This window comes from Trichosurus vulpecula, chromosome 4 (genome assembly GCF_011100635.1).
Source record: "Trichosurus vulpecula isolate mTriVul1 chromosome 4, mTriVul1.pri, whole genome shotgun sequence".
Lineage (NCBI taxonomy): Eukaryota > Metazoa > Chordata > Mammalia > Diprotodontia > Phalangeridae > Trichosurus > Trichosurus vulpecula.
The window spans coordinates 156729167-156800627 of NC_050576.1; the positions used below are offsets into that span (position 1 = coordinate 156729167).

At 44.3% G+C, this 71461-nt stretch overlaps 2 protein-coding genes across 2 annotated transcripts in view; both read left to right on the forward strand.

Moving 5' to 3' along the window:
• The first annotated feature begins 3359 nt into the window (after positions 1–3359).
• Positions 3360–40295, forward strand: CFAP45 (cilia and flagella associated protein 45). Its single transcript, XM_036755559.1, has 12 exons — positions 3360–3428; positions 5789–5914; positions 8505–8638; positions 10418–10562; positions 11025–11195; positions 13450–13628; positions 14254–14383; positions 28355–28501; positions 36454–36567; positions 37461–37654; positions 39245–39469; positions 40217–40295. The coding sequence occupies exons 1-12, from the start codon at positions 3360–3362 to the stop codon at positions 40293–40295; spliced, it is 1713 nt and encodes a 570-aa protein (XP_036611454.1).
• Positions 40296–62304: 22009 nt separating this feature from the next.
• VSIG8 (V-set and immunoglobulin domain containing 8) overlaps positions 62305–71461 on the forward strand; it is a 9721-nt gene continuing 564 nt past the window's right edge. Inside the window, exons 1-6 of the mRNA XM_036753206.1 lie at positions 62305–62353; positions 66287–66462; positions 67394–67595; positions 68223–68444; positions 69983–70102; positions 70580–70757. Of these exons, the coding sequence (XP_036609101.1) occupies positions 62305–62353; positions 66287–66462; positions 67394–67595; positions 68223–68444; positions 69983–70102; positions 70580–70757 (947 nt within the window). The remainder of the gene's footprint in view (positions 62354–66286; positions 66463–67393; positions 67596–68222; positions 68445–69982; positions 70103–70579; positions 70758–71461) is intronic.

The following is a 71461-nucleotide window of genomic DNA, read 5'->3' on the forward strand; positions in this document are numbered from 1 at the left end:
TTTTGGTTGAAGTGTATGAGGAAATCTGGCCCTTACACAGATATATAGTTGGAAAAAGGAGGAGCATTTTAATATGCAAATCATGTCTTAATATTCTTATGAATATAGTTTTGACCTTGTGGACCCCTGAAAGGGTCTCAGGAATTCCTGTGAACCACCGTACTTTGAGAACTGCTGGATCAAATGGTCTAAATCTGACCCTTCTGCTCTGACATTCTATGATCTTTCTCAGAGTAATCCTCTTAATAATCAAAGCTGGCACTGAGTGAAATAGAGTCTGATCTGCCTTCCTTCTTTCAGGCCAGGGGGAGCTACTACTTTAGCTCTGAGCCTACTTATTAGAGATACTAACTTTCAGTGGACCTGACATTCATAAAGAGGAAATAGGTCTGGGGCTAGAGAAGAGTGTCCAGGAAAAGAACATTTCTTTGTTTTTGCTCAGCTGACAGGTGTTTTGGTTATGTCAGAGAAACTACAAACCAAACCATTCCAGCTTTGTCTTGCTCTGTCCTGGCTGAACACTCTGGATAGACAATGCCTTGGCACTTAAAGTGCTGGTCTTGCCAAGATTTCCAGAAGTTAGACTCCCAAGTTTCAAGTTCTCTGCAATTACACAGAGTCCTAGACTCACTCTCAAAGCCTTTGGATATGGGTCTAATCCCTAGAGCCTGACAGGCTCAGAGGAAAGGGAATTAAACCGGGCCACCAAGATGAAGTTTTATTTTTATTTTAAAAAATGTTTTATTGATTTTTTTTTGGACTCATATCACTTTCATTTCCCCAGAGGGTCATGTGTTGTAATAAAGAATGAGAGAGAGAGAGAGAGAGGCAGAGTGAGAGAGAGATCAGTTCAACAAAATTCACAAACACATCGACCAAGTCTGACAGTAGTATGCAGCCTTCCACACATACAGTCCCTGACCTTGGATTTTCTTTTTTGAGGCTGAACTGGGTCATTATATTACACACCGTTTGATTTCAGTTTTTGTTGTTGTTGTTCTTTTTTGTTGTTGTATATCGTATGGCATCATCATGTATCTTGTTTCCTGGTTCTACTTACTTCACTCTGCATCAGTTCATATCTTCCAGCGGGTCTCTTTAATCTTCATACTCATCATTTTCGAGATGAAATTTTAGAAACAACCATACCCTTGCCTCCCTCCTTCCAGTTTAATGACCTCTCTCCCTTAAATTGACGTTTAGTCTCCAGCGTCCCTCTGACTATTTTTTTTTCAGGCCTCTCTTCTGTTCTGCCCCTCTCCTCATGGATGATCTCCTACAAAGTTTGTTTTCTCATCTGTAAAATGGGCACTTATGTGAGCTATTAATATGCCTCCTTTAATGTAGTCTAAGACCACGTTTGCTTTATCCTGGCTGTCACATCATGTTGTTGACCCAAAGTGACCTTTCAGTCCATTCAGCCCTCCAGATCTTTCTTAGACAAACTGCCATCTAGCCATACTTATCTGCATAAAGTTGGTGTTTTTGAGGCCAAGTGTGTAAGACTTTACCTTTCTAGGACATACTCACAGTAGAAGCTCATTTCACTACGAGGTTGAGTACTAGACCTGGAGTGAGGAAGACCTGAATTCAGATCCAGCCTCAGACACTTACTAGTGGTGTGACCCTGGGCAAGTCACTTAATTTCTAGCTGCCTCCGTTTCCTCAACTATAAAATGGGGACAGTAATAGGTAGATGTCAGGTCAAATGACATGTTTATAAAGCACTTATGCATAGGGCCTGGCACATAGTAGGTGCTATATAGAAATGCTTACTACCCTTCCCTTCCTAAATCAGGCATAACTTTACACTCCATTCTTCATACCACTGATTGTAGAGTAATCATAGTGCTTACTAGTTTAGAGCTGGAAGCACCTTCAGAGGTCATCTTGTTAACCCCTCTCATTTTACAGATGTGAATCTGAAGCTGGGTTGGTTCAGAGACTTGCTCCAGAGTCATGCTCCAGGTAGGGAATGATGGAGCTGGGATTGAAACCGAGGTCCCAAGCCTTTGGATCCAACACTTCCCCTTGAGCCACACCATGCGCCCCCCCCCCCCAGCCATGGCCCTGCCTGCTATGTCCTTGAGGGGAGTTAAGAGCCTCTCACTCCCTCTTCCAGCTGCAATTTAGTGGTTGACTATTGTTTCTCTTTCAAACTCTGCCTCCCTGCGAGTTTATTTTGTCAAGTAGCCTTCAATTGAGCTAAACTGATGAGGCCCTGTTCCTGTCCTGAAGGACGTCAAGTTGCCAGGCCCTTTCTTTTCCATCCCTTTTTCTTCACGGTTTCTAGAGAACAAAAATTCACTATTTCCTTCATGTTCCAATGTCTTAGGCCTCTTCTAGTTGGGAAATTAATCCTGATGCCTAAATTCAAGCCCAGCTTGGACAATTTCAGCTCATTTTCTCATTCTATTTTCTATCTCTTGGACTAACAGCAGAAATGGGGTGTGGAGCTGGAGAATAGCTGCTTTCCACCTATTTTAAAACTGTTTCTTGGCCTTTACCTTTTAATGATCACAGGAAATTCTAGTTTGTTCTATTTGAGTTGACTCTAACTGCCTTTTGCCCTCATCAGGCCCTTTAGCTGACCGAGCCAGGAAGTCAGGAAAAGGGGACTTTCTATAGCCCTGATTCGATTGGCCACAGTCAGAGGGCCTGGGTGCTGCTGTGAGGCTCCGTTATAGGTTACCATCTGCTGAGATATGTCTAGTCTGATCCAGGTGATGCTAGAGCAATGCTTTGCATACAGCAGGTACTCAATAAACATCTTTTAAAAAATTAAATTTTTATTTCATTAAATATTTCCCAATTAAACAATTTTTAAACATTCATTTAAAAAATTTTCGTTCCAAATGCTTTTCCTCCTTCCCTTCCCCCACCCAACAGTAAACATCTTTTGAACCCATAGATAGATGGTACATTACCCCATCAGGGCTCTAGGGGTACTGCTGAGTGTCTTTAATGCTTGGGGCTGGTACTGAAGATCTCTCTTCAGGTTCTCAGTGCTGAACTGGTTGGCTCTGAAACTTGCCATGGACTCTGCTCCAAGATCTCTTGGTGGATTGCTCTCCTGACCTCTTGAAGATCATGAGGTCAAAGTCATCTCCAGTATCCTTCACCTAAAACAAGAATACACAAAGGCAGAAGCAAAGAACTCAGACCCATTTTCATGGGCTACATGTCGGCACCTGAGGCTGCTCTTCGTACTGCGTGTTTTCTCTTCTGTCACAAGCCAGGACTGACTAATGCCTTTTGGACAAACCCTACTTCTACTTCCATGGTCATTCATTGAGGCTCCTCTTTATCACATGGTTACCAGACTGGACCCGGTTATCCATACATGCTTCAAAATCCACATGGGGGCTGCATCAGCCAAACACTCTGTGCGTGCTCAGGCTGGCCTCATTGGCCAATTTCTCATTACAGTAACTTGCTGTGTCAAAAGTGGGATTTCAGTCCAGGTCCTCTGACTCTTTGTTTACAAGCCCTGTCATTACCTTGGCTTTTCCTGCTTCTCCCCTCAGTCTCCCAAACATCCTTAAAGGATATGCATGACCTAGTAGCAACTCCTAATTGCTCATTTGGTCCCCATGCCTTGGGGGAGTTGGGCGACTGAGTCAGGCAGAGCCACCAGTGCTCCTAGGGTATGAGGAAGAGGGTAGAGAAATTCCCCCATTGCTGTTCCAAGTCCAAGGGAGAGATGATAGGGTACCTCATCAGTGTGCTCAAGAGAGAGGGTGGAGATCTTCAGTCTCTCATTAGCTGTCAGATCCTCTCCTGCTGCTTATAAGCACGTCCGTGTTTCCCCCTCACTTGGTCCAACCATCTCTGCTAGCTCTTGCCATGGATCTCTTCCCTTTAATGGCTTAATTTCTTGAGAATGCTGAGCTAGCATTCATATGGACCTTCAAGGTTTACAAAAGTGCTTTGCAAATATTCCATTTTATCCTCCCAATAACCCTGTGAGGGAGCTGCTATTTTCGTTCCTGTTTAACAGATGAGGAAACTGAGGCAGACAGAAGTTAAATGTCTGCAGTCATATTTGAACTCAAGTCTTCCTGATTCCAGGTCAATTACTTTATCTACTGTGCCACTAGCTTGCTTCTCCTCCCCAGAATGACTGGTTAAACTTCAGTAGCTTCCAGTTTTCCTGCTCCGTTTGGCATTTAAGACCCTTTTCTACCTTTTCAGCTGTTTTGCACATTCCTCCTCTCTATGTATGCACTACTCTCTATGATCCCATGAAATTGACCTTTGCATATGACCCTTCACTTCCTGACCCTGTGTAATTTTTTTTTGCACTATGTGCCCCCATGCCTGGAGTGCTCCCCCTCTTCACCTCTACACCTCTGGCTTCCCTGGTTTCCCTCAAAACTTAGCTCAGATCCCACCTTCTGAAGGCTTTGGCAGTCCTCTGCCCCTGCTAGTACCTTCCTTCTGAAATGACCTCCTGTCTGCGCTGAATAGATTTGGTCTGTTCCTAGTTATTTACACATTGTTCCCACCACTAGACTACAAGTTTCTTTAGATGAGATGGTGGTTTTTTTTGGCCTTTCTTTGTATTCCCAGCGCTTAGCATAGTGCATGGCAGTAATTGTTTAATAAATGCTTGTTGAGGGACTGACTACATGAATGTTGAATAATGGAGTCATCAGAAATGGGTGGGATTAAACATGGATAGGCTTGCCAGCCTACTGATAGTCTATCATCGAAGCTGTTTGCTTTTCTCTGGTCTATGGTTTTATGCCAAGGTTTATTTAGTTTTTACTTTTGTATCCCTAATTACAGAAAGCTTCCTGGAGAGCAGAGTTTGGAGTGAGAAGAAAGATTTAGACTAATACATGTTAGATGGAAAGAATGGCCTGTCTGAGTTTGGAGGTGGGAGGGAATGTAGTTGGGTTTATAAACAGATTTGCTTAAGAAACGAGGGTGGGAAAACGGAGGCTTATGGTTGGTGAAGGGGTCTGAGGAGTTGGCATTTCATTTGGCAGGTGGGAGGGAAGCACCATAAATTTGGGGGCAGGAAAATGAGAGGACTTGAATTGCCTAGAAGACAGTAATAGTAGTAAAAATAACATTTACATGTTACTTATATGATCTCTTTGGAGTTTTATAATAAGCCTGTAAGATTTATGTAAAGTAAGTACAACAGGTATTCATACTCCCGTTTCAGAGATAGACTAACTGGAGCTTACAGAGAAAAAGTGACTTGCAGGTCAATGGTTACATGGCTAGTGTCAGAGATTTGATTTGAACCCAGGTCTCTTGGACTCCATGGCTAGGGCTCTGTCCATGCCTCTCCAAGGAGACAAGTTGTCTTCTGGATGGTACATGAGCTGAAACAGATTCTTTCACACTTCTTCCATCATTTCTACCTACTGGGTAACTCTGAGTTTCCCTTGATTATGAAAGAAACATCCCAGTCTCCTCTTAGAGAACCTGTTTTGGGCTTCTTCACAGTCACAGAGGTTCTTGTCCTCACTGATTGAGTCCCCTGCTCTCATGGGGGCACCCTCCAGCCTGGTGGAGCACCTCAACTTTGCACACTACATCTCATAGGATTTATTCAGGTTCTTTCACTGGGATGTTACTCATGAGGAAACCAACCTCCAGAATTTTCCTTCATTTCCTGTCAAAGGGGGTCGATGACACCAGAAATATTAACTCCTTTGTTAGCAGATTGTTTGCTTGCCTTGATCTAAGCTCATGTGATTATATTTGTAACCTTAAACTTATATTCCTCCTTTCCTTCCTCCTTCCTTCCCCCTCCCCTCCACCTCTCCAGCCACTAAGTGCAGCTGGCATCCTGAGCTCCTCCTCTAGCACTTCCAACAGGTCGAGGAACAGGACTCGCTACCGGACCAAGGCCATGAACTCTGAGGTTGATGAGAGCCTCTTTGGTGGTGGCAAGGTAACATCCTGTTTCCGTCTAATTGCTGTGATCCCCAAAAACCCCTTTTGTGATCTCCTTTTTGAAATACATACATGGATTACCCTTGAGACAGTGACCTACATTGCTACCAATTAATGCTCGTGATGCCACCTGCTAACACAGGAGACACTGCGGTAGTCACTGAGATCAGAATGGCAGAGCTCTAGTAGTGCCAGCAGTAAACTGTAGGCATGTGAACAAGGTGACTTATTTTCTTCCACTCCAAGCCCTCCCTGTTTTCTAGCCTTTAAGAATAGCTGTGATGCCAACAAGAAGGCTAGAGGAGCTATTTGGTGCCCATGAGTACATGCCAGATTGCCTCATTTTTGAGGAGGGGGGAGGGATGGTGGGCGGGTCCTTGCATGAAGACATTTGAGAATGACCAATAGAAGCCAACCAGGCAAGTACAGAATAGCTTTTTGTTGCTCTCTATAGTTTTCTCCATCCTAAGGAGCAAAACTCAAGAAATGAATACTCCTTTCCTGTGTAATATACGTTGATTTTGTGAAATTAACTTCCTTTCCTACTGGTCCATTGGATAGAATTCCTTTCCTTGGGAACCTGGGCCAGTGACTATTTGCAAATATGGTCTAAACCAGAGGTCACTAATTTCTTGAGTCCTGAGTGCCTCTAGCAGAATTTGGCAATGCCCATGAGCACCTCTGTGAGGTCTAAGGCATAAGTAGGGGAGGAAACAGAAAATTGGGGATTGGGAAAGTAGAAGAAAAAAGTAAAGCAAGGGAAGGAAATAAGATGAAAGAGGTACCTCTGGTGGGGAGTAAAAGGTGGTCACTGATGATTTTTCCAAGTAGCAACAATGTCCCTGACCTGAACTATCCAGAGTGGAATTGTAAAAGTCTCTCCAGATTTTTTCTATAAGCATGTTTCCTTTTAGAAGCTCTATAGATTCCCACCTAGTATTTGTCAATGTGCCTATTGATGGAAAAAAGGAGGTGTGGTTTCACTTGATGAAAATCAAACCTGCACCTGGTCTGCGCTCAGTGGGACTTGGCTAGGTCTGAATATGGCTAAGTCCTCAGTGAACCATCTCTTCTGGTAAGAGAATCGAACAATCAGGAGAAACCCTTGCCTTCTGGTCTATTTCCTTGGGCTGAATACCTGGGGGTGGAAAAACATTGGAATCCACAGAAGGCCCTGATTTGGCAGTAGGTGGCAGGAGTTTCCCACAGTCTGTCTGATACCCACACAGAAGCCCAGGCCAGGCACCAGGTGGCAGCATCATCTTAGAGGAACAGCATTTAGAGAGTCAGATTCCTATGACTGGGAGGGCCTTGAGGAACTATCTGGTCCAACCCTCTCACTACTGCTGGGCCGAGCCACACCTATAGCATTTCATTCAAGTGAGCACCTCTCCTATTTCTTAGGACCTCCAGGGACAAAGCTCCCACAGCTTCCCTCAGTCTGCGCTGTTAGGAAAATTCTGTCTAATCTGCATCCTTCCTGCTATATGGTTCTAAGTCCAATGCTGGTCTGAGTTTCTTCATCTGGAAAATGAGACTAATCTCTAAAGTCTCTTCCAGCTCTGTGTTTTTTATGTGATAAGTGTTCAGAGAAGTTACTGAGGAATTCTCCTGGTTTAGATCGGTCAATTTAACACCACACTTGAAATTGGGAAATCTTGGATTATTGAGGAGAAAAAAAAGAAATCAAATTAACTCAGTGATTCAAGAGAATTCATTAGCTTCTTCACCAAACCCAGAGCACTAGAACTCATGAGTGTGATGTAGAAGGAAAAAAATTATGATAGGCTATCAAAGGATCCTTGGTTCATGTCTCAGCTCTACTGCTTATTTTGTATGACCTTGAGAAAGTCACTTAACATTTCTGGGGTTTGGTTTCTTCATCTGTGAAATGAGAGTTGGGTTAGAATTCAGGGGTGGGGAATCTGTGGCCTTGAGGACACATGTAGTCCTCTAGGTCCTCAAGTCCGGCCCTTCACAGAACAAATCCCCTTAATAAAAGGATTTGTTCTGTAAAACTTGGACTCAGTCAAAAGGCCACGCCTAAGGACCTAGAGGGCCACAGGTGGCCTGAGACTGCAGGTTCCCCACCCCTGGTACTGGGCATTACGGTCATCTCTAACTCCTAAGTTTTATGCTTCTCCCCCCAAGCGATGGAATATTGCAGACATTATTTATATGCAGACATTAGTATCTCCCCGTGTTCTTTGGGGAGGAAAGGGATGCCCTCCCCAAAGAATATCATGAGGTAGAAAAGTGTGTTATGAAGAAGGACGTTCATCTTTAGCAGCTACTGAATAGGACTATCATGGAAGGGTGGGGAGAAGGGGATGAAGGAGGAGGAGAGGACAGATGTTTAAAAAAAAAAAAAAACTTTTGGCCTTTTCAAATAGAGAACATGGCCTAGTTTTCCCCAGCATCCAACACTCCTTGCAGTCTTAGAGTCTGGGCCTCAATTTATCTTTTAGTGCTTTGTTGTTGGGTGGGTGGAGAACCCAGGTGAGGGGATTCTCTGGGACTCAAATTGGTGACAGAAGGGTGGGGAATTTGTGTGGCCAGCTAGCGAGTTGCCCCTTCTGGCCTTGCAGCTCCCCCAGAAGGTCCGCTGTGAGAGTCCCATTGTGCTTCTAAGGGACAGGCAAAGTATCCAGAAGAGCTTGGGCTGGATCCACAAGCCGGAGACCATCCGGCTTATCACTCGAGACATGGTCCGGGATCTGGTGTAAGTAGCTGGGTCCAGTCACCCTTCACTTTTCCCTCTTTCCCCTGGGCTTAGGGGGCTGTATTGAGATGAGAAGAGGATCCTTTCTGCCGCCTCTCATCATATCCCTCCTCCTCCCACTCTGGTGCTTCTTGTTTGTTTCCTTTTGTTTTAGGGTTTGGAGCTTTTCCTCTAACTTGCCCCACCTCCTTTTTCATCCCTGCTTTATACATCATTGTCTTCTCCCGTTGTTCCCTGATTCCATGTTCTTTCTTTCCCATTTCCTTCAGCTGGCTATAGGGCTTAAGAGCTAGTAGAGGGGAAGGGCTTATGGGATGCTTGGGTCCTCCCCTCCCCTCCCTTTTCCTCCCTTCCCCTTCCCACTGGTGCTCTTGGTAAAGGGAAATTAGCTGGATGAGTCAGTTCCTTTCTGGTGCCTTAAGAGTCTGATGCAAAGGAAAACTGACCAGCTGCCTAATTAACCTCTTGGCTTCTTCCCAGAGTGGCTGGCCACAAATGGGAAATGCTAGGTTCCTTTGGGATTAGCTCAGCACTGTTTGCTAGTGGCTCCCTCCTTGCCCTGGCCCCCTCCTCCTAGATCTGGGCCTGGCTAGGAATCTGGAAATGAGCCACTTCTTTGTAGCAGTTGGTACTTAGCTAACTCTGTAACTGTCCATTCCCTTCCCTCCCACTCTGGTCCAGTACTCCCTGCGGCTCCAGGAAATAATGGGCCAGGGAGACACACCAGAGATGCTGCCCTGAGAGCTGTCTCTTCAGTTACTCTTGTTTGCAGCTCTGGGATAACCTTATCCTTGCTTAGCCCAAGCCCATCACATTCCCATTCAGCAGTCCTGAGAGCCATCCACAGGTCTGAGGTCTGGGGCAGTTATATAAGGTGACTAGTTGTTATTTTTTTAGGGCCATAGAAAGCATCAAGAGGCACATTAACCTGGTACTGATCCATACCCAGGGCCTTTGCTGTACTATCTTAGGTTCCGAGCATATTTGGTCGTTCCAGATGCAAGGCTCCATTGGGCCGCGCCACTTGGTTAACCTCGATGTCCTGGCCAAATCCCAAATATGCTTTCTCATTCTGTCTGCCTCCTGGAATCCCCCCACTGGTTTTATTAGATGAGGTTTCACTTCCTGTCTCAAAGCAACTGCGTCTTATTCCTGTGTGCCTGTTAAAATGCCTCACCCAGAAGCAGCTTCATTCCTTAAGTGACTCCCCCCCACCACTGCTCCCTCCCCCACCTTTAATGTATGTCATTTGTTTATAATCATTATAATTAGTTATTGGTTTGTTGAGTGCGTTGGGCAGCTGGGAAGGAGAGGTCTATAGACATGTCAGCTGCTGCTGTTGATCCGAGATTTTAATTAATATTTAGTGTTCAAAGCTTCTGTCTGGGCTGGATGAACAGGGATGTTTAGGTGTTTCTCTGCTGGCCTTCATGCTGCCCATTTTAGAGAGAAGATCTGTCCCATAAAGCTTCCCTTTTTTGATTTCTTGTGATAAAGGATATTCATACCTTTTCCATATGGGTCCAGTTGGTTTGGGTGGAAATACCTCATGTTGAGGAGCTGGCTGGGTTCCAGAGGGTGGGCACTGTGGTAGGGACAGGAGAAAGGAACAAGGAAACCCAAAGTGTGTTAGTGTGAATTCTCTCTCTCTCTCTCCCTCTCTCTCTGTATGTGTGTGTGTAAGAGAGATAGAGATACTCACTCATGCTTTTCTTTTATTTTTTTCTTATTTCCCTCTTCCCCTTTGATTTTTGTCTCCACTTTTATACCTCTCATTAGAGTCCCCACAGAAGACCCTTCAGGGGCGTCTCTTATCATCAGCCCCGAGGAGTTTGAACGGATCAAGTTTGCTTCTCGAATCCTTACCAAGGAAGAACGAGATGCCGTTGAAGAGGCTCACAAAAAGGAAAAGGCTGATGTCTTGGTAGCTAACCTTGCCAACCTTGGCCTCTGTGGATCCCCTGGTGGCTTGGGGTTATGTGGGAGGAGAGGTTGGCTTCTCACCAGATAAATGGGAGCTCAGCCTAAAAGACCCCAGAGGAAGGAAGGGATGGAAAGTTAGACTGAAACTCTAAGGAACATTCATTTTTTAAAAACATGGCAGAAAAGCTCAGCTAGAGTGATGACCAAAGAAACTATAAGGAGTAAGGGCCTTGGTGAGATTGGAGCTAAGAGGTGAAACCTTTTGGTTCTTAGTGATCAGATGGAGTGAGGAGTAAAAATCCCATTAGAGCAAATTGGAGAGACGAGCCCCAGGACAAAATATTTAGGCAACAGTCCCAGCCTCGTTAAGACTTCACAGTCCCTTTCACCTTTATATCTATGATATAAAAATGGATCAGACGCCCCTCCACACACCCTGCTGAAATGGGCTGATCTTTCCCAGAATGCAGTGACCCTTCGCAAGCAGATGATGAAGCAGAAGGAGATGGTACGGAAGAAGAATAGGAAGCTCAGTGACCTGGAAGAGGAGGCCAAGGAGAGGGCCCAGAATCTCCTGGAGAAAGCCAACGCCATGAGGATGGAGCAGGAGGTTGAGGTCAAAGACATGACCCAGGTGAGGAGCTGAGTGAGGCCACCGGCTCTCTCCTATTCTGGGCAGTGTTGGTCTCAAGCTGGAGATGCCCAACAAGGTTAAAGGAAGCAATCATGTAGTGGAGGCTTTGAAAAGATAATGGGCGGAAGATGGAAGGTGAAGCCCAAGCTGTTCCCATGGTAGGTGAGCCTGCTGTGGAGATCACATGCCCGGATAGCTCAGTGAGCATGAGATTTGTGGCCATAGCTGGTGGCCCAGGCAGTGAGGTTCCAGTGGTGAGAAAGGGGAAAGTTGGCACTGCCATCTAGGTGCCAGAAGTGCCCTAGCTGTCTGTATCTTGTTTCTCATTGGTTTATTTAATGTCCAAATGCAAGGAGTTAACCATTCTCCCAGTAGTGCCGATTCCTGTTCCTCTACCACTGATACTCATAGTTCTCCTTCCTCTCCTTTATTCCAGGGCCTCTAACCACCGCCCCCCCTCCTTGCCCCCCCCCCCCCCACCGTTACCTCTTTCCATACTCATCTCTAGGGATCTCCTGCCCTGGCTGTCAAATCAAGCTCTCCTAACCTGAAAAAAGAAGCGGGGATTGGGATTTGCCTAAGTATGTTCATTTTTACCAGATGCTGTAATGGACTCTTTGCTGGGTCTACATTTTCCACAATTCAATGAATCCACAACAACAATCTATTAAGCTCTTAATGCATGCCAGGCACTGAGCATACAGAGACAAAAGTGGAACAGTCCTTGCACTCAAGGAGTTTCCATTCTATCAGGGAGGCCCGCATGTACATAATTAAGAATGTACGAAATAGCTATAAGGTACATTTTGGGGCAGGAAGCAGTAGTTGTGGGTGGTGGGGGGGGGATCTGGGAAGACTTCATGTATAAGGTTTCACATGAGCAGAGTTTTGAAGGAAACAGGATTATAAGAGAGCGAGGTGAAGGTGGAGTGCGTGACAGTCACAGGGAACAGCCAGTGCAAAAAAGTGCAGAGGTGGGAGATGTGTGTGAGGAATAGCAAGAAGGCAGAGTGTGGGAAGGGGAGGAACATGTAGCAATGATATCCAACGCAAATAGGAACAGGCCACCAAATTGTATGTAAGGATCCCTGCAGGCCACAGATTGACTTAAAAAGCCACATATTAACCTGGTCTTTGTTCTATTGTGTTTTTATTTTGATAAAAAATTTGTTAAATATTGTTTAACATTAATTAACAATTACTATCAAATATTGACACCTCTGGTATAGAGTGTAGTAAGATTGGAAGGATTGGTTAGAGCCAGGTTGTGACTGGCTTTGAAAGCTAAACAGAGGAGCCTGTATTTGATCCAAGAGGGCAATAGGGAGCCATTAGAGTTTATTGAGCCTTGGGGCAGGGGTGGGGGTCGGGTGGAGGGTGACACAGTCAGACTTACATGTTAGGAAAATCACTTTGGCAGCTGTCTAGGAGAGACCAGAGGCAAGAAAACCAATTAAGAGGCTGTTTTAGTAGTTTGGGTGAGTGGGGATGGGAGCTTGAAGCTAGGGTGATGGCCAGGCAAGTAGAGAGAAGAGGACAGACATGAGGCATATCATGGAGGTAAAAATGACAAGATTTGGTAACTGATTGAATGTGGCCTCAAAAGAGGGTGTATGCACATGTAATTAGGGTGCGCATTCAGGAATTTTTTTAAAAAGTGAATATTAAGTGTTCAATTTTATCACACTAAATAAACTAAATTTAAGTTTTTAACAAATCAAAAATTCAACTTTATTTAAAAAATGTAAACTTGAAAAAATGAGACACCAGCTACTAAATTTCTTATGAAATAGGATACGTTTGAGACATCTGGCACACCCCATATACACACATGTGACTAAGCAGAATAACAATGCTGGCACTTAGGTTAGAGGTTCTGAGTTCAAATTCCATTTCTGAAGATTACTGTGTGTCTTTGGGCAAGTCATTTAACCTCCATGGACCTCAGTTGCCTTACCTGTAAAATGAGGGATTTAGATTAGATGGCCTTCAAAGGTCTCTTCCAGCTCTAGATATATGGTCCTATAATTATATTTGCTTTTCTGGGCTTTTAATTAACTAGAGCTAGGGATTTCCACTGGTCTTTGGAGGGGAATCAACATTTGCCTCTCATTTCTTCCCATCCTTCCCAAACTGCTTCTTTATCTCACACACACACACACACACACACACACACACACACACACACACACGCCCCCCTAGTCCCTACTTTCATCCCTAAACCTAGTGTTACAACCTCTTACTCACTCCTCAGATAATCCGGAATGCCAGGTGTCATGCCATCCGTGATGCTCAGATCCTGGAGAAACAATTAATCCAAAAGGAAATGGACACAGAGGAGAAGCGACTGGACCAGATGATGGAATTGGAACGGCAGAAATCCATCCAGAGGCAAGAAGATCTAGTCAGGAAGCGGAAAGAGGAAAGAATACGGTAAGCTGCCTGGACCTCCCTGTCCAGGCCACTCACAATCCCCTTTAAACCCATGTTGAATACAATGAAAGAAGAGTTAAGAAACTATCTTATCTTCATCAGTAGCAGATATTGCTATTATAAAACCTTCACTAAGTGCCATAAGGAAATGTCCCAGGAAGGAAGAGAGACAGCACTCACACCTGGACTCTGGAGTTTGTTTTTGGTGGAGCTGACTCTCCAGTCCTTCCCCGACACCCTGAGGTAGCTGGATTTCTCCACTTTTCCTGACCTGGTGAAGGACAGGGTCTCAAATTCAGGAACCTTCTGATCCCAGGACCAGTGTTCTTTCAATTCAACCAGGCTGCCAGATGGGGTGACCTTGTCTGCCTGTGAGAAGCAAAGGGGCAAAGTAGGGCAGAAGAGTCAAGGGCAGTGAGATCACTTGAGAAAGACTGGAAGAGCTCTGTGATTCTTCCGATTTCCTCTTACTGTTTAGAGAAGGGAGTTTTTCAAACTGTTTTCTGACCATCTTGTGGGAGGGGCCAAAGATGAAGGATAAAGAAGAGAGATGGAGACCAATGGTTTCTCAAATGCTAAGTTGTTAAAAGTGGGGGTTGGACTGGATGGTTTCTATGATTTGTAGAGGAAGACGGCATATTGTCCAGCAGATGGAAAAGAATCAGGAGGAACGGGCACTGCAGGCAGAGGTCCGGGAGCAGGAGATCCAGCAGATGTTACAGTATATGGAGCGGCTCCAGGAGGAAGACATAAAGGTAATAGAGGGTGAGAATGACTGTTGAGTCTTACTAGGCACCTCATCCTTTACCCTTTCCTCCTCTTCCCTCCCCCCCCCCCATCTCTGAAAGGTTTGCTGCTCTGGGACTGGAGGGTACAGACAAACAGTCTTTAAAAAAATTGACCTTTTAAATTAAATTTTTTAGATTAAAATTTTAATTTAATTTTGGGCCACATTAGTCATTTCCCAATAAACAACACGCCTCCCTCATCCCTGCCATTGTTTTCCCATAAAAAAGAGTTAATCAAAACTAGCTAGCAGATTAATTATGACTGACCGCACAGGCAACTTTTTATTCTTAACAGAAAGAAATGTGTTTTACTTCTAATACAGGCAAAATATTTGTCAGATAAACAGTGCTATGAACTCGAACAGAAATGGGGCCACAAAGCCATACAAAAAGTGATGTAGAAAACCATTATGTTTACATTGTCTATGTTCCATAGTATTTTGTTAAATATTTCCCAGTTTACATTTTAATCTGGTTCAGGCTGCATTTGGGAATGATGTGGGGCAGCAACTCAGCCTGCTTGTTTGATTCCCCTACAGTAAATCAGCTCTCAGTTATCTGCAGGTGGATTGTCCTCTTGGCAGATTAAGCCAGGTTTGGGAACTTGCTTGTCCCTGTCACCTCCCATGCTGTTTGGTGCCCTCTTTATCCTTAGTTGTTACGTACTTAGACAGGGAAAGCCCATTTTACCATTAGCCAATATGAAACAATTAGGAAGGTGTATATATTGCAAAAGAAATGATTAAATGCATGCCAAAGCTAAATAGACTGGTTTTTAAGAGTCTCTGCTCTTTGGATTATCTCTTCTGGTGCCTTGGTCTATTTGCATAGATAATTCAAATGGCCATGTTCGTGGGAAGGGGAAGGGAATTCTCCAGTGCCAACTGAAGAGGGCATGGTAAGAGTCCATGCCCAGGCATTCATCCTACAGTCAGATCGACTCACATTCAGATAGTGCTCGAAGGTTTACAAAGCACTTTGACCAAAAGACTGTGAGGGAGGGAGTGCAAGTTTTATTTCCATTTTACATGTGAAGAAACAAAGAGAGTTTGTGGCTTCTTGTGGTCACAAAGCTAGTATGTGATGGGATTCAAAGCAGGTCTTCTGACTCTTCAGTGGAGTTCTCTTTCTACTACCCCATGTCATCCTTTTCAGGCCTTATGAAGGAGGTGGGATTCCAGGCGCTATTTGGATGACAAGGAGACTTGTCAGTCTGGGGAAGAGGAGAGAGTCATTGAAGGTACTTGGCTTTACTTAAGACAAAGACTAGATGGACCCAGGAAGCACAGAGCAAGCTTGGCTCCAGTGGTCTGGCAGCAGACCGTGCTACTCCTGCATTTGGGCACCCGTAGAAGAGACAGAGACAGAAAAAAAATAGGTAGGACTTTGGAGGAATGGCCTCAGGTTTCCTGTCAAAGCTTCAGCTTTACAGGCTCAGGAACTTGATTTCCTAGTCCATCCAGAGGTAGTCAAACTACTGAACTGATTTATACCAACCAAACTCACAAGAGATTGGTTAGGAATTCAATTAGTCTGAACCAGAAAGCTGACTGTTGTTTGTTTTTAGTTTTCGAAGAGGACCAGTGACATCACAGGGTAATGTCCTGACTTGCTCTTGAATTGGATTTAAATGAGGCACAGTTGCACAAAGTAGTCAGCCTTACTCTCTTCCAGAGTCATTGAAGTCCAGTGGCTGGACAAAAGTCAGGATGACTGGTAATAGTCTGGGATACAGCGGATGGCCTCAGCACCTTTGATATCTGACCAAGCTCTCAGCGCTCCACAGTGCGTGCTTCAGCCACCTTCATGACCATTGGAACAAATTGTTCTCATCCGCCCATTCCTCAGGGGGGACGTCTTTACATACTTGGGGTAGACGTCCCCCTAATTCACTGACAGTTTTGTGGCCCGTTGGTTACCTTCAACCTGGTTTAGCCCGTCTGCTGAGATGGTTTCCTAGGGTGTGGCCCCTGCACATCTTACAGCTTCTTGGAACCACAGGTAAGAGACAAGTGCCAGGTGGACACCAAAGGTGGATGAGCAGTCCTGAAAAAGGCTTAGCAAGTCCTCACTCCAGAGGTTCTCGTCCTTCTTGAACACCCATACACCCCACCAGAAAGCTAATTTATTAATGTCTGATAAAAAATAGAATTGAAAATATTTACCAGGTTTTTATGTCAGCTGATCAGTGCATTACCTTCTAACAGGGAAGTGTTCTTGAAAAGCTAAATGGATCTAGAACAAAGGGTGCTAGGTGACTATAAAGGATATTGTCCTAAGGCTCTAGTAGTCGATGCCACCTTCTTTGCTGGAGGATCAAACTACTAAATGGACTGGAGCACCCTAAACTATTCTGTCACCAAGACGTGGATATTCACCTCTTTAATTACTGTCTCCCTCACCTTGCCCCTTTCGCTCTGCCTCACATCTATGAAACATGCTCTTCCCATCCATCCCAGGCTCTGATTTCTTCTTCTTCTTCTATCTATCATCATCTTTACTGTGGCCTCACTTTTCTACCCTTTTCCGTTGTGAGCTTACCATCAGCCATTTTAGTGACGTTTGGCCCATGTTGTTATACTTGTTCTGCATGGACTGAGGCCAGAGAACTAGGAAGATGCAGAGAGGCAGATTTTAATTCATTATAAGGAAAAAGATCCTAACAATTAAGGCTGTCAGAAAAAGTCCTTCCTCTCAGATCCTCTTTCTCACCATCCTCTTCGTCACTCAGGAAATAAATTTCAGTGTTATCTTGAACTCTTTCCTCTCCCTCGTATACCAGTTGCCCAGTTCTGTGGCTTATCCCTCAGCATTGTCTCTCTTAACTGCCCCTTTCTGTCCAGTTATACCACTGCCATTAGAGTGTGGGTCCTCACCACCACCACTGGACCCCTGGACTATTTCAATACCCTCACTAATGGACCACCTGTTTCCAGTCATTCTGTTCCATCCATCTTTTATGCAGTTGTCAAAATAATTTCTCTAATGGAAGGACCTTATCCTATAAACTGTTCTGCTCAAAAATCTTCAGTGACTCCCAATTTCCCATAAAATTTCAAACTACTCAGCTTAGCTTTTAAGACCTACCACAGTCTGGCTACACAGCCAAACTGGACATACTGGCTGCTAGCTCTGCCTGACTTGTCTTACCTGCTTTCACTTGCATGTATTTTGACGCAAGACCTACGATTATAGAATTTCCAAGTTGGAAGGGATCTCAGCGACCCTCTAGTCCAACTTACATCTGAAGAAGAATTCCCAGTACAGCATACCTAACAAATGATCAACCTCCTTTTGCTCGAAGACCTCCACTGAGAAGCGACCCACTAGCTCCCAGGGTAATTGCTTAAAAAATCTTAAAAAACCGAGACCATAATGATAATAATAATAATAATAATAATGATGATGATGATGATGATGATGATGATAACAGAGAGGAAGGGAACATGCATTTATATAGTACCTACTGTGTGCCAGGCAACATGCATTTATATAGTGCCTACTGTGTGCCAGGCCCTCTGCTAAGCACTTTAAATATTACCTCATACGATCCTCAGAACAGCCCTGCAAGGCAGGTGCTGTTATTATAACCATTTTACCATTGAGGAAACTGAAGCAAACAGCAGTTAAGTGACTTGCCCAGGGTCACACAGCTAGTAAGTATCTTATACTGTACTTCTTTCCTTCTCCACAGTTTTTCAAATATCACCGACAAATAAGTTGGTAATCATATCAACCAGTTCTTTCAGGCTCTGACGATGTGATTCATCAAGGCTAGGTTACTTGGAGTCATCACAGGAATGGTTGGTGCTTTCCTATGATCTCCTTCCTTGGGTATCAATTCTCTATTAGACATTTTTGTTCTGGCATTTCCAGTCTTAAGGTTCATGAGATCATCGATCATCGGTCATCACTCTGGACCTCAAGAACCATCTAACTTATTGGCCACATTTTACATATGATGAAGTCAAGACCTTGCCCAAAGTCACACAGGTAGTAGATATCAAATGCAGGATTTTCGGGGTCCAACAAATTGTTCCTACCCACTTCAGTCGTCCCCTGCCACTCTCTAATCTTCAATTACTATCTGGAGAACTTGTAGCCTCCTGCCTACAAAAGTGCCCAAGCCTCCTTCAACCTTGAAAATCTCTCACCCTACAATTTCATTAAACTGTCATCCATCCAATGTATCTCTTTACTGGCACAGCCAGACTCTTAGAAAAAGCTTTCTATACTCATTGCTTCCACTTCCTCTCTTCTCACTCCTGTCCAAAGTTGCCAGTGATCTCCTGGTTTGCCAGCTCAATGGCTTTTTCTCAGTCATTCTTTTGTTTTTGTTTGTTTTTTGGGGGGGGCAGGGCAGTTGGGGTTAAGTGTCTTGCCCAAGGTCACACAGCTAGGACATGTGTCAAGTGTCTGAGGCCAGATTTGAACTCAGGTCCTCCTGACTCCAGGTCCGGTGCTCTACTCACTGAGCCACCTGGTTGCCCCTACAGTCGTTCTTCTTTTGGCCCTCTCTGCAGCTGTAGATACTAGTGACCACTCTCTTCTCTTCTTCTCTTTTTTTGTGATACCGTTCTCTCTTGGTTCACCACCTTCTTTGTCTCCTTTACTGGATCATCATCCCCCTCCCCTAACTGTGACTGCATCCCAAGGTTCTAGGCTAAGTCCTCTTGCCTTCTGTCTCTGTCTTCTTTCTCTTCATTTCCATCTCTTACAATTCCATTTTCTTCAAAACCCTATTCAGGTGAAACCTTCTACATGAAGCCTTCCCAGATCCCCACCCTGCTGCCTACAGCTAGTGCCTTCTCCCCCAAAATGTGCCCTATATTAATTTTGTACATTCTTAATTACATACATGTTGGCCTCCCTGATAGACTGTAGACTCCTTGAGGGCAGGGACTGTTCCACTTTTGTCTTTGTATATTCAGTGCCTGGCGTTTATCAGATGCTTAATAGATTTTTGTTGATTGATTGAATGTGGAACACGGAATGTGGACCACTAGACCCAGCATCAGGTTAAATGAACATATCTAGGCAGATGATCCTTAGATCTTCTCTCTAGCCCAGAATCAACAACTGCCAGTTGGATAGTTCCCAGTGGATTTTCTGTAAGCATCTCAGCCTCAACATGGCAAAAACAAATTTCACTATCTTTCCCCTAACACTGACACCTCTTCTGAACTTTCTTGTTTCTGTTGAGGGCATCCCTATCCTCCTAATCTTGTAGGACCTCAGTCATGGAATTATCTTTGTTTTCCCACTTTTTGTCATGTCACAAATCCAGTGCCACAAGCTCTTCGGAAAGCTCATGTTTTTTACTTTATGGCTTCAGAAGAGCTTCCTATCCCTCTTGGACTGATTTTTCCCTGTAGAATTTTAGTCCATGGGATCCCACCTGACTTTTCTCTGCTCTCTTTGGAATTGGTTCTCCCCGAGTCTAGGGTAAATAGTAGACTATCCCAGCTCTCCTTTGTTCTTCTGTCATAAACTCTAAGAGGGAGGGTCCCCCAAAGGTTCATATCATTTCCATCTCAGCAACCAGTTCTCCCTGTTAGTGAGAACTACATCCAGAATAGAATTTCCCCTCCTTGTTTCCTCTACCTTTTGAAGAATGAAAATATCTTTAAGACAAGTCAAGAAGTAATTTGCTGCTCTGATTCTAGCAGAGAGACCTCCAGCATGTTTGTATGATTCAAGTGCCCCATTACTATATCATGCTCTGTGCTAGACTCGTGATCTGTTTCCCAAATTTGTATATTTCTTTTTTTGGTCTAAGTGGTCTGTAATAAACTCTACAGCAAAATCTTGCATATTTCTTTCTTGTGCCCACATCCCTTAGCATAGTGCCTGGGGCATTAGGAACATTTAATAAATGTTTTTCATTCTTTTTTATTCATCTGATCTATTGATCTTCACCCAGATGAAGTCATGTATTACCACGCTTCTCTCCTCTAGTTCCTGGTTTACTGGTATGCTTTCTTAATATGTAGCACCGTTGTCTTCCTTTTACTCATCTCTTCTTTAAAACAACAAAAGGTATACCCGTCCACAGTCATGCCAATCATGGGACATTCCTCAGTATCAGTGATAGCTTTGAGCTCAAATTTGCTTTACAGCCTCTAAGTTCATCTTGTTTGTTGCTCAAGCTCAGCTGTAATTAGGGCAGGGAGGGATGTATGGGGCGTTCAGGGAGGACTAGTACCTCTGGGTAAAGGCTTGCCGAGCTCTTTTCAGGGCTGCTCATTCACCTTTGGTGTCCCCTTTCACCCAATTCTCACCTGTGGCTCCAAGAAGCTGTAGCATGTGCAGCAGCCCTACCCCAATAAACTGTCTCAGCAGATGGGCCAAACCAGGTTGAGGGTAACCGACAGGCCACAATTCCATTGCTGAGTTAGGGGAATGTCTACCCCAAGTACACATACCTCCCCCTGCAGAATGGGCGTATGATAACAATTTGTTCCAGTGGCCATGAAGGCAGCTGAAACAGGCGCTATGGGGCACTTAAAGCTCAGTCAGACCTCAAAGACACCAAGTCATCACCAATCATTCTGACTTTTGTCCAGCCACCGGGCTTAAATAACCCAAGAAGAGCGAGAGAGTGAGGCTGCAACTCTGCGCAGCTCTGCCTCCCTTAAATCCAGTCCACACACAAGTCAAGACATCACCCCATCATGTCACTGGTCTTCAAAAACAAAGGAGGAACAACAGCAATTAGGGCAGGGCCACTCATCAGTTGCCCATGGTGAGAAAATCTGCCCCAGGGTTGGAGATTTATTTATTTATAAGATTAAATTTTAGTTTATTTTCAGATTCATGTCCTCTCCCTCCCACATCCCTTTGCCCCAAGTTGAGGAAGCAAGGAAAATAAAATCCTTGTTATAGACACGTGTAGTCAAGCAAAACAAATTCATGTATTGGCCATATCCAAAAAAAATATGTCTCAGTCTGTACTTAGAATCCATCACCTCTCTATTAGGAAGTAGGTAGCATGTTTCTTCTTGAGTCATCTGGAATTGTGATCAGAATTCCTGGGTCTTTAGGAGTTGTTTGTCATTGCAGTGTTATGTCATTGTATATATTGTTCTCCTGGTTCTGCTTACTTAACTCAGTGTCAGTTCATTCGGGTCTTCCCGGGTTGCTCTGAAGTTATCCCTTCATTATTTCTTATGGCACAATAGTATTCTATCACATCCACATACCGTAACTTGTTCAGACATTCCCCAATTGATGGTCACTCCTTTCATTTCCAGTTATTTGCAGGGCTGGAGATTTAAAGGACTCTGATAGGAAGAAGGCAGGAGTGGGGTGTTGGTGATGGGGTTGGGGCAGTGAACAGCCTCTGACCCTGCTGAGAGGCTGGTCCTGGGTCATAGTGAGGCAGAGGCCACCTTTCTTGCTTAGCTGCTTGTCCTGAGCTATAAGTCCTGGTGTCCCTATACTTCTGTGTACCTTGATGCTGGAGGGACACCAAATGCTGGACATAATATAGTCAAGAGAAGCAGGTTGGACCAGTGGGATAGATTAGGAACAAATTACATTATAGTAAATGACCACAGTACTCTAGTATATGATAAACCCAGAGATCTCAGCTTTTAGAACAAAAACTCATTACTTGACAAAAACTGCTGGGAAAACTGGAAAATAGTTGGCCTAAACTAGGTATAGACCAACATCTCATACTGTATACCAAGATAAGGTCAAAATGAGTACACGATTTACACATAAATGGTGATACTGTAAGCAAATTAAGAGAGCATAAAATAGTTTATCTGTCAGATTTATGGACAAGGGAAGAATTTAGCACCAAAGAAGATATATAGAGCATTAAAAATGCGAAATAGGTCATTTTGATTATATAAAATTAAAAAGTTTTTGCACAGACAAAGGAAAGCAGAAAGCTGGGTGAAAATTTTGCAACAGGTATCTCTGATAAAGGCATCTTTTCTCAAGTATATAGAGAACTGAGTTAAATTATAAAAATACAAGTCATTTTCCAATTGATAAATAGTCAAAGCATATGAACAGACAGTTTTCAGACAAAGAAATCAAAGCTATCTATAGTCATATGAAAAAATGCTCTAAATTACTATTGATGAGAGAAATGAAAATTAAAACAACTCTGAGGTACCACCTCACATCTATCAGAGTAGCTAATATGACAAAAAAGGAAAATGTTGGATGTTGGAGGGGATGTGGGAAAACTGGAACATTAGTGCACTGTTGGTGGAGTTGTGAAGTGATCCAACCATTCTTTTTTTTTTAAATTTAAATTTATTTATTTAACATATTTAGTTTTCAGCATTGATTTTCACAATAGTTTGAATTACAAATTTTCTCCCCATTTCTACCCTCCCCCCCACTCCAAGATGGCATATATTCTGGTTGCCCTGTTCCCCAGTCAGCCCTCCCCTCTATCACCCCCCTCCCCTCTCATCCCCTTTTCCCTTCCTTTCTTGTAGGGCAAGATAAATTTCTATGCCCCATTGCCTGTGTATCTTATTTTCTAGTTGCATGCAAAAACTTTTTTTTTTGTTTTTGAACATCTGTTTTTAAAACTTTGAGTTCCAAATTCTCTCCCCTTTTCCCTTCCCACCCACCCTCCCTAAGAAGTCAAGCAATTCAACCTAGGCCACATGTGTATCATTATGTATAACCTTTCCACAATACTCATGTTGTGAAAGACTAACTATATTTTGCTCCTTCCCAACCCATCCCGCTTGATCCAACCATTCTTGAGAGCGTTATGCTCAAAGGGCTAAAACTGTGCGTACCCTTTGATCCAGCAATATCACTTCTAGGTCTATATTTCAAAAACATCCAAAAATAGGGAAAACGACCTATTTGTACAAAAATATTTGTAGCAGCTCTTTTTGTGGTGGCTAAGAATTGGAAATCAAAGGGATGCCCATCAGTTGAGGAATGGCTAAACAAGCTGTGGTTTATGATTGTAATAGAATATTATTGCGCTATAAGAAATGACAAGCAGGATGATTTTCAGAAGAGCCAGGAAAGGCATACATGAACTGATGCATAATGAAGTGAACAGTAACAGGAGAATGTTGCACACAGTAATAGCAATATTGTTGATGAAGAACTATGAATGAATGCCTTAGCTGTTCTCGGTAATACAATAATCTAAGATAATCCCAAAGGACTAATGATGAAGCATACTGTCCACCTCCAGAGAAAGAACTGATATTGATTGAATACAGACCGAAATATGCTATTTTTAACTTTCTTCCTTTCATTTTTTTCTTTTATTTGAGTCTTCTTGTACAAAACAACTAATATCAAAATGTTTTATATAATTGTACATGTAAAACCTAGGTCTGATTGTTTATCATTTCAGGGAAGGGAAGGGAGGAGTGGGGAGGAGGAAGGGATAGAATTTGGAACTCAGAACTTTAAATAAAAATGTTTAAAAAATTGTAAAAAAATAAGAAATAATGTACGAGATGGATTCAGAGAAACCTGGGAGGACTGTATGAACTGATGCAGAGTGAAGTGAGCAGAAGCAGGAGAGCAATTTATATACCAGCTCAACATTGCAAAGGGCAACTTTGAAAGGCTTAAGAACTCTGTTCAGTGTCATGATTCATAAGGGCTTTAGAAGTCTGAACCAGGCCTCCCACCTCTTCACAGAAAAGTAATGGACTATAGGAACAGCACGAGACATGTTTTCAGATATGACCAAAACAATTCAAATTTGTTTTGCTAGGATATACTTATTTGTTACAGGGAGAAAGATGAGAACCACAATCATTTTATGGCATTTTGATGTAGAAATCCCCCAACCACCTGGTGGTCTAATGGTGGAAAATATGGAGAAATAAAATATAACAGAGAGAGAGAGAGAGAGAGAAAAAGAGAGAGAGAGAGAGAGAGAGAGAGAGAGAGAGAGAGAGAGAGAAAGCAAGCAGGTTCTAGTCTCTGCTCTGACACTGACCCAGGGCCTCAGTTTTACCTGTAATATAAGAGAGTAGTTGGATAAGGCTGTCTCGGAGATCCTTTCCTATTCTAATTGTCTATGAATCCATAATGGGCTCCATCTGACCCCATCTCCGTTTAACTTTAATTTCAGTATGAGTTGAATGAAACCTGGAGTAAGTAATTCCTTTAGAGCCTTAATTTTCTCTTCTGTAAAATATAGGAATTAAATTATCTGATCCCTAAGTTACATTCAAGCCCTAAGATAATATTTTAAGGATTCTTTTTTTGAAGGGGGAGGGGCAAAGGGAGTGATTGACTTCATGTCCATTTTCAGCCACTTCCCCCAAAGCCTCTAGCTTTTTTTTTTCTATAGGGGTTGTCACACCATTTCCCATACCCCAGGCATTTTAAATGTCAGATGTGGAGAAATAAGAAACTTTAGTCCATAATTATCAAGAATAATTAGTTTGAAGAGCAAGTTACCAAGTAGTCTGTTCGTTCCTCAGGGGCAGCCGTCTAATGGTCTCTTGGGAGTTTCTGGTCTCTCCCCTGCTGAACCTCGTGGATTTGTTTCTAAGCCATCTCTGAGTATGATGTATACCTCAGCACCTGGCCAACCTCACCCATTCTGGGTCACTTCTTATTAACACTTTTGGTGTTAAAGAGTGGCATTTTCTAAGCATTTTCTGATCTTAGGAATATGTACCGTGTTTGGGAACCACCGTTTCCCTACTTTCAATTGGCTGACCATAAATATGGATTGAGCTCACCTAGGCCCTCTCTGGTAAGATTTAGAGGAATAGAAGGGAAGTTTCATTCTTACCGCCTACTCTTAATGAGGATTTTGTAGTCTATTTAAGAAGCTAAACACACACACAAAAACAATTAGAAAGATGTTCAAAACAGCGTTTAATTAAAGAATAATGCTGACTTTAAGTACGTTGGGAATTTGAAGAAAGGAATAATTAGAGTGAGTTTTAATATCAGTTAAGATTTCATAGAAGAAGCGGGACTTGTGCTGAATAGGAAGTTGGTTTAAGAGCGACAGAGGACCTTCTAGATTGAGGAGGACAGTGTAAACAGGACCGGAAATGGAAATGAGCAGTTTTCTTCATCTGCATAATGGGAATAATAAATTTCTCCAACTTTCTTCATAGGGATTGCTATGACAAAAGTCCTTTGTAAGCCTTTAGGTGCCAGAAATACAAGTATTAATCATTATCATTATATGCATGGTCATTCACAGCTGGAAGGGCCACTTCAGAGATGTTTTATAAAGCCCAGCTCATACCTGAAATAGGAATTCACATCTATTACATCTCCAAGCAGTTAGCCAGGTTCTGTTTGAAGACCTCCAACAACGGGAAGCTCATTATCTCCAGAGGAAGCCAGTTCCATTACCGGACAACTCTCATTTGTTACTTCTTTTCAACTGATATCTACCTCCCCGTGCCTTCCCCTAATTTCACTCCCCAGCCCACAGGTCTTAATTCTTTCCTCAGGGGCCAAATAGACTAAGTCATTTCCTTCTTCCCCATTGCAGTTGGTGATCACAGCCTTCCTAAGCCTTTTTATCTCTGGGTTAAACATTCCCACTTTGCTCACCCAATCCTTGGATGAGATGACATCATGTCTAGTCCCCTCTGGTCTCCCTTCTCTGACTATACTCCATCTTGTCAGTGTTCTTTCTACCATGTGGTACTCAAGGGTGAACATTGGACATAGTCCTGCTAATCTAGTGTGATGGCTCAGAAGATAATGGCCTCATCACCGCCATCATTCTGGAAACCATGTACCTGTTAATGTTGCCTTCAATACAGTAACCTACCAGGCTGCCCTATAACACTGCTCACTCACATTGAGCTTGTAGACTGTCCATTAAAACTCCCATAGCCTTTCCACATATAATGCTGTCTAGCCACGTCTCCTACTTCCTGTCCTTGGATAATTTATTTTTCTTAAGTACAGGGTTTGACGTTTAATAAAGATAAAAATGATCTCATTAGTTCTTGCCTGTCAAGATTATTTGGATCCTGATTCTGTTTGTTGTCTAACATATTTATAATAATAATACATAATATAAATTATATAATATATTATAATAATATGTTATATAATATATTATAATGATATATATTATATAATATATAATAAGATATAATATAAAATAATTATATAATATATAGTATAATATAAAATAATTATATAATATTATATATTATATAATATAATAATAAATCCACATAAATTATAGTATTATCCCCATTTTGCAGATGAGAAGGGGGAGGCTCCGAGATTAAGCATGGTTACACACCATGTTAAGTGTTGAAGCTGGCACTCAAACTTGAATCTTCTTACTCTAGGTTCAGTGTTCTTTCTGCTAGTTTAGCTATCCTTTATGGCTTTGTGCGAGCTGCAGATTTGATGAACACACCACCTACGCTTTCATCCAAATCATTGACGAAAATATCCAATAAAACTTTAGGGACAGTTCCCTAGAGACCACCTCAGGTTGACATGTATCAATTGATAAACCCTTCAATTTACATCTAATTCACTTTCACTGAAATATGTACCCTTGAATAAAGGCCATAGGCATCATTGAGAGGGGTCAGGGTCAGGATGCCAGTAAGGGAACAGCCGAGTTTTCAACTGTTCTGAATAATGGGGCATTGTTATATTCCGCTCTCTGGAGGCTCCATATTGGTGACTGCTTCTGTTTTCCACAATTGTGAGAAATAACAGAAGGATACTGACCCAGTGGTGGATTCATGGGCCTTTGTCCTAGAATAAGATCTTAGAGACAGAAAGTATCTTAGAGATCATCTAATCCACCCTCATCTTGGAGAGTGGGAGGAGGAAACCGAGCTCTATGAATTTCCAAAGGTTACACAGTCAGTCAGTGGCCAAATGAGGAGAAAGCTATCTCGGTATGAGGGAAAGAACATTAGACCAGTAGCCAGGAGACTTTAGTTCTGCTTCTAGCCCTGGCCCTGCTACCGACTGACTGTGTGACCTGCTTAGACCAATATGCTATTCTTATCCCAAGTAGTTCAAAGAGATTACCTCATAGGAGATAAAATACTTACTTATCATTTAACAAAAATTCACTCTGTCAATGTCCTATAAATTCTGGGAACCAAGCTTCTATCTGCCATATTTACCATGAACACTTTTCACTATTCAGTTGCTTTACTCTCTATTTTAGATTTATTATTATATATAAATTAAATATACATATATAATTTTACATAATACAAATACAATAAAATAACAGATAATTTAATTTATATATCTTTACCTGTATGTGTATACACACAAATATTTTTGTTGTTGAGTCGTTTCAGTCATGTATGACTCTTCGTATGACCCCATTTTGGGGTTTTCTTGGCAGTGATATTGGAGTGGTTTGCCATTTCCTTCTCTAGCTCATTTTACAGATGAGGAAACTGAAGCAAACAGGGTTAAGTGACTTACCCAGAGTCACCCAGCTAGTAAGTATCTGAGGCCAGATTGGAACTCAGGAAGATGGGTCTTCCTGATTGTAAGCATATATGTGTGTATGTATAGAGGTATATGTATATATACACGTGTGTGTGTGTTTGTATATATCTAAATCTATATACACACAAACACACACACATATGTGTATGTGTATAAAAACCATTAACTTTGTCACTAGTGATTTTTTCCCATTGCAAGGCGAGGCATCTACTTCTTGAAACACTCTATAGCATTGTCAAAGTGGCCAAGTGATAAAATAGGATAACCACTTAGAAAACGCTCTTGAATTTGGCTAGAAGGGAGGTCATTAGTGACTTCTAAGGGACGACTTTCAGCAGATCACTGGTAAAGTGAAAGGTGAGGTGGAGGCCCAGTTCATTGAGTTGAGAAGGCAGCAGGAAGAGTGCATTTCTCTTTCTCTATCCGCCTATGTCTTTCTTAGTCTTTGTCTGTTATTTATTTCTGTCTCACACTGTGCCTTTGTTTTTCTCTACCTGAAAGGATATGGAACGAAGGCATCAGGATAAGCTAAAGATGCAGGCCGAGATCAAGCGCATCAATGATGAAAACCAGAAGCGAAAGGAGGAATTGCTGGCCCAGGAGAAGCTCGCAGACCAGCTGGTGATGGAGTTCACCAAGAAGAAAATGGTGAGGGGACAGAAACAAGAAGAGTTAGAGCTAAGGGAAGGCTCGAAAGTAGGGATGGGTGAGTTGTGTGAAGGGGATGATAAGTAGGTTTTCTTATCTGGAATTAAGGGTGCACAGCAGACAATATTAAGACATAGAGGTGGTGAAAAGATGGTGTTGGAGGGGGTATGATTGATGGGAGTGGCTTGTAACTTTTTACCTGGAACAGTTATGGCAGTCCTGTGTCAGGAGGGCAAGTTAGCAGAAGCACCAAGAAGCCTCCAAATAGGAGGTAGCCACCTCTTGATTCTGTAGGAATCAATTTTGTAGAGAGGACCTTAGTTCTTCAGTCCATTTTGGATGGTCCATTTGCTTCTTAACAAAGAATGGCAAGGAAAATAGAGTATTGGAGAAAATCAGATTAGTTGGTCACTCTCTTGCTGTCTTTGTTAATATCTTGAATGAGGAGATTAAATTGGGAGGAGATGAGGGAGTCAGTGATTGAGACTTCTGATGTAAATGAATTTTTTAACTTTTCTTCTGAGAGTATAGCACTTGGAGACATCTCCTTTCACATATGAGATCCCTGAAAAGGTACCCCAGGTTTAGAGAACTCTATGGTCAACATTCATTCAAAACTATACTTCATGAAACCCCCATGAATGTGTTTATACTTTACTGTCTACTGCTATATGACTTAGGATCAGAAAATTCCTTGTGAGTTCTGTTTAACTACCATGAGCATTCTGGGCCCCGCTTCCCCTCAACACCTTTTGAGAATTCTGTCCCCAGAAAATCCACAGGAATTGTATTGAAGCTAGGGCAATGAAACCCATCTTCCTTCTAAGGTCCTTTCAAGAGTAGCATGCAAATCAGTTTGAGTAAAAACAAAAACCAGGATGGCAGAACTATCACCTTTCACCTTATTGGTTCACATTTATGTCTTTATGATGTCAATCTTCCATTTAAAAAAACCTGAATTTTTTTCTGTTTTCTGGTCATCATACGACCTCACTACCTTCTTATATGAGTTTAATTTATCTGGACTCTCTGTATTTCTCAAGTGTGGTCCTTGCAACAGACTGGGTCTGCTTTTTGAGGGTCAGCCTAGCTGAGTATGGGGCAGATCATCACCAGAAGACTTGCCACTTGATAAAGAATGTTTTGGCCATGACAACCGTGAAACAAACAAAAAAACAAAACCCCAGAGAGCAACCCTCAATTTTGTGCTGCCTCCTTCTGCCCCACAGTGACTACAGCAGCAGGGTGGAAAAGCAGGCAGAGGGTACAAAGAGTCACACAAGTTTTAGGTCATCTATAAACTTTACTTTGGCTATTGATACTTTATAGGTGAGGTCCTGGTTCAGTGACTTGCAAATGGATCATACTACTGGAGGATCTCGAAATACTTGCTAAAACAAAACCGAAAGAAAGAAGGAAGCTGCAGATAATGGAATGGATGCCTCCGTATTCTCCTTGGAGAGGCAAATAAAGGAGTCACTGTCACCAGTTTTATCACACACTGAAAGGCAGCAAGAAAAATTCCATAGAATATTTGGTCATCTTGTATTGCGAAATTCGTCATAAACAGTGGCAAAGAGACCTCCATAAAAATAATTTCTCTTTCTGCCAGCGTCTTTTGCATAGGATGAAAGGCTAGAGAAATTCTACCAATAACTAAACAACATACTCCCACTAAATTAACCTATTCTTGATGTTGGGTGACTTTAGTGCAGAGGTAAGATTACATAATGATGGTAAGAAATATATTTGAAAATATGAATCAAGAATAACAATTGAGAGAGACCAAAGATTTGTAGCCTACAAAGAAGCCCCACCTCTTTATGTCGGGAATACTTTCTTCATGAAAAGAATCATCAGTAGGCAATGGGCAATGGAGAATACTGAAGAACATCAAGAAAAGAAAAATGATTATGTTCTAACTGATAGGAAATGGCGTTACTCATGTGAGAGTCATTTTTTAACCCAATATTCATGTATAGACTTCTGATTTATTAGAGCAAAGATAAAAGACAATGCAAGCATAGAAAAGAAGGAAGAAAAGTTAGAAAAAGATATGGTGTGCAATTGAAACAGCTCAATCCTTACCTATTCAGATTTACTGTCCAGCTATTAAATTTTCATACCCCAGGAAATGGTGAGTAGAAAGGACAAAGACACAGACTATAATACTTTTCCTACAATTAATTCTAATTCCTTCCCTCTGTTGAGTATTTCCAACTTAACCTGGATATAGCTTGTTTCTTCAAAGCTGTTTACGAGTTGTCTCCTCCGTTAGATGATGAGGTCCTTGAGGGCACAGATTGTCTTGCGTTTCTTTATGTGCCCCATGCTTAGCACAGTGCCTGGCACATAGTAAATGTTTAAATGTGAATGGATCAATTGATTAAGATGTCTAATCCATGTAAATCAACTGCTATAACAAGGGGACCAAAAGAGCCTAAAAAGCAGCTTATTCAACAAACACAACTTATTTGCTCAGTAAAGAAGGAAGGCAGCCAAAGGCAACATTGGTTTAGGATATAAACATATTTGTACAATGTTACAAAGAAGAAAGATGGAAGATTATGAGCAGTCACCTCTCAAAACTGAGAAAAACCATAAAGGGCAAAATCGGTTCAAAGAAAACTTGCCAAAAGATTCAGGTAAGCAACGTCATCTTGAGGACGTATAAAGAGGAAAAGGAAGAGTGTGACAAACAGAAGAAAGAAGGAAAAGATTTGTAAAGATTTTTAGAACCACCTTCTTTATGTCATTAAGGACGGGATAATCACCACGCTTGGACTCAGAATCACAGCCCGTGATGTGCTTGTGAAGAATCTAGAAATGGCATCGAAGAGAAGAAAGGTGGAAAAACCTGCTGTATGAGACCAAGCATACATAGAAGAGGCCTGTGCTGGAGGCAACACTGTATAAAGGTGTTGAAGGATCAGATTTACAAGGTATTTCAATGAAGAGAAGATACCACAGATGTGGGGGGAAAATCTCAGATCTTAATACTTGAAAAAAGGAGACTAAGAAAACACCAACAACTACTGAACAATATGCCGACTTTTCCTATTACACCTACTTTTTTATGTGAAATTTTTATGGGAGACGTGTACACACATGATGAGGGTAGGTAACAGGAAGCCTTTTGTAAGTCCAGTATCCACAGGAGACCACCCATTCTGCCATCACACAATTGATGTAAAGAATAAAAGGTCCTGCTGGACTTTAAAAATTTTGATTTGGTAGAGAAAATGCCCCCTTCAAGGTTTTCTTCTAACAAACTTTCTCTCTTCTGTACTTTAGGATCCATTAAGAGCTACAGCAGCATACATAACCTTGTTCAATGATCCTGTAATCATAAATATTACGTGAGGCATTACAGGGAGACACATGCTTATCTATATCTGTAGTCTGTCTGTACAGTCTGTCTGTAGACTCTACTGTCTGTTTGTAGACTCTGCTGTCTGTTTGTAGACTCTTTGTACAGTCTGTGTCTTTGTTCCCTCCACTATGCCTTTGAACTCTCTTGGACTGTGGGCTCCTGCCATAACTATCACTGGTACTGTTGACAGGCTTAACTATTTAAATTCTCCAGGGGCCTGACCAATTTTTTTCTTTTCCATTGGCCAGGCTTCCATTAATTCCATCATAGCAATGTTCTGTTTCTTAAGGAGTCACAAAGTGTTAACACATTGACATCTTGTCATCTATGATTTCATCTCATAGACTATATCAACTGAGCTGGGGTTTGGGGAGCCTTTTCACCCTTCTCCCTACTCCTTACATGTACAAATGGATGACAAGTTGGACCCAGAAATAAAGAGGAAGGGGACAGAGGACTACGTTCAGCAAGACTGAAAAGCTGCTTTAATGACCCCAGATTTCTTCCTGAAACAAGTGCCCATCTGCACTTGGCTGCAAATTATAGAATGTCACTATCTCTGAAAGAATTAAAAATGAGTATCAGCAGGGGGCAATGGAGAGGCATAATGGTGGGTTTGAACAGGCTGCAAAGCATAACAAACAAGGACCTTCAAAGGTGACCTGGAGTAGGGGAGAGGAACCAGACCTGGAATGCCATTGCTACAGGGAGTTCTCCGAAGTGAGGGGTCTCTTTTCTATCAACTTGCCCAGGATCACCCAGTGAGTATGTGTCAGAGAGGAGGCTTCCTGGTGCCGAGGGTGGCTCTCTATGTACCACACCACACTGCTTCTCTAGTCGAGGATATAAGGCTTAAGGGTATCACCAGGAGAATTTAGGGTTGAAAACAGAAGATGGGCTGCCAGTGTGGTGAGAGTATGGTAGATGTGTGGTAGGTAGCATCATGAAGTCAGCAGAAAGTGAGGAAGCCTGCCCCTCCCATTCTCACTGGATTTCCTCCCCCCCTTCCCTTCCATGATGAACTTCTGGCAGAACATGGACGGGCAGACACGAATAAATTGTGGGCTGTATCACTGAAGGGAATGCCCACATAGAGGAGATCTCAGATCATTTTGAATACTGCCTCTCTATCCCCCACTGGCCTCTGTAAGTGAGAGCCAATGGTGTGTCACTTTTCCATACAGCTTCATCTTAAGTGAGATCATAGGATTTAGTGCTGGAGGGTGTCTTAGGATTATTTAGTCCAACACCCTCATTGACAGATGAGGAAACTGAGGTCCACATTGGTGAAGTGATTTGACTAAGTTGACACAGGTAAGAGCAGAGAAAGAATTTGAACCTGGGTTTTCTGGTGCCAAATCCAGGAATTTCCCCCATATCACAATGCTTATGCAAGGCATAGACTTCCTAATCCCTTCAACAACTATCCCCTCCCCCTAAAAAAACCTCACCACCCTTCCATCACCATAGAAACATGCCCTATGTGTTGAATTTTGTATTAGGTGCTATGAAAAAGTAAAAGATTCAGAGAACATAGAGCTCTCATAAAGAGCGCATAAAACATGGTCAAGACACTCTCAAAGAAACATAAAGGAATACAGATTAATCTAACTTAATATGATATATTAAAATTCAGAAGAATTCTAAAGGAACAGGGAATGAATGAGTGGAAACCATCAGGACAGAGATCAGCCCAGTAAGGCTCCACAGGGATGAATTGTGAGCAAGACTTGGAAGGAAGAGAGGGAGGGAAGGACATGTGTTTGTGGAGGGTGCCCAAGGTCTGTGCTTGTTGCAAAGTCCTTTGAGGGAGAAAAACCATGTGCTGTGTATACTTCTTTATATTCTGATAGTACCTAGCACAGCACTAAGTTTGTGGTAAATATTGTTATTGTTGTGTCTGACTCTTTGTGACCCCATTCGTGGTTGCTTGGCAAAGATACTGGAGTGGTTTGGCACTTCCTTCTCCAGCTTATTTTACATGTTGAGGAAACTGAGGCAAATGAGGTTAAGTGACTTGCCCAGGGTCAAACAGCTAGCAAGTGTCTGAGGCTGGATTTGAACTCAGGAAGATGAGTCTTCTTGCTCAGGCCTGGTACTCTATCCTGCGCTATGTAAATATTGAAGGAATGCTTTTTTAAGATAGCTCAGGGGTGGAAATGTTTGACCCGTGTAGAGAGGTGGGAAGGATGCTTGAGCTAATAGACGTGCTTGCCTGAAAGTACCTGAGACTTGTAGGTGGGGAGCTGGAGAGGAGTAGAAACACTTGGTAAGGAGACTTTGAAGTTATATTGAGCCTGGGTTTGATGGCATTGGGTAACAAGATGCTGATTCAGATCTTATTTAAGGAAGAGAAGGTGGAACACACACGAAGAAGACCATAGCAAGATTAGCCCCCATTCATGTGATGATGCCTTACAGTTTGAAGAAGTGCTTTCTTCACAGTGACACTCTAAGGTGGGTCGTACTCAGCCACTTACTAACTTCCTCCTGCTACCCCTTCCTACCTTCCCAGTCTTCTTATGCCTTGCACTCCGCAGTCCAATGTCACTGGCCTCCGTTCTGTTCCTCCAACTAGACACTCCATTTCCTGACTCAGGGCTGTCCGTGAGCTCTGTCTCTCCTCCTCCCAATGTCCCTGGCTTCCTTCAAGTCTCAGCTACAATCCTGCCTTCTACAGGAAGTCTTTCCCAGTCTCCCTTAATATCAGTGCCTTTTGTGGATTATCCCCGATTTATCTAATGTAACTCGTTTGCATGTTAGATTGTGAGCCCCTCCGTTAGATTGTGAGCACCTTGAGAACAGGGACTGCCTTGTACAACTTTCTTTGTATTTCCAATGTTCAGCCCAGGGCCTGACACATGGGACGTGCTTAATATACTTGTGGACTGACTGACTGACCAACCAGCTGCGTGAGCCTTTTTCTGCCTCGGTTCCTCATCTGTACAGTGGGGATGACAAGAGCACCTGCCTCCCGGGGTTGTTGTGAGGGTCAAATGGGATAGTAATTGTTGAGTACCCTGTGGGTGCTGTATAAATGCTGGCTATTATTACTGTGGTGGTTCTAATTTCACAGATGAGGACCTCGAGCATCAGAGAGCTTAAATTATTGGCCCGAAGTCACGGAGCTAACGTGTAGCAGAGTTTAGACTTGAATCCAGGCCTTCTAAGTCTAAGTACAGGGATCTTTCCATGACCTCTCATTGCCTTGGATTCTTGTTACTATGTTTAAAAAAGATGGGGGAACAGGCGGAATTGGGGAAGAGGTTGAAGGTGCGTAGACCGGCAAAGCAATTATTTTTACAGACACACACATATTCTTTGTGTCTCACAGGAAGACACACATCCACATACATAAAACAGCTATAAAATAATATACGAGAGAAATACAGTGAAAGAGTTAAAATGTTATTTTAGGTGGGAGGAGTGTCTGTGCAAAGAGGAGCTTATGAAAAATCTCATAGATACAGTGGAAGTAAATATTAAATGACATGTCATTTTCTCTGACCTCAGAACACTCTCGACCCTGGCAACTATGGCCTGTACCATCCAAGTCACAACATGACTTCTTTGTTGAGACTGCTAGGGGTCCTTTCAACTGCTACTTATGCCAAAATGAATCAGAGGAGTTGGTCTTAACATTGATGGACACAAGCCCACTCACACTCAAGGCCATTAGAAGGAATGTTCCTGTCACCAAGGTCCTTGTCGCTGTCCAATTGTTCAGTGTCAGACACTGATAATTTTATCAGTGGGAATGGCATTAGTAAAGAGGCACCAATATCTGCTTTGCATTCTGAGAACCATGAGACCCTTCCATCACATGCGGCTGAAACCTTCCATATATGTTGACTCCCCTATTATATGATGTGCGCTCGGTGAGAGCAAGGGTCATCATGTTTTTTCTATCTATATTCCCAGGACTTAGCACAGTGCTTCACAAATGGTAAGCACTTAACAAATGTTTGATTCATTTACTGGGCTATGGACAGGTTAGTTATATTTGGGTGTTTGGCATTAGCTTTATCCAAGCCCTAGAGCACTCCCAGGAACCATTAGTCGTTGATCAGCGCCATTAGTGAACACCAGCTGGGTGCAGAGCCCTAATTAGGTGCTACAGGGAAACAGCAAATTTGGAGGAATTATGACTCCTGCCGTGGTAAGACACAGGTAATATGGACATAAAGATATTCATAGACGTCTGTATAGGGAGAATACAGGGGCTAAGGAAGTTCTCTGCACGGGAGATTGTTCCTTGCTAACCCAAGAGGAGCAGCCCTGGGGAGATGGCTTTGGGGAACAGTTGGCTACTTGTCCACTTTTATAGCATAAGCGCTTAATAAAGACTCTTGTTTTCATTGCTCACATACCTGGCTATTTCTTAGACAAGATGAAACTGCTCCATGGGAAAATTGGGTGATGGGGAAGACAAACCAGCACTTTCTGTGCTTTTTCAGGAATGAAAGAGAAGGCGCCCCTGGAAGAGTGGCCTGATCCACATCTTGGGGGGCATTCATGGCTGTCTGAAAGGCCAGGGTTATAGTACACCTTGTTTCTCATGGTCTTTTCTCTCTTTTAGGCCCGAGAAGCAGAGTTTGAGGCTGAGCAAGAAAGAATCCGAAGGGAAAAAGAAAAGGAGACAGCTCGGCTGAGGGCCATGCAGGAGAAAGCCCAGGACTACCAGGCAGAGCAGGTACCTGCCCCTCCAGGCCACTCCTTGGGCAGCCTATGATGTGGACTTCAGGGAAAGGCCTAACAGAAGACTCCAAAGTTCTCTGTGGACTGGAGCAGTACAGGAGCTAAGCGGGGACTTACCTACGGGGGTAGTGATTGAACAAGAGGTATTTGGGAGATGAATATGGAGATGGAGATGGAGATGGATACGGATATGTACATGCACATGCGTATGTGTATGTATATGTAATGTGTGCATGTACATGTGTATATGTATACACCCATGTATACATATACACATGTACCTATACACACACATACCTTCACATCTCCCTCTGTCTGCATCACACAGCACAATGGTGTCCCTCCCCTGCCCGGCTTGGGTGGGAGACAGGATATACATTGAGAATCGTTTTCTGATGGGGGAATGTCAGCTACTCAGGTCACCAAGGGAGGCTGTAGACCCCTTCATTAATAGTATTTTAAAATAGGAATAACTTCAGGGGTGGGAATAGATAAGGAGACCTTTCAAGCTACCTTCTGATCATTAAATGTGATCTATTCTTTCCTAGAATCTCTTGCTGCTAGAGAAATTCTTTGGGTTTCTCAAGGCAGAAGGTTATGGGAAAACCATAAGCTGGTGATCCCTAAGGGACTGGTGTAGAGGACTGGTTTACCACTTCTTTATTTATGGGGTGAGGGAGTCAGCCCCCATGTTCTTTGAGGAAGCTGGTTCTAGCTGTCCTAGGGAGGCAGAGGATTGTATAGGGAGACCTGTTCCCCCATATACCCTAACCCGCCCTGCCTTCCATACCCCTGGCTTCAGTTGGGTGGGATTAGGAATGTTTTTAGCCCCCCGGTTACCTGGCACAGCACTCACCCTTGTTGAGCTGCCTCTTTCCCTTCTGCCAGGATGCCCTGCGGGCCAAGCGCAATCAGGAAGTGGCAGAACGAGAATGGCGCCGGAAAGAGAAGGAGAATGCCATAAAGAAAGCGGAAACTGAGGCGATGCTGAGACAGAGCCGGCTAGACCAGGTGGCCTTCAAGGAGCACACTCTGGCTGTGCAGGTACAGCGAGATCGAGATGAGTTTGAGAGGATCCTCAGGTAGGTTGGCCTTGGCTTTACCTCTGGGTATAACAAGGGCCGATTAAGTAAACAAACGATGTGGGGGCGGGGGGCAAAAGGGGAATGCAGGAGAGGACTGTGCAGCTGCAGTTAGATAGGGAAATTACTTTAGGAATTGTCTAGTCCAGGGGTGGGGAAACTGTGGCTTTGGGCCTTGAGTGTGGCCCTAGTAAGCGTTTCTTCCTAGCTGTGTGACAGAGTTTCTTCATGGTCAAGAACCTGTGAGAGTTAAAGGAAGTGGAATAATTCACCTAGAAGGAGAGATGGTTGATAAGGGGAAGATGACTTTTCCCAGCAAGAATGCTTCTTTATTTCCACAAAGGAATGAAATTGTAGCAGAGAAAGTTTAAGTCAGACATAAAGAAGGGGCAGCTAGGTGGCACAGTGGATAGAGCACAGGGCCCGGAGTCAGGAAGATTAACTATTGTGACCCTGGGCAAGTCACTTGACCCATTTTGCTTCAGTCCCTCATCTGTAAAATGAGCTGGAGAAAAAAATAGCAAACCATTCCAGTGCCTTTGCCGAGAAACCCCCAAAACGGGGTCATGAAGAGTCAGACAGGACGGAAGTAACTAAACAACAGCAGACATAAAGAAGAACCTCCTGGCCCTTAGGGTTGTAAACATTGATTCAGGGGACCAAGGGGTCATCAGATTTAAAGCTGAATGGTAGCCCAAAGATCATTTATCAAAGCCCTCTTTTCATAGATGAATAAAGTGAGAGGCCCAGGAAGGTAGAATGACCTGGCCGAGGTCTTGCGCCTTTACTAAAATCTGAGTGAAGGTCGGGTACACTCACGCATGAATGGGCATAGAGAAATGACACGAACTCTTCGAAGAGTGTTCTTGGCAGTGCTTTTGTTTTTGGCTCTGAGATTATTCCTGTGGTGAGCTCTGTGTGCGAATTCTCTCCACGATTGCAAACCAGCAAGCCATGTGTAACTTTCGTCTCAAAGCTTTGTCTGGAGGACGAGAGCTTAAATGACTTAGCTGTGGTTACTCAGTATGTATGCGTCAAATATAAAACTTGGATCCACCGTGTCTTTATGCTTCCCAAGATTTGCCCTCTCCCCATCATACTATATTGCCTCTCTTAAATATTTTAAGCATGCTGGTAAGCTTGAAAAGGCTTTGTAAGGCCCACGCCATTTTTTGTGAACCTCCACCCATATTCCCTAAACCTCCCTGACTTACCATGATTACTGCTGTTCCACATCTCCCTGGGCTAAATCATCTTAGCTCCGTTATACGAATAAACAATAAAATGTTTACATCATGTCTGTGTTTCCCCCAGCACCAGGCAAAGTGGATTATGCAAAATTGGCCCTTAATAAATGGTCATCGAATGAATTGAATTAGCGTATGAAGTCGAGAGGGCTAGGTGGACTGGACGTAAGGAGACGCCCAGATTACATCACAGCTTTGAGAGAAGGGGGTCTATGAGTGTGGGTTTCTGAGATGAGTGAAGAGGGCCAGCTGGAGGGTGGCGGTCGACTGAGAGCGAGTGGCCCTCCGGCGGCAGGCTCCGTTTCCCCAGTAGGCCCAATCTCTGCCTTCCCCCAAACCCAAGGGCTCAGAGACAGCAGATCGAGAAGGAACGTTTGGAAGAAGAGAAGAAAGCCCAGGAATGCCTGCTCCACGCAAACGAGTTGCGGCGTCAGGTACGAGAGAATCAGCAGAAGCAGGTGCAGGAGCGGGTGGCCACATTTGAAGAGGGCCGGCGCCTCAAGGAAGAGGCCCAGAAGCGGCGTGAGCGCATCAATGACATCAAGAGGAAGAAGATGGAGGAGCTGAGGTGGGTTTGGGGCTGGGTGTGGAGGCCGTGAAGTGCGGGGAAACGCACAGGGGCCCAGAGTGGGAGGGAAGGACCCCGAAACAGGGAGCTGACGGGGGAAATCCCTTGGCGTGGGATGGAGGTGAGGGCAGAGTCGAGGAGATGGAGAACTGCCCCAGGGTTGCAAAGTGTGTATAGCTAGGGGAGTTACTAAAGGACTGGCGTGTGAGGAAGGGAAAATGGCCTGGGGTGGGCCGGAGGGCGGGGAAAGGTTATGGAGGAGAACTGTCTCAGAGGTGGGAGGAGATGGGAGTCAGAGATATTCCAGAACTTTCTGGAGGGGGAATGGCTTTCTAGATCCCTCCTAGGAGGGGATTTGGAAGCCTGCATGTGACACACAAATCTCCTGCCTCCATGCTTTTGTCCTGGCTGTGTAGGACAGGACATCTTTCCGACTATCCCCCTGCTGCTGGTGCCTTTCCCTCCGAGATTCCCTTCCGTCTTTCCTGTATGTGTCATATGTATTTCCATGTTGAGTCCCCCATTAGAGTCCTTCAGAGCAAGAGTATTTTTCTGCCTTTCTTTGTATCTCCGTGATGTAGCACAGTGCCCGGCACATAGCGCACCATCGGTGCTTGTTGGTGGATTGGCTGACCTTTTCCCGAGCCCCATCTTTTACATGCTGTGTGCCCCTAACCCTACTTCCTGCCATCCGTGGCTCCTTGTTGTCTGCCCTTTCCCTGACCCTCCTCGGCTTTCTCTCTGCAGAGCCACGGGCCTCCCGGAGAAGTACTGCATCGAGGCAGAGAGAAAAGGCAATATTCTGCCAGCCACCTCAGTGAGCTGAGTGAAGGAGCTTCAAATGGACTTTTTTCTAGGCCCCCACGAGGGGCTACCTGTGACTTTTGCCCCTTGGTTTTCACTATTGCTGCTGACCCAGAGAGTTTACAAATAGAGATTGGATTTACTATACTTCTGTTCAGATTTGTGCCCGACTTTCTCTCAGTGGGGCTGAGGCCTGAAGTTGTTCCATATCCATCATGGAAGTGCTGAGATGGGCAAAGTAGGTCCTAGGGAGGTAGAAGAGTGTGGTGGTAAGGGGATGTTTCTCTGTGTCTTCTTTCCCCTCCCACACATAAGCCCCAGATGTCTTTTCTTTTTTTCTGTGTCCCCATAAGAGGAAAAAGATAGCGCCTCATGGGCAACTGGGCTGCAGAGTGCTGGGTGGCACTGGGTATGGGTGAGTCAGCAGGAGAGGGGGCCAGCCCCGTGCCCTGACACAGCTTTGATTCCCCTGGGACCTCATCAGCAGGGCCTCCCCCAGCAGGATGCTCCCCACTGTGAGGTTCTCTGCTCACTGCTGCGGCTGAGATGGAAATGCTGCGTGAGAGAGGACGAGGGGAAGAGGGCTGGGGAGGAGGGGCCTTGGCCCGAGGCGGGGCTGGCCCTTTGTACACACCCATCAATCAGACTGCATCTGTGATCTGCCATGGTTGGGGATGAATCCTGACTCCTGTTCCCTCAGCCCTCCCCGGCCAAGCCCTTTCAACTTCAGGCAATACCACAACACAGACATCGCCTCCGCCTGCCTGCCCCCCATAACAGGGCACACCCAGAGCCCCAGTGCTCCTCACTCCACCCCGCCCCATCCCCCCTCACCCAAACAGTTCCCTTCACCTCATTCGCCCGCTTCCATTCTCCTTACCTTAGTCCGCATCCAGTTCACCCCGATAAACCTCAGCCCATTGATCTGCCTTTCGTCCCTCACTCTGCTCTGGTTTACTCTTAATCTGAGCCACTCTTACCTTGCCTTTCAACCCTTTCTCGGTCCATTTTCTTTGACTCAAAGATGTGTTTAATATCACTGTCTCTCAATGTCAGTATTAATATTAACATCAGTACCTCCCCCCCAGACCCATCTCCCCGCCCCTTGATCACAAGTATATTGTGAAGACCCGGGCTAGAGTCACTGGCCTGACTCTTCTCCCTTGGAAGAAGAGGAATTAATTGTGGAGGGGCCCCTCCCTGGGATGTCGTCTTCCCCCCTCCCGGCAACCCAGTGAAGTCCCATTCCCAGGTTTGGGGCCCAGCCTTGCCTCCCCGATGGGCCCTGCAGCCATCAAGGTGGAGGGCAGCTGCCGGGTGCGTCCTAGGTGTTTACAATGCCAGGTTATGAGGGCCTTGGGCAAGAGTCCCCTTTTCATGGGGCCCAGAAAGAGTCAGCAAGCTGCTTCCCGTGCTTCCACTTCCTCAGGCACAGTACAGGGGCTCCTCTAGGCACCTTCTCCACCCCAGGCTTGGCCCTGCCTGGGCTTCTGGGAAGAAGGCAGAACCATCAATCTGTCCTCACCCTTTTCACGTTGACTCCTTCCTCCCAAGCTCTCTCTCTTACCTTTCCCTGGGGGTTCTTTTGGCATCTCCTTCCATCGTTGGCATCCTGGTATCACTCTGAGGATTAGCCAAATGCACAGTAGCTGGTGCCTGTATTACTCCAGCCTGGGGGAGCTCTGCCCTCACTCTACCGAGGGGATCCAGAGACCTTGTGCTCAGGCTCAGCTTAACCCCCAGTCTATTCATCTTGGGAACGGGATGGAAGCCAGTGGGGCAGGAAGTCCATCCCTACTGTATGTAGAACCTTCTAGAGGAGTCTTGAAGTCATGGAGAGGAATAGTCCCAACTTGGGAACTTGTAAGAAGCAGAATTGGATCAAGTCCAGTTTCTGCTCCAGACTCCAGGGGTTCCTTCCATCTTCCTCCCCCCACCCCCACCAAAGCCTACCCCTAATTTTGAAAGGATTCTCCTCCTCACAACTAGAGTTACGCCCATGCTCACCCCGCCACCATTTTCCAGGGAGATGGTGAGGGATAAGGGAGAAGATGAGGAAAGTTTTTCTCAGGATCCTAGACCAAGATATGGATAGGGATATGACCCAAGGCTAACAAAGAGGAAACTGGAAAAGGAGGGCAAAAAGCATTTATTAAGCATTTGGTATGGGCCAAGTGCTACACAAATATCTTATTCAACCCTCACAATCCCAAGAGGTCCCCATTTTACAGTTGAGGAAAATGAGGCAGAGGTCTAGTGACTTGTCCAAGGTCACGCAGCTAACATATATCTGAAGCTGGGTTTGAACGAAAGTCTTCCTGACACCAGGTGCAGCACTGTGCCCTCTAGCTGCTTCTAGGGGAGCAGAGGGGGAGAACAGGAAGGATTTATGAGAATGGATATCACACATGGGAATTTGTAAAGTGCCTTCCTCCCAACAACCCTGAGGTAAAGGAGGTAAGAACCTTGGTTTTTACATTTTGGTATCTGTCATATTAGAACTAGAAGGGTTCTTAGAAATAATTACAAATAATCTATAAAGATAAGTAATCTGAGGCCTAGACAAGGAATATGACTCAACCAAGGTCATAAGGCCTTGTTTCAGAGCATCAGAGTGTCAGAACTTGGACTAGAAACCAGGTATCTTCACTTTTTCCTCCTCATATTTTTTGAGTGCCTACTTTGCAGAAGGCACTGTGACAGAAGCTCAAGATGTATACCATGTTGTCCCTAGCCTCCCGGGATTTACAGTCTAGTTGGAACATAGGCATAAAAGGAGAAATGTTAATCCAAGGCAGCGTATGTCACCCATATGTTGGAGGCATCCAAGCATAAGGAGCCTGCGTTACATTTATATGGGGGTTTAGTACCTCAAGACCTGCTCAGAAACTTGAAAAATACAACCGTCTAGGCAGTTCATCACTTGGAGCCATTCTCAGGGGGTCTTAACCTTTTGTGTGTCCTGAAGCGCTTTGGCAATCTGGTGAAGCCTACAGATAATGTTTTTAAATGCACAGAATAAAATACATAGGATCACAGAGGAAACTGATTATATTGAAATATACTTAAAATATGTATATTCTAAAAATTCACAGATCCCAGGTCAAGAACTTAAATCATTAAGAAATTTTTTTTTTAAATCTAGGTTTTATTTTACTTTTTTCAATTTTCCGTCTGATTTTCTTTCTTACCATTCCCTTCTCCCAATATGGAAGAAACAAACAAACAAACAAACAACCCCACAAAGCTCTTATCAAATATGAATATTCAAATGAAACAAATTCCTGAACTGGCCATGTCCAAAACTGTCTCATTCTGTATCTTCAGTCCTTCCCCTCTAGGTAGGATACCACACAAAGAATTTTCTAGCTCTAGGATGCAATATTTTTCCCACAGTGGTACTATGCGCCAAATGATATGGAAATTAGAACTACAGCTCTTAGAGATTTAAAAGTAAGGTGCTTCTGTTCTTTGCTATCTATGCCACTGGGCAGAGAAAGCAAGTGCTGAAGTGAACATCTCTTCATAGACACGATCTGGGTGTTTAATGTGGATGAATTTTGTGCCACCTTTCCCCCTCTAAACCCTCTTTCCTCTCAGCCTCCTGCCCCAGTTTGTGTCTGTTCCTACTTCCTAGGTCCCATCTAGCTGTCTTCAGTCTCACACTGGCCTCTGTCTCATCCCTCCTATTTTTAAATTTTTTATTACTAGCCCAAGGGCTGGTCACTAGATATTAGAGAAACCCAGGGTCTCAGATTTAGCATGCAGCTGAAAGCCAGAAATAAAGTCTAAGGGTGGAGGCACGTTTGTTACATTGTGCCTTCTCTTGTGCCACCCCCACCTTTTTCAGGTATGGATGTAAAGATAATTATAGGGAAAGTTCTGTCTGAAGCTGGGGGCAGATATGGATGGCCTGAGTGCCTACTGTTGTTGGCAACACCAACATGAAGGTGCTGTTGGGTGAGCTGTGAAGGGAGTCTCTGGATCCCTCTGGCACCAGCATGTCTGGTTCAGTACCTTACCTGCCCTGGCCAAGATGTTATGGGAGTGTATCCTTTGGGATGGTCAGTGTCCGTTTCCAAGTCTTATCATTGGATTTGGTTCTTCCTTCATCCACAAAAAGAGAACTTTCAATACCACTACTAGGTCTGTATCCCAAAGAGATCATAAAAAAGGAAAAGGACCTATGTGTACAAAAATGTTTCTAGCAGCTCTTTTTGTGGTGGCAAAGAATTGGAAATTGAGGGGATGCCCATCAGTTGGGGAGTGGTTGAACAACTTGTGGTGTTTGAATGTAATAGAGTACTATTGTGCTCTAAGAAATGGTGAGCAGGCAGATTTCAGAAAAACCTGGAAAAACTTATATGAACTGATGCTGAGTGAAGTGAGCAGAACCAGAACATTGTATATAGTTAACAGCAACATTGTGCAATGATCAGCTTTGATAGACTTGGCTCTTCTCAGCAATACAATGATCTAAGACAAACCCAGAAGACTTATGTTGGAAAATGCTATCCACATCCCGAGAAAGAACCATGGAGTCTGAATGCAGATTGAAGCATGCTATTTTCACCATTTTTGTTGTCGTTTGTTTTCTTTCTCTTGGTTTTTCCCTTTTGTTCTGATTCTTCTTTTACAACATGACTGATCGGTAATATGTTTAATATGGTTGTACATGTATAACCTATATCAGATTGCTTTTCATCTTGGGGAGAGGCAAGGGGGGTGGAGAGAAAAGTTTGGAACTTGAAATCTTATAAAAGTGAATGTTGAAATTTTTCTTTACATGTAATTGGAAAAAAATAAAATACTATTTAAAAAAAGAGAGAACTTTTAGCCTACTAAGGGGGAAGCCCCCAAAGCTAATCCAGAAGGAAACATACATAGACTTGGGAATTTCAGGAAGATTTTAAGGAAAGGAGGGTGGGTTAGAGAATTGTGAAGTGGAGAAAAAATATCTGTTGATCCAGAAGCATCACTTTTGTCCTGCACATTTGGAGGAAGGGGACCATGCCATATATGGGGATTGGCTACAAGAATTGGGGATGGTTAGCCTGAAGAAGAGAGACTTGATGGTGGCAGGCGGGTAAGAATGATGGGGTAGACTGGACATGATAACTGTTTTCAAGTATTTGAGGGGCTGTCACATGCAAGAGGAATTAGGTGTGCTCTTTTTGTCCCATAGACCGAGAAGCAAAGGTACAAGAGGGGCAGAGGGGCGTGGTGGATGTGGTGCTAGACTTAGAGCCAGAAAGATCTGAGTTCAAAGCCTACCTCAGACTCCTATTAGCTGTGTGACTCTGGGCAAGTCATTTAACCTCTGCTTGCCTCAGTTTCCTTATCTGTAAAATGAAGGGGTTGGACTTGACCTCTGAGGACCATTCCAGCTATAAAGCTATGATTCATGAAGTGGCAGGCAGATGTTGTTTTATTGTATGTAAGGAAAGTCTGCTGAATAATTAGTCTTCCAAAAATGGAATTGATTGCTTTGGGAGGCAGTAGCTCTCTCAACTGAAGGTCTTTGAGCAGAGGTTGGATGACTACATTTTGGGAATGTTGTAGGTATGGGTTGAACTGGATGACCTCTGAGAGTCCTTCCAATGCTGAAAGGCTATGATTCTTTCATTAGGGTCCACCAACCCTGCGAAATCACAGGAGTTTCAATAATAAAAATAAAAACACCTTAGCTACTTACTCTTTGACATGATATTTTGTATGTTTTGCTTTTTCGTGCCCATGATCTTACAAACCCGGCTCCTTACCCCTAAAGTCTCCAACCCCATCTCCTGTTAGGGTACCTCAGCCCCAGGTGTCAATCTAGGATGGCTCCGGCTAGGAAATTTAGTGGTTGGTCTCTTATCTTGGAGCAACTAGCCTGACCTACAAGCAGCTGTCTTAGGTAAGTCTTCCCTGATGTCCTGGCTGGGAGCCAGCCTTGCCTACTTAGATGTGCCTGCTGCCCGTGCTATGCCAACTCCTTGCTGGAAGGCATTCTCTGAGCCTCAACACTCCTGCTCCAGAAGCTGATGCCAGCCTGGTTGGCGCTGCCTCAGGCCGGGGTGTGATTCAGTGGCCTGAACAGGACCTCCACTTGACTCAGTGGAGTTGTCTGTCACCACCCTCTTCTTCCTCCAAATGTCTTAGTTCTCTCATCTATGACTTGTGCCAGAACTGAGTATTTAATTGGTTTCTGTAAATATGCTTTGATTAGGCTAGCATGAAAGGGACTGTGGAAGTTCAAAGCCATTTGGGGCTTCTAGGGCCGGGATGAGTGATAGTTGGGAGTGAGGAGGAGGGAGCAAGCAGGGCAGTGGTTGGTATTTCTCTAAGAGGACCTTGAGATTGAGGAGGACTCTGGAGCTAGGTCACAAGAAGGCTCTCAGGCACATTGAGGGTTCATATTTTTCACCTGAATACCTTTTCCATGTGAAGTTTGTGAGGGGCAGGATGCTGGGGAGCATTGAGAGAGGGAACTAGCTTGGATCATTGGTAACACCAGGCAGGAGACTGACACCCTGACTCCTTTTCCTTCCCTTCTCTACCAAACCCACATGAAAGACATACCAGAGCCATACTCCAGGGCATGCTGTTCCCATAAAGCCCTCACTTAAAGTATTATTGACATTTTGGTCCCCATGCTCACCTGTCTTTTCCCTAGCTACCACTAATATTTGGGTTAAATTAATTTCCAAGATGGACATTTCATCCCTTCATTCAGTTCTATAGCCCTGCAAAGTTCTTGTGGCCTAACTCAATCCTGCCTAATGAACTCTTAACTGATTTCTTCTTGGTGAACAGAAAAGGCTGTCCATCCCCTGAATACTCATTTTCACAGGAGATCATGAAGAATAGGGGAGTTGGGAGAAGGGCTCTCCCTTGAGATCCGGTCATGAGCAGGGCTGTCCCATGAAATCTGGTTGTGAGCAGGGCTCTCCCTTGAGATCTGGTTGTGAGCAGGGATCTCACTTGAGATCCTGGAAGAATTTTCTGTAGAGAAACTTGTGAATTGCAGCCAAGGAGGATCAGAATGAGGAACAAAAAATGAATGGGGCAAAGGTAGAGAACAGCTTGGCTCCATTATTCTGAGAATTGCCCTGAGCTTTTGCCTACCTCATGCACCATTTGCTCTTGAGCCCTAAGAGCCCAGAAGTCTCCTCTACCCCCTCTCAGATCTGCAAAGCCTCTGTCACTGCATTGGGGAATGGCTGTTGGATATGTCTCTTCCTCCTAGGGGAACAGGCAGGTAGGTGAGGTGAGTGTGCAAAATAGGTACTAGGAGCTACTGTGACATGGTGGAAAAAGCTCAAGGCCTGGGGTCAGAAGACTTGGGTTTCAGTCCTGGCTCTGACACTTGTGAGTTGTGTAATTTGGGCAAATCACTTACCCTTAATAAGCCTCATTTTTCTCATCTGTAAAATAGGGGAAGGCACTAAATTAATCAGATAATATGGCTATGAACCACATAATATAATATCCAAAGAATCAAAACTGTGGGTCACTCAAAGGGCAAAGAGGGGTATGGTGGGTATTATCAACATTGAATTACATGTAAGAAATGGTATAAAAGCTACTCCCTGAAAATGGAGGTGATCTGGTTATGTATCAGGGGATAACAGGTGGGATGGGCACCTTTTGGAGGACTTATGGGAGAATCTGGATAAGACTCACACAGGGTAAGGAGGGTTGCTGTCTACGGTAGGAGGGCATATATCAGCCAGGTCACAGATCCTTTGAAGTATAAAACGGGGATGATACTTTTGAGTAGAGGCTGTTTAATTTTTTGTCTTTCTATCCATAGTGCCTAGTGCAGTGCTTACAACATTGTAGGCATTTAATGAATGCCTATAGAATTGAATTAAATTGAAATAATATGTGTGCCACATAATTTACAGGGACATGATGACAGAAATGCTTTGTAAGCAAGTGTTGTGAAGCTTGCTTTGATTAAGATGTCCTCTTGTAGTGTCCCCACTGCCCAGGCCCAACTGCCTGCCCTTCCTCTGCTTGTTGCCTAGAGCCTTGGCTGCTTTGGTTGTTGCCCCCTTGAGCAGCAGCCAGCTACCCCAGAGCCCCCTCTCTGCCCCCTGGGCCGGTTCTGACACTCATCCAGACTGATAGCAAACATCTAGACCATCTGCCTGCCCGACATAGCCCTGTCCCCCTCCAGGTCCCACCTCCTCTGGCTCTGCCCCAACCCCAGCTCCTCCCTCACCTAATTCTGCATCCAGGGCAACCAAGGAAAACAAACATGGAGCCAGGGGTACAGAGCTAGATCCAGAAAGGCTCACTGGGGAAAATCCCAACCCAGTCATACATCCTTCTTAGCTCTCAAGGTAGCTGCTGGCCCCAGGCCCAGTATCTGCTAGCTATATTCCCATAACTGCCAGACTCAAAAAGCACAAGATTTAGACCCAGAAGGACCTTCAAGAACTTGTGAATCCATCTCATACAGAAGAAACTAGGCCCAGAAAAAAATAATTTACTTAGGGTCATCTAGAAAGGAATAAGCAGAGCCAAGATTCAAACCTAGGACCATTGTGTTGGAGAGTGGACACTTGGCACAGTGGACTTGGAGTCAAAAGACCCAAGAGAACTGGCTTCAAGGACCAGCTCTTCCCTTTTAGGTAGTCTGTCACTCTATGATTGCCAATTCAGTATTCTTCGCTATATATCATGATGTCTTATTCCTATCTTTCCTGTGAATATATCTTAGTAAATACCAGGTTTAGGATAAACGAGAATTAAGACTCAGAGACTGAGATTGGGACTGAGAGAGAAGGGAACGCCTTGTATCCTGCTGGGCCCCAGGACATCCTCGGGATTGGAGCAGATGGGAGGTCGCTTTTGGAGTCCTATGCTTTTCTCAGCCTGGCCAGAGCAGCCATTTTGGTCCAGGGATTCCAGGAAATCTGGGCTCCTAGGCTGTTGTTGCAGTTCAGCTCCTGATATTTAATTCTGACACCAACATCAACTCTTTAAGCTTGATTTTTAAGAAATTACTTACTGGTATTTTATTTTTCCCCAATAACCTTGATTTCCAACTTGCTCTCCACACCCCAACCCCAATCCTTTTCCTAAAGCCCAACCCGAGTCTCCCTAACTAGAACTCTACTTAGGAAACTGTTTCTAACTCTTTCTTACTTGACCTTAACTTTTCTTTAGCCTCAACCCCAATATAACTGCAACCATCAACCCCAGCCTTCACACCTCCTCCCACTGTACCTCCCTAACCACACTGTTCACCTTAGTCACCCTAGTTTTGCCTGATGCATAGACCTCAAAGCTAAAAAGGACTTGAATTCATCCCTCTGCCACCATTTGGGGTTTATCTGTCCCTAATGGTATTTATTATTCCATTTCTCTACATTTACAATTCAGTTCTATACCCAACTTGATCCTTTCTGTCTCTGTCTCCAAAGTTTCTTTTCTTTTGTTTTCTCAAAGGGCTCAGGGCTTTTGCCTGAAAATCAGTCTTAATTCTCTTTGGCCCACCCCTCCATCTCCAACTGTTTTGACATTGAGTTGTCAAGTCCCACTCCTGAGCTCCTCTGAGTTGCAGGATGTGGGCTCAGGCCTGGGAATGTGGAATGGTGCTGAGGGGAGGCATGGATTGGGGGGACCTTGGGCCTAGTTAGAGAAAAGGGATGTTTAAAAAAAGAATTAGGAGCTGGAGTGAGTTAGAAAGGAAGAATAGTGGGGACAGTTTGTGAAAAATAGCAGCCCTGGGTAATGCCAGGAATGTCGGAGGAGCACTGGAGGTCCAGGGGAAGGGAGCTTCAGGGAGCCAGGAAAGGAGAAGTTAAGAAGGGCTGAGAAGGTATGGAGATGTGGTATGGAAGAAATAGGGGAAGGGAAGAGTCTATACAGGAGGAGTTGGCAGGTATGGGAGGAGTGAATTGAGGGCAGGGAGGAAAGCGATATGGCACCCTCCTTCCCCTCACAAACCTGGGTTTGCGGATGAGTCATGTCTAAGAAAGAGCCTTTGAGCAAGTGACTTTTCCTGCCCGACAGCTGGGGAACCTGGAGTCCGCCCTCTTTATCCCTCTTGCTTTCTTTCTGTCTCTGTTTCATTTATTTATTTTTGTCTCCATCAAACCTTACCTAGATATGAAAACATCCTATAACTTCTACCTTGCAGGTTTGAGATGAGGTAGGAGACAATGAAAGATGTTCCTCTCCCCTCCTGGAAGACCATACATTTAATACTCGATGAGGATGAAGTTGGGGGGGGGGGCAGAAGTTGTTTCTGAGTTGTATCGGAATATAAGCCCGTGGCCTCTCCTTTGTTTGTTTCTCAGTGTCTGTTGATCTGTTTTCTGTGTGTCTATGTGTTCTGTCTCCTAGAGTCTTCCTGAGGAGCTCCCATGTTTTACCTGATCTTTATGAAAAGGAAATGGGTGGGAGAGAGGATAGGACTACAAATTGAGGGAGAAGTCAGGGTTGGAATTGGCAGGTGGAGCCAGGGTGGTGGGGGTGGGTCCAGAAAACTGGAGGAGGATATCATAGGACTTAGGGTTAGAAATTGTCTTCGACTCATCTAGACCAATCCCTTCCCTGGGAAGGAAGGTGATTGCCCAAGATCACATATATTATAGTAGTAGAGAATTTTTCCTTGATGCCAAATATAGTACTCTTTTCATTACATCAAGCTGGTTCTCCAAACCCTTCATCTGCCTGATGAGGAAACTGGCTTCTAGAGAGGGAGGGAAAATTACTTGCACAAAGTCACACAGCTAGTTATTTGTGTGTTTCTTTCTCACACACTTCTTTCTCCCCTCCTTGTGCCATACACTTTTAGTCTCAAATTTCCTTCTCTGGAATAATCTGGAATAGTCTGGAATAAAGCTAGTAGAGTCTCTGCAATTCATTTAGTACAACCTCTTCAATTTAAAAATGAGGAAGATAATGTTCAATGTTCAACGAGGAGAAGTGACCCCTAGCTTTAACCCCAAGTCATCTGATTCCAAATCCAATGTCCTTTCCACCATACTGCACTGCAAGGAGAGACACATGGACCCTGAACTAGGTGGAAGACTGTTGTTTGTCCTTCATTCTTGAAGAGGACCAATGACATCAGGAAGGACTTGGAAATGAATTGGATTTAAGTGAGGCAAGACTGTGCAAAGTCACCAACCTTACTTTCTCCTCCAGAGCCATCTGGGTCCAGTGGCAAGATACAGATCAGGATGACTGGAGATGGCCTTGGATAAGATAAGGTCTTCCTGAGGTAGACAAGAAAGGGGGAAGGAGATAATTGTCTCAGAGGCTGTGGAATTCTTCTGAGCTGGATCTGTGATAAAGAGACTTGGGGAGGGTTCCTTTACCTTCATGCCCCATCCCAGTGTTCGAGGTGGGTGCAGCACACCAATAATTTTTTCATGGATTCCTGAATAGACAATTAGCTTTTGATGTGCTATGACTATGAGGGACACTAGTCTCTTTAGTTTTTTTGGAGGGGGTAAGAAGGCAGATGGATGAGCTCTTAGGAGGAGGTAATATAGTCTTCCAGCCCTCTTCATTTCCCATGCCTCCACCTCATCTGGATTCCCCCCTCAAATCTCCCCTGCCTTTAATGGCTTTTCTCCTCCAGAATCACAATGTTGGAAGCAATTTCAGTGGTCATCTAGTTCAATCCATATTTGAACAGAAATATCCCCCCCAAAATACCTGGATAAATGGTGCTCTAGCCTCTGATTAAAGACTTCCAATTATGAGCATCAGCTTGTCATACTCTTTCTAAAATGGCGTATACAGAGTTAAACACAATACTGTGGATATGATGTGACCAGGGCAGAGGATAGCCTGACTCTCACCTCCCTAGACACTTCTGTCTTTCAGCTTTAAGGGACCTATGATCTCAGCAATGGGGACATTCTCTCCAGTGATGCAGATTGCAATCATTCCATTTCCTCTCATCCTGTATGACTCTTGTCCCCATGGTTCTATAAATCTGCCACGGGAGTTCACCAAATGTTCTGGGAATCTTCCTCTAGGCCAGGGGTTCTTAACCTGGGATTCAGGAACTTGTTTAAAAATAGCTTGATAACTGTATTTCAATCTAATTACCTTCCTTTGTAATCGTGTGTATTTTATTTTATGCATTTAAAGATATTATTCTAGGAAGGGATCTGTAGGCTTCACCAGACTGCCACAGGGGCCATGACACAAAACAGATTAAGAACTCATCCTCTGGGGACCTCTGATATCGGTAGCAGTGCAGCTTTTGGCCTGTGCTTCGGTCATCCCTTGCTCTTGCTCCATGACCAGTCCACCTCCTTTTCTGGTCACATAGCTCAGTGATATCTTTTATGCTGCTTCCTCTATGCAATTCCTTGTTGACCATGTGCCTTGGCCTGGTCACTGGATCATTTCTTGCTCCTCTACTTCTCTTTGAGTGACCTACAATTTTGGTCCTTTGAAAACTGTGATATTCCATGATATGGAATGACTCCATTCCTATAGCATTACTGGAAGACTATTGCTGTATTAAAAAGCTGAAATTTTCTTTCAGAGAGAATCTTGGGAGCAGAAAAAATACTGCATGGTTTCCCAAATGGAATATAGTCCGTTCTCTTCTCCTTATTTAATTCTGGGATCAGTTCATTGGTCCATCTGCAGTGTCAGATATAACAAAATATGTAATCAACCACCAAGTATTTCTAAGCACTAAGCACCAACTCTGTACCAGGCACTGTGTTAAGCACTGCAGATACAAAGAAAAAAATGAAACAATCTTTGCCCTCAAAGAGATTACATTCTATCGCATTTATAATATATATGTGTGTAGATATATACATATATAGTATGTATATATGTGTATAAATAAATACATACATACATATCATGTAACAATCAAGCAACAAGCACTTATGAAACACATTCTATTTGCCAGGTGCTGTGCTAAATAATGAGGATACAAAGAAAAAGCAAAATCAGTTCCTGTCCTGAAGGAGTTTATATTGTAATGGTGGGGACAACATACATAAATCATACAAGACAAAATACAAAGTAGATAGAAGGTAAACTTAGAGAGGTTGGCACTAGCACCTAAGGAGTTGTGGTTTGTCCTTTGTTCTAGAAGAGGACATGATATCAGGGAGGTGATGACATGACTTGCTCTTGACTTTGATTTGAGTGAGGAAGGCCTGTGCAAAGTCACTAGCCTCACTTTCTCCTCCAGAACCATCTGGATCCAGTGGCCAGATACTGATCAGGATGACTGGAGATGGCCTAGGGGATTCTCCTAGAGAAGGTGGCACTTGAATTGAAGCTTAAAGTATGCCATGTATTCTAAGAGTCAGAAGTTGGGAGGGAGATCATTCCAGGAAAGGGGTCTAGCTCCTGCAAAGTCATGGAAACGGAAGACGAAGACTTGTGCGCAGGGAACAGCAAATAGGGCAGTATGGCTAGGGCGAATGATGGATGAAGAAGAGCAGAGTCTAAGAAGATTCGAAAGGTAGGAAAGATCAGGTTGTGAAAGGATTTTATATCTAATCCCAGAGCCTGTGAAGTTGGCCAAGCCTCTGCTTTAGTAAAATTGCTTTAGCAGCTAAATGGAAGATGGAGTAGAGTTGGGAGAGAATAGAGGTAGGGAGGCCAATTAGAAGGCTATTACAATATTTTAGGAAAAAGGTGATATGAATCTGAACAAGGACAGTCACTGTATGAATAGAGAGAGGAGGACATATTCAAGAGATATTGTAGAGAAAGAAATGGCATGATTTGATAATACTGGATACATGGGAAAAGAGATTACCAGAGGTTGCCAACATGAATGCATGGAAGAATGGTGGTGGCTTTAGGGTTAAGAGGTGAGGAGTTTTTTTTAGGGAAAGATAAATTAATTCTTTTTTAGATATGTTGAGTTTTAGATATGTTGAGTTTTAGATGCCTAGGGCATATCTCATTGATAATGTCCAGTAAGCAGTTAATGATGTGGGACTTTAGCTCAGGAGAGAAACTAGGACTTCATAAATAGATCTGGGAATCATTTGCATAGAAATGATCATTGAACCCATTAGAGCTGTGTCAAATGAGATCATATAGGAAAAAAAAAAGAGACCTCAGGCCAGAGCCTTGGGAGACACTCATAGTGAGGAGGCATGGCACGGATGAAGGTCCAGCAAAAGAGGCTGAGAAGGAAGGATCAAATAGGTAGGAGTAAAACCAAGAGGGACGAGTCACAAAAACCCAGAAAGGAACAAGTGGAATGTGGTCAAAATGGTTAAAGGCTGCAAGAGAGGTCAAGAAGGATGAGAACTGAGAAATGGTCATTAGATTTAGCAAATTAAGAAGTCATGGGTAACTTTGGAGAGAGCAATTTCAGTTGCTTGAGGTTGGAATCCAGATTGTAGAAGGCTTAGAAGAAATGGAGGGAACTGGAGGCCATACCTTATCTTTATCTTTTAGTCAAATGTGTAACTGTAAATGCAGTCTGCCAGAGAATATTGTTTGCAAAAGTTTATCTATTCCCTTCTCATACATTCATCAAGGATGCCCTAAATGCTTTTGTAGATTTCCTCATAATGATGTTGTAAAGATAGGAAAGTAGGAATATTACATGATAACTACTGATATTTTTTGGTTGACTATTTTTTTGGCGGTAATATTTCTTTTAGGCATTTGGACCAACACAGATGAAAACAAATTCCTTTTCAACCTCAAAATTGGGTTGACTCCAGGAAGGTGTTCTCTCCAGGTGCCTGTTATAGGATATCATTAGCTGTCCTCCATCCTGGGAACTCTCTCACTCCTCATCTCCACCTCCTGGTCTCTCTGGCTTCCTTCAGGCCTCACCCAAAGTCCCACCTTGTACAAGAAATCTTTTCCAGTCCTCCTTAATCATAGTGGCTTGCCCCTGAGACTATCTCAAACTTATCCTGTGCGTATCTTGTTTGTACACAGCTGCTTGCACATTATTTTCCCCATTAGACTTTACAGTCTTTTTGACAATAGAGACTTGCTGTTTCTCCTCCTCCTCCTCCTCCTCCTCCTTCTTTTTCTCCTCCTTCTCCTTCCTCTGTGTCCCCAGTACTTAGCACAGCATCTAGCACATAGTAGGCAGTTAGTGAATGCATATTGACAGAATATACTTAGTTTAGTCCATCTGCTTTTTAAAATTTTTGTTTCATTTGGTACCATCTCTACTCCCTTATGTGGTACAACTGTAATATTAGAGTCTAAATATAGTGTTTTTATAATCTTTATTGGAGAAAATAACTTATGGAAGTTTTTACATCTCTTTAATACTTTTCATCTTTTTTGTCCTTCTAGTATCACTTACTTAGTATAAGCTGACTTAATCGGGTTTTGCACCAAATTTTCTGTAAATCTGTTTCTTTCTTCACTGCTCATCATTGTATGATGTGATACTGTTCATAATTTACCACCTTCCTTTATCAGATTTCACAATTGAATTTCTATTCCAAATAACAATAATAGCAAATGTTTATAAAGCATGTTTCAGTTTGCAAAGTGTTTTATATATATTATCTCATTTAATCTTCACAACAACCCAATGAGAGGGGTGCTGATATTATCTCCATTTTATAGATCAGAAAACTGAGGGTAAGAGGTGTTAAGTGACTTGCCTAGAATCACACATCTAATAAGTGTCTGAGGCAAGATTCAAACTCAAGTCTTCCTAACTCTGTTTAGCATTATGTTCACTATGCCATCTAGCAACCAGTGTTGTCCATCATCAGTTGGAAATTTAAGATACAATTTAATTTTTCTGATGTTTTCCAGGGCTTGTGATATCCAAGACCTCCTGATTCTTCTTCAATCATTTATTAAGCCCCTACTGTGTACCAGCTAATACAAAGATAACAAAAGTCCCTGCCTTCGAGGAGCTTACCCTCTATTGGGAAAAATAATGATCATACTTGGGAGTGGAATATCTTATCTGATGTTAAACCTAGTCCTCATGTTTGTTGATTTTGCTTAGCTTTTTTTTCTGTCTCAAGGGAAGGGTCAGTGGGAGAGTAATAAATAGATTCAGAAATAATTGTGATGCGAAAACAAAAGGCACCAATAAAACTTTTTTAAGTGAGTGGGATGGGGAGGCAGGGAGGAGTCTTGTAATTAAGCCCTTCAGAATTGCATGGAAAGAATGTACCTTTTCAATTCTCCCTATTACTCAGTTTCTTTGGTATTAGCAGGAGGCAGTAGAAGTGGGTTTTATTTAGTACTTGGTTAGGTCATGTGGGGCATTTTATCTCTAAGTGATAAAAAAATCTAAGGTAAGTATTGTGCCTTGGGGACATGGTGGGTGTTTAAAAAAGATGATCATGTGTTTTCTATCTTTACTTGGCTACAACAATTTCTTCCTTCCTTCCTTCCTTCCTTCCTTCCTTCCTTCCTTCCTTCCTTCCTTCCTTCCTTTCATTCTTCCTTCCTCCCTTCTCTGTTTTTAGACTTATTGACAATTTAAAGCCCCTCCCAATCTGGTTTGGCCCATGTTTCCAGACCTGTTGTACATTTCTCTTCTTTATCTCCTCTACGTTACAACCAAATCATTCTACCTGGTATTCCCTGTACACACCATCTCATTTCCCATCTCTCTGCCTTTGCTGGGTTGAGAGTTCTCCCCTTCCCCCCCTCCCCAAGCCCCCAGCTTGGAATGTTCTTCATCTTTTACCTTCCACCTTGGGAACCCCCAGCCCCATTCAAAGTGCTCCTCCTCGAGCTCAAGTGCTACCTCCTACATCAGGTCTTTCTTGACCCTCTTCATAAGTTACTACTGCCCCTCCCCATCCAATTAATTTGTATTTACATTAAAGAAAGAATTCATGTTCTATAGGCATAAGGTTTTTGTGTAATATACAAACCTTTGATTTCTTTCATCTATTAATCCTGATCCCTATTTTCCAACATATGTCACCACTCTCCACTGTGCATCAGAGTCACAGAGTTTTAAAATATATGTTGAGTTCTTCACTGAAATGCTTTTACCTTCTTGTCCTCTTCAGCAGAGGCTGGTGAAGAAGCTACAATTATCTTCATGGGGTGTTTCCCCAAATACTCATCAGGAGTCATGCAATACAGGATGACCAAATGCCCCATGAGATGATGTCCCTTTTGCCTTTGGGTACATGATAAAGCCAACTCCTTTGACTCCTTTCTTTGCCTCAACCAGAAAAGCCTGTAAGCCATCCTTTCATTTCATCTTTTTAGCTTCCTCTTCTCATCTGGTGTCACTTATAGCATGAATGCCAATACTGATACAGTTCAGTTCCTCCAGAAGTATGTTCAATTGGTTATTGGGCAAGAATCTCACATTTAATGTTTATAGATGGCTTAAAATGGATTCTTAGCACCTTCAGCCCATTTCTTTGCCCTTTAGCCACCATTACTGTAGAAATAGGAGACTTGCATGGGACTAAGTACATCATCCTTTATTTCATGGTTTGCCATGGCCAAACAATTCATCACTGAATTCATCAACCAGTCTATGATGATGAATCTCCTTTTTCTTAGGAAGAATGGTCCTCAGAAGGCAGTCACAGACTGTCACCAGGACCCTTCTGGACTCCATTCTTTACAATGCATCTTAAGGTCCACTTAGTATTTGTTTTTGTATGCTATCATTTCCTACTGTTGGCAGTTATGGAACTCTTGTTCTACAAAAAATCCCTATTAACTCTCCCCTGAGATGTAATGTAGTATAGTGGAGTCAGGAAGAGTTAGTGTAGCCTTGGAGTCAGTAAGATCTGGGATCAAGTTTCAGCTCTTGACTGTGTGACCCTGGACTATTTAATTTCTCAATGCTATAGACTACTCTCTAAGGTAAGAGTTCTTTTAACTTAGACCCCATGTTGTCTGTGAATAGATTTCAGGGTGTCCATGAAATTAGATAGGAAAAAACCTTACATCTTTATTTTCACTATCCTCCATCAGAAATTTATCCTTTCCTTCAATTACTTAAAAACATTATTCTGAGGATTCCATAGACTTTGCTAGACTGAAAAGGGGGTCCATTACACACAAAAGGTTAACCCCTAGCCTAAGGCTGTAAATTGTAGGTCTACACTGGAAATGAGAATTTCCTCATTGGTGTTCCCCTACATTGATAGAATCACAGATCTGGTGTTCCCCCGTACCCCCCAGTCTTTTCACTAACCGATTTCCTCTTCTGAATTTTCCTGTTTCTGCCTAAGGCCCCACCATCTTTCTAGTTATCTAAGCCCAAAACTTCAATGCTACATTCAACTCTTCACCCCTTCTTACACTCCACATCAGATAAGTTTGAAAGTCATAGAAATTCAACTGCTGCAACACGTCATATCTGTTCTATCTCTCCACTCAAACAACTACCACTCCACTTCAGGCCCTCATCACCTCTTAGGTGGACTATTACAGTATTGTCCTAATTGGTCTCCTTATCTCCAGTCTTTTACAACTCCAATCTATTCATCACCCAACTGCCAAAATAATCTTCTTAAAGGAAAAGCCATTTCACTCCTCTGCTCAAGAACCTTGAGTGGCTCCCTATTGCTTCAAGGGAAAAATATGAATTTCTCAGGCAGTCATTTAAAACCTATCACACTGTGACTCCAGGTTTCCTTTCTAGGCTTACTGCACATCACTTCTCTTCAATCTATGTTCCAGTCAAACTGACTTGCTTGTTGTTCACTGAGCTAGCATCTCCTACCCCTCTATGCCTTTGCAGAGGCTGCTCCCTTGACTAGGATTCTCTTCTTTAACTATTGCTTCTTGAAATCCTATACTCCTTTCAAGTCTTAGCTGAGGTACCATCTCCTTGCTGAGGTCTTTCTTATTCCACCCAGTTGTTAGAGCTTTCCCTGGCCAAAATTATTTTTATAGCTACTTATCTTTGTACATGTTGTTCTCTCTCTGAATGGAAGCTCTTTGAGGGTAGGAACTGTTTCTTTTTAGTCTTTGTGTCTCCGGTGCACAGTGTCTTGTGCATAGTAGATGCTTAACTGATGTTTATTGAATTGAATCTTTTTCAACTCTCTATGCTATATTTCTGTCATTGATTCCTTGAACCCAAGTGTAGGATTTTACATTTATCCCCATTGTATTTCATTTTATTAGCCTATAGAAATCTTTTTGGATGTTACAGTCACCCAGCATGTTAGCTATCCTTCCCAGCTTTGAGGCAGTTGCAAATCTGATCCTTGTACCTCTATAAGCATGCCCTATCTACCCATACAGATTCCCAATTTCCAAGACTCCCCCAATCTTCCAATCATCTGAGTCCAACTATAAAATTATCATTGCTGCAGACATTGGTTCTACTCCTCTGCATCTTCCTAGCTCACGTTGCACATTGCATTCCACAGATCAAGTAAAGCTTTAGGATTAGTCTCTGAGGTATGTTGAAGTCCCTAGGGCACAGTGGTTATAAGTTATAGGAGAATATAACTAATATGTGGACATAATTACCTAGGTCAGAGGATTTAGAGCTGAAGGGACCTTATACATTGTCTAGTGTAACTCCCTTGTTTTAAAGGTAAGGAAACTGGGGTCCATAGAAGTGAAGAGGCTTGCTCAAGGTTATACCACTTTGCTAGCAAATGGCAGATCCACTGACTTCAAATCCAGTAACAGTCTTACCTATAATTCTGACCCCAGCTGCAATCTCAGTTCTAATTCTAATTCAAACCTCAATTTCAACTCCAGCAATAACTCTCAATCGTCACCTTGGTTCCAAGGTTAAACCTTAATTCCAACCCTAAACTTAATGGTGACCACAACTCCTACTTTTCTGTACAGACTACTTCCTTGCCCTACCTTCCCTAATCTTAATTTTGAACTTGTACCTTGATCCCCATTGGAATAGCCTAGCAGTTCCTGTGATCCACAGCTCCTATTCACAGACTCACCCTGGGCTGAAAGCCAGAATGCCTAGGTGCTGTCAAATCAGACAGCACTTAGGTATGTGACGTAGGATGAATTCCATTTGGTAAAAGGTAGATAACGATACCTGCTCCCTGCTAAGAACAGGCTAAAGGAGGGCACAGGAAAAAAAATCCCATAAATTCTTGAATAAATAAGGAAATCAATTGTGGATGCTTTGTGGGCTCCTAGAGATCCCTATTATTAGGATAAGAGGGGAGGGAATTGAAAATCATGGACTCCCTGCCTTCCTTATGTGTCTCTAAACTGCTTTACTACTCCCAACCAAGACTATCTCAGAAACTCATGATAGTTCTGGGGAAAAAAGTTCCCAAGCCATTGCTCCAGCTAGAGCTATATTGCAGCATCACTCTAAAACTGGCCTTGCTGTCTGGGACTGAGTTTATCCTGAAACTCTGGTGAGCCTGGGTAGGTTGGGAGTTCTCTGGAGCATCTCCCATGTTGGAACACGAAACCCTTATATTCCCTTCCATGCTATACATACATACATACCATCTTTCACACATTGACATACTAACAACATACCTTATTCACATATACACACACATATGTTCCCCAAATGAAGAAATGACCTGAACATCCTTTTTTACTACCTGCCTTTTCTCACACATAAGCATACTCATGTGTTACATATGTTCACAGAGTAACATGCACAGCATAAAGATTCACACACGCACACATACACACACATACACACACACTCCTCAGGTGCCCTCCCCTCCTCCCCATACATAATAGATACATAACAATTCTCTCACCCATTCTATCCTTGGCTCTCACCCCCTTACCCACATCCCTCTCCCTGATCTCTCAGGCCTTAAAAAACCGGTTTCTGTCTTGTCCCCTAGTGTGTGGAAGGGGTGGTGATAATGGTGGTGAGATGCACAGCCCCTCTATTCTTGGCTCCCTCCTTTTGCCCCCTACCCCATGCCAAATATCTTACCCTCAGCGCCCAGGGGCTTCCTCTATTCTCAGCTAAGGCCAATGAGTCCTTGTGGGTAGGGGGCCAGACTTGAGAGGGGGTAGAATGAGTCATTTCCCTTTCCTTAGGGGTGATGCTTTCATTCACTCCCTCCTCCTCACTGCCCATCCTAAGCCTTAGCTTTACCCAGGGAGGGGGAACTAACTGGGGCAGATGGAGACCCTTGTGATATCCACATCCTTTCCCTCCCTCCATTTTGAGAGACTCAAATGCCTTTGACACAACAAAGGGCTCCAGGGGAAGGTTGGGCTAGGCATTTCTGGATCCCTTTCAAATATATTTGGCCCTTGCCTAGAGCTCCTAGGACACAAGAATGGAGCACCTTCCTCAGCCTCTAATATTCCTTCATGATTGATGCTTCCTTGCATCTGGAACCATGAAGGAGAGTAAAGGGCAAGAAATCGTTTTACTGTTGGGATACCTGTAGGATCGGTCTGTTTCCTCTCCTATCCCCCACCCCCACCTCAACCCCTATATACACACAAAGAGTAGAGAGGGAGAGGGAACTAGAAGGGGCCACCCAGATGAGGTTGAAGGACATTGAGATTGTTAGGAGGAGGGAGGGAGTGGGGGGAACAGAAGATGACACCTGTACTCAAGAGTTCTATCCTGAACTTTAAAGTCTTGGGTTTGGGGGAAGGACTTTGACATCAGCTCCCTGCTTCTTTACCCCTCCCTCCCCAATGTTTCCATTTCCTCTTTCCTGATCCCCGTGGGCAAATGAGTGGTGAGGGGAACTCTGCGGACGCTGTAAACTGAGGCGACTATTGTCACCCTCAGGGATGGGGCCAGAAGGAAATGGAGGTTTGCCTAATTATAAGTCCCGCTGCCCGCCCTGTGCCACTCTCAGGATGGGGAAGAGCTTGGGTGAGGGTTGGGTAATGCCGGGGTAGGCCATCCTGTCACCCCGCTAATTAGAGCTCCTGGGACTCCTCCCCAAGGCGGGGAGCTGGCCCCCTCCCTCCCATTGAAATAACTCTGGCTGGCTGCTAGGCAGGTCACTCACTGCACCTTCCCTGCCTACCCCAGGCAGTGTCTGGGCTCACCGTCTCCCATCTCCCCCTTCCCTCCATCCCCATACACATCCTACTACCATCACTGTGCCCCGCCACCACCAGCCCTGAGGAACTATCCAGCTAAAGGCGGAGACTTCTACCCAGGAGAGATGGGAGGACGAGGAGCATTCCATCTACTGCTGTTGTGCTTAAGCCCAGGTACAGGGTCTGGGGGTTCTCCAGCACCCAGAGAAGACAGGAAGGAGCTTGTAACAAAGGGCATCTCGGGGGATTCTTTGAAAGCCAGGTGCCTCAGGAGGTTGGCTCTCTCCTCAAAGCTGCTTGATCTCTCTCCTTGGACGTTTTCATCTCTGGGCATTAGGTTTCATGTGTGTACATGTGTTTGGTACTTGAACCGGGATGAACTCTGGGAGCTATCCAGCTGGAAGTGTTGTGAGGAGTCTAAGTGAAGGTTTCTGGTGTAGAAAATGGTATTCGGTAAAGAGCCAGAGAAGGGATTTGATTCTATCTGGATGGTCTTTTTGCTCCACTCTGTGTATATCTTTCTTCTCTCTTCCTTCCGTCCACAGGGAGTTAGCAAGAGGTCTATGACCTTGGAAGACTCCATGGTCTGGGGAGGGACTAGTAGGTGTAAGTTCGGGATTGAGCTTCCTCCATTCTTGCCCTCTGGGGGACAGGCAGCAAAAAGACCAGTCTGACACATGGACTCAGCCTCCCTGTTTTGCTCTGATCCTACAAAGGAAGCTTCTTGCTTCCGTCTCAAGTTGAAAGTCCTTTTAGGGAAAGACATCTGGGTTCCCATCCTTCCATGGCTGGGTCTGGAGATCATTCTAATTTGTACTATTTTCCTGGGGACTTTGTCCAAGTGAAATCCAAGATGGAAATGGGGAGTAAATCCAACTTTTATCCTTTCGTCTGTGTGGAGCTCCATTTGGTTATTTGGGAGCTCCAGGTTAGATGGGTATGGTGCTGAAGTGATGTGTGAAGCTATGTAGCTGGGGGTGGTGGTGACAGGTTAGGGTGAGGTACACTTTTCTGGGAAGCCCTTTTCTGGGAAGCTCTATCCTCTCCTTTCTGAGATGTAGGGCCAGAAGCAACTAACCAAGTGAAAAATAAGGTATAGATTTCAAAGCCTAGGAAAGCTAGCTTTTATGATGCTGCCTATTTCTGGAGACAGGATCACCCAGTATACCTTGGGTGATCTTCAAGGTTCAGCAGAAGATGCTTTTGCTCCCTACCCCAGCTCTCTACCCACTTTTCCCTCATCACTCCTAGTTCTCATTCCTTGTCCCTTTTATGCCAAATCTTTGCCCTCTAGAATGCCTGCACATTCCTCTCCCCCAGCCTGCTCCCCTGCCTGACTCTACTCACTCTGTTTTCCCCCATCTGCTCCTTTTCCCAACTCCAACTTTCTTGTCTATTACAATGGCCCTTCCTCCCTCATTCTTTTCTCTTCTTCCCTCCTCTTTCTCTCTGAAGTGTTAGACTTTCAGTCAGGAGTTTTGGGTTCAGATTTCAGCTGGATACCAGATCTGTTGCCATGGGCAAGTACCTGCTTTCTGGGTCTCAGTTCTCTCCCACAAAACTAGGGGGGCTTGGACTAGATGATCCACAAGGGCCTTTTCACCTCTAATCCCTGTGATTCTGTAAAGCACACCCCCTGAACATCTTGTCCTTTTCCCATCCCTTTCTGAGATCTGGTCCTGCAATTTGTCTCTTACCCCGTAGCAGGAGAGATTGGGGTGAGAAACAAGGAATAGCTTGCTAACACCTGAGGGTGCATGGAGGATTTTCTGGAATTCTGAGAGGCAGTTGTGGGGTATCTTCAAACACAGAGGAGGGTCTCTTCAGCCTGGGATGGATGAGGTGCTTCCTTGAATGGAGGTGAGGGGATGAGCGAGATGAGGTGATTTTTCATTTGTTTCCAGTTCCACTGTCTCTTCTCCTTTGTTCTCTTCTCAAACCCCAGACTCCGTCTCCTGCCTCTTACCTGAGACTCAGCCTCTTCTTTCCCCTACTTCTCTGACTCTCCCTAGCAGCCCAGAGGCTGAAGAGAAAATGACTCCATTAGATCCCAACCACTACTGTGGCCAGCACTGCCAGGGCAGCCCTTCCCTAGGGTGGAGACTGTGCCATGCAGATAGATGTCTGTCACTCACCCTGTCTGCCAGTCTTCCCAATGCCTGGGGAGCCATGGAGATTGCATCTGGATCCTTATCTTCAGTATGTTCTCCCCAGGCCAGGGCTGGGAAGAAGCAGCAAGGTCCCGTTAGCACTCTGGCTGCCTTCCCTGCTCCCTTGGTTGGGGCCTCTATGTCCCCTTTGGCTTCTCCAAGATTCTTGGGAGAGACTGGAAGGTTGTCGAGTCAGGTGGGTGGAGACTGTACTCTCAGGTTTGATTCAGAAGTTCTAGTTCAGTGACCTTAGAATCACAGGATTTAGAGCTGGGAAGGGACCTTAGAAGTCATTGAATCAGTCCTAAATTTGCTGAGGAGAAAATTGAGTCTCAGAAAGAATTCACACAGCTTGGTATGGGAACTGATTCTACTGGCCCTTCCTGATTAGCCAGACCCTGTCTGTTTCATGTTCCATGTATGTGTGTATGTGAGTGTGTGTGTGTGTGTGTGTGTGTGTGTGTGTGTGTGTGTTTATTATGCCTGTGACTAGGAGAGATCAAGACTGGAGGAGAGACAGACAAAGGGATGGTGCTCAGTGTTGAGTACATAGTAGGTACGCAGTGAATACTCTTTGATTGACTGATTGGGAAAGAGGAGGCACAGCACTAAACCCCAGCCAGAAAGCAAAGCGGACAGGAAAGGGAGGGAGGGTTTGAGAAGGTGGGGTGGAATAAGGGCGGGGGAAGGAATGAGACCTGGGAGGGAAAGTTGGGGCCCCTGGTCTCATCTCTGTCCATGCACCTACTGTTTCTCTTCTCTCCCCAATCCTCTGGGGTGGGACAGTCCAACTGGTTGGGGTAGGCCCTTGCCTGGGGCATTAGGGGAGGGAAGAAGACAGTAAACTCTTTTACTTCCGGAAATCCCTGCTCCTCACCCTGGGGCAGTTGGCTGAGGAAGCCCATAAAGTCCAGGGCGGCTCAGGACTGTATGTGGCAATGTAAATGCCCAGGCCAGGCTGGGTCCAGGGAGGGGCCTGCAGGGAGGCTTGGCTCCCTCCTTCTCCCTGACTCAGCTGGGGCAGGGGCTGGGGCAGGGCTGGGCAGGGCAGGGCTGGGGCTGCATGAGGCAGAATGAGCAAGGAGAGACAGGTGCCCGAATACACACAAACATGGGCATCCCTATAGGAGGAAACACAACCTACCCCCCCACGGATGGGCACATACATTGACACATGGATCACACAAAGATTTATACTGATTCAGCGATAACAGCACAAGCAACAACACACATGCACAGAGGCTGGGAGAGGCCGTCTTACCTAGTTACCTGCCTTAGGCATGAGAAAGCCTTGTTCCATCCAGACAGAAGACTTCACTGCCATTAAGCTTGGGTAGCCCAGGTCTCCCACTCTTGTGGTTAACAGCCACAGTTTATTTAGCTTGATACCTGCATATACAATCCTACGTTCACATCCAGTTACATATGCGTACAACCACACAAAACACATGACTATACCCAATTACAGATATAAAAAAAAATCCTGAATACATACACAAAGCCACAAACACAAGCACACATAGACATTCAACCACAATGTACATACACATGTATATAGTCACAAATAGATACACAACCACCTACATACAGTAGCATGCACAAAACCACAAATAGAGACTTGCACATACATATAATTGTGTACACATACACAATCACATGCCTGTACATAATACTCATAAGCACACATGAATATGTTTAACCATATAGTCAAATTCAGTCACACACACAAAGTTTTTCAGGATTCCTTGACATCAACTCTGTCTCCCTTCCCTCTTTCTTGGCTCCTCATTTGACGTTTGAGGGCTACGTCACAACCGGCTTTTTAATTAGAAATTAAGGGAGAGATGCCTGTGACTCCAGCCTTCAAATTTTGGCCTCTACTCCCTCTCTCCCTTTGTCCCCCTATGACCATCTCCCCCTTCCTCTCCATCATACCTACCCTACCTCTTTACCCTAGCACTACTGTCCGCTGTGCGGATAAATGGGGATGGACAGGAAGTCCTGTATCTGGCTGAAGGTGATAATGTTCGGCTTGGCTGCCCCTACATGCTGGACCCTGAGGACTATGGTCCCAATGGATTGGACATTGAGTGGATGCAGGTCAACTCAGACCCTGCACACCGGGAGAATGTGGTAAGTGCCCTGGACACTGAAGTCCTCTAGTCATTCTCCTCTTGGCCCTAGGACCCTCACCCTACATTTCTACAATGTTTTTCTTTTTTTTTTTTCCTCAGAATGGGAATGGGTAGTAGAATTTGTACACTTTAAAATTTAGGCAGAGGGAAGTTAAACAAGGCCCTAAGTTCATATAAAGGTGTTGGAACTGGAAAAAAGCCCAGGAATCCTGATTCCAAACTAGTCCACCCCATACTTCCATCCTAAGTGCTGCACCCTCCACCCCAAGGTGCAGAACTCCGTGCCAGGGGACAGAGGGGGCTCAGAGGGAGGAGAGTCTATAGCAATTTTCCTCAAGGAGCTCCCATGTAAACCTCTTACTTTTCAAAGCCCCTTCCTATCTAGTATCTCATTTGATTTGCACAAATTTCTGTTGAGGGCAAGCTGGCTTTCTCACGGCCATTTTTTGGAGGAAGATACTGAGGGCCAAAATGAGGTGAAATGGGATACTCCTGAAGGCAAAGAGCATGTGTGATCTCAGCTCCACTGGTCACTTTCTATATAGGGCTGCCCCTCCCTCCCCACCTCAACCCACCTCACTTCTCTCCTCTAAAAACAAAAATTGACCTTCTAGGTATTTGACTTTTATGCTTTAAAAGTTTGTAATTTTATTAATAACTTTTGTATTTACATCACCTACATTCCCTTTTATATCCCTTCTCCTCCCCCTTGTAGAGAGCCATCCCTTGGAGTAAGGGATTTTTTTTAAAAAGAGGAAGAGAAAAAAATCATTGAAACCAATAAACATGTCAGAAAATCTGCCATTAAATGCAATGTTCCACAGCTGGGGAGTCTCCCTCTCCTCTCCTTCCCCTGCCTTACACATGGGTGGGTAATCCCTGTTTCCTTGTTTTCCTCTCTCTCCCTCCCCCTTATCTTCTTCCCACAGTTCCTCAGTTATCAGGACAAGAGGATCAACCAGGGCAGCCTCCCCCACCTTCAGCAGAGGGTCCGATTTGCAGCTCAGGACCCCAGTCAGTACGACGCCTCCATCAACTTAATGAACCTGCAGGTGTCTGACACAGCCACCTATGAGTGCAGGGTTAAAAAGACCACCATGGCCACCCGAAGGGTCATTGTTACTGTCCAAGGTACATGTGGATGAGAGGTCAATGTGGCTAGTGGGACTAGCATTGGGAATTTGCAAGCAGTGGACCTGGGTTCAAATCCAAGCATTGTCACTTATTAATGGTGTGACCTTGGGCACTTCTCTGGACCTCAGTTTCCTCACCTGTAAAATTCGGTGGTTGGACTAGATGATCTTATTTTTGTCCAGGCCTTTTCAGTCATATCTGACCCCACTTGGGGTTTTCTTGGCGAAGACACAGGAGTGGTTTGCATTTCCTTCTCCAGCTTATTTTACAGATGAGGAAACTGAGGCAAACAGGGTTAAGTAACTTGCCCAGGGTCACACAGCTAGTTAGTGTCTGAGGCCAGATTCAAATTTAGGTATTCCTGACCCCAGGCGCAAAACTCTATTCACTTTGACATCCAGCTGCCCAAATGATCTCACAAGATCCTTTTGATGCCGAAGTCAACCCTTACCTCATAGTTTTTGACACACAATAGACAAGTGATGGCCCTGTTTATGATGGGGATTATTTTTCTAGATGGGTAAGAATATTACCATGTATTTGCCTTTGCTGCCTATCCTAAACCCCTCCCTGGGATATGAATGATAATCCCCTTCACCTCCTGTTCGTTCCCTGCCTCTCCAGCTCGGCCTGCGGTGCCCATGTGCTGGACTGAGGGGCACATGACCTATGGGAACGATTTGGTGCTCAAATGTTTTGCCAATGGGGGCACTCCACCCCTCACCTACAAGTGGGCCAAGATCAGCGGACGCACCCATCCCTACCGGGCCAGCTCTTACATCTCACAGAATAACTACCACTCAGAACTTTCCTACCAGGAATCCTTCCAGAGCTCTGTGACCCACGGTGAGAGGGTTGGGGGTGGGGGGGTGGGAGGCAGGAGGGAAATCTGTGGTACTAGTGACTTCCCCTTCACTCTTAAGATTCTCAGAGGCGTTGCTTGGAGAGGATGAGATTTCCTGTGTGAAGAGCTAGCCCTACAGCAGGGGTACTGCCTAGACAGCATGGAAGTGCCTTGGGCAAACATCTGGATGGTTACTACAGGGCTGATGGAAGATCCAGGGGTAAACTAGTAGATACCTATAAGAGTGACTCTCTGGACTTCAGTTTCCCTATTCATAAAGGAAGATTTGACTGGATGGTTTTAAAGGTCTCTTCCAGCTCTGACATTCTGATTTTCAGGATTCCATGGTCTTATAGAGGGTCAAATTTCAAAATGAAAGGATAAGAGCTCCTGAATCTTATCCTAATGGAGCATCTTTTTGACTTAAGAAATCATTTAGAGACAGACACTTGCCCTCCTCCCCAAGAATGGGGACAGCAACAAGCAGTAAACTTTAAGGGAAAAGAGGCTTATCCAACCAATTTGAAGATCTGTCTACAAGATCCCTAGATGGGGTCTGTCTCTGTGAGGATTAGTCTGTGGAAAGAGATACCCTGAAGAATCGGGATTGCGTAGAGTAGAAGGTGGCCAAAATGTTGGGACAATAGCCTCATTTTTATAGGGACAGGTTATTTGCCTCTGAAGGGTGTGTGTGTGTGTGTGTGTGTGTGTGTTTGTGTTTTTCCTTTTTCCTCTCACAGTTTAGGTTTGTCCCTTCTCTCTTCCCCAAGCTGTGTGCTTGTGTTGTGTGTGTGTTCCTCATTTTTCTTCTGTTTTTAGGTTTGTCCCTTCTCCCTTCCCCAAGCTGTGTGTGTATGTGTGTATATTTCTTTTTCCTATTGGTGTTTAGGTTTGTTCCATCTCCCTTCCCCAAGCTCTGTGTATATGTGTGTGTGTTTCTCCTTTTTTCTCTCACTATTTAGGTTTGTCCCTTCTCCCTTCCCCAAGCTGTGTGTGTGTATGTTTTGTGTGAGTGTATTTCTTTTTCCTATCAGTGTTTAGGTCTGCCCCATCTCCCTTCTCCAAGGGGTGTGTGTGTGTGTGTGTGTGTGTGTGTGTGTGTGTGTGTGTTTCTTTTTTCCTCTCAATGTTTAGGTTTGTCCCTTCTCCCAGCCATGTGTGTGTGTGTGTTTTTTTGTGTGTGTATTTCTTTTTCCTATCAGTGTTCAGGTTTGTGTTTTGTGAGTGTGTGTGTGTGTGTGTATTTCTTTTTCCTATCAGTGTTTAGGTTTGTCCCTTCCCCAAGCTGTGTGTGTGTGTGTGTGTGTGTGTGTTGTGTTTGTGTGTTATGTGTATTTATTTCTTTGTCCTATCGGTGTTTAAGTTTGTCCCATCTCCCTTCCCCAAGCTGTGTGTGTGTGTGTGTGCTTCCTTGCTGTCTTCTCCATCCCAGCCCTCAATCCTTCACCTTTCCAGGGCTACCTACGTGGGAGGTAGGGAAGTCTCTGGGCCAAAGGCCCTCTGGACTCCCTGCGGCACACTGATCCTCCCTTTATGTCAGGGCTCAGCAGTGGGGACTTGGTGCTGAAGGACATATCCTGGGACGACAATGGGCTATACCAGTGCACAGTGGCTAACCACGTGGGTTACAGTGTGTGCGTGGTGGAGGTGAAGGTGTCAGGTAAGTGGAGACAGGTGGAAGCGGGGCCATGGTGTCAATAGGGGCAAGGTTCCCTGGGAGGGCCAGGTCAGGGGGTGGTTTAAGGGATGGAAAGGGATAAGGATTCCTTTCTGGCATCCACCCATAAGCTTCAGCTGGCTCTCCCGATAGATCCCTAACATCCCTTCTTTGTGGCTCAGGCCAACTCTGCCCACCTGGGAGAAAACAAAACGCCTTCTAAGACACACATATACTAGACTCACTCGCATATTAATTTGAACATGGCTAATTGAGTGCTATACACCTTATCTCCCCTCAAATCCCCTGCAGATCACTGTCTCACACCCCAGACCACTTGGTCTAGCCTAGACAAAGTCCCATTCTGGCTTCTGCCTCCTCCACCCCTATCCCTCGCCCCCCGCCCCCAACTCTTCACTTCTGGAGTGGGGTGGGGGGTGGGGTGTCGGAGTACTGACAGGCATTTGCTTCTCCCCACAGACAGCCGCCGCGTGGGCATTATCATTGGGGCCGTTCTGGGCTCCCTGCTGTTGCTAGCTTGCCTCGGTCTGGGCATCTGGGGTCTCGTCTGCTGCTGCTGCAGCGGGACCGGGGTCAGCCGTGGCGTCTTCGGTTACGGCAACGGCGGCGGGGCCTGCGACATGGCTAGTGAAATCAGGTAAAACCTGATGCATGCTGTGTGCATGCTGCATGCTGCTGTGAGGGAGGGGCCCGGCGCCCTCCCCCACTCCTCATCCCCGCCTGCCAGCGGCTGGGACCCCCATCCCTCATACCCGCCCAGCACGACCACGGAGCCTTGGGGACCACAGCATGCCGACCTGCCACCCGCCGCATGGCTTCATTCTTTTTTGTTTTTCCAGCCCTCCCCCTGGTCCCCTGCCCTTCCTTCCCTTGCCTCCTGTCTGTCCGGTTATCTATCTGTCTGTTTTAGACTGTAAGCTCCTGGAGGGCAGGACATATGTCTATCCAGGTCTTCTCTATACTGTACTTTTCGGTGCCCTGGAAATGGTTATTTAAAAAGACGATCATAATTTATTACTAAAAACAAACTAGAAATAAAAATAGAACGATGCTGATAGTGCTAATAACTGCAGTGCCTTAGAGGATCAAATCCCCTTTGAGAAGGAGAGGGCAGAAAAGGAAAAGTGAGCCATGAGACTAGAAGGAAGAAGGGAAGCAGAGAATGACCTCCCTAGGTGATCTTTACTGTCCCCTGCAACATGATTTTACGGAATCATAGGTGGAGGAATATCTGAGGATTTTCATGCTTGGGCCATTTCGACTGAAGGAGGGGGCCAGTCCTACATAAAGGCTGGAGGATGGCTCAGATGACTTCTGGAATTGCTTGAGGTCACTGATACA

What these genes read in the sequence shown, in the direction of transcription:
- CFAP45 (XM_036755559.1), top strand. Translation starts at nt 3,360, where the DNA reads ATGGGGGCTGCATCAGCCAAACACTCTGTGCGTGCTCAGGCTGGCCTC. An exon ending in TTGGCCAATTTCTCATTACA is followed by an intron (nt 3,429 to 5,788) that starts GTAACTTGCTGT and finishes CCACCTCTCCAG; the next exon opens with CCACTAAGTGCAGCTGGCAT. An exon ending in GACATGGTCCGGGATCTGGT is followed by an intron (nt 8,639 to 10,417) that starts GTAAGTAGCTGG and finishes ACCTCTCATTAG; the next exon opens with AGTCCCCACAGAAGACCCTT.